General features: G+C 42.1%; 1 pseudogene; it reads left to right on the top strand.

Moving 5' to 3' along the window:
• The first annotated feature begins 32,102 nt into the window (after positions 1–32,102).
• On the top strand, positions 32,103–56,199 carry LOC138807162 (PPP2R1A-PPP2R2A-interacting phosphatase regulator 1-like; annotated as a pseudogene).
• Positions 56,200–72,089: the final 15,890 nt, after the last annotated feature.

The following is a 72,089-nucleotide window of genomic DNA, read 5'->3' as shown; positions in this document are numbered from 1 at the left end:
TTATAATGTGAAGGTGGGATGTCCTATTCTGGTCTGCTCTATTTGGGGTTCTAAAAGCTTCTTGTATCTGAATAGGCCTATCTTTTTGTATGTTTGGGAAGTTCTCTGCTAGGATCCTGTTAAACAAATTTCCTAGACCATTAACTTCTGTTTCTAGGTGCTCCTCTACACCCATTATCCTTAGATTGGGCCTTCTGATGGTGTCTTCCAGGTGTTGGATAGACCTATCATATTTCTTGGACTTGTCTTGGATGGTTGTACGTTCTTTCTCTATAATATCTAGGCTGTCTTCAATCCCTGAGATTTGATCTTCTGCATGGTTTAACCTGCTGTCAAGACTCTCTACTTTGTTTTTTATCTCTTTTCCTTCTAATTGATCAACTTTGATGGCTTCAAGTTCTTTGTTGAAGCTCTGTTTTAGGTCTTGTATGAATTTCTTTACTTCCTTAATTTGGTGTTCAGTGTTTGTTCTCAAATCACCTAGTTGATTGGTTATGGTTTCTTTGGACTCCCATTCCTTCTGTTGGGTTCCATTCAGCATTCCCTTTGTGGTCTCCCTGACTTCCTTCAGCTCTTTGTTAATGGATTCCATGAATGTCTTTAGTGATCTTTGTGTATTCTCTACCTGGTCTCTCAATTCCTGAATTACTCTTTGATTAGTTTCCTCCCGTCTGTGGGATTCCTGCAGTTCTCTTTTTCCCGTTCGTGGGATTCCTGCAGTTCTCTTTGAGTGTTCTCTGCCTGCTCACGCCATTCCTCCGTTTCTCTTTGAGTATTCTCAAGTTGTTCACGCAAATCCTGTATCAGTTTTTGAGTAGCTTCCTCAAGCTTATGATATTCCTGTATAAACTTCTGGGATGCCTCCTCTCTCTCCCTATCACGCTCATACAGAGTCCTTTGTACATTGTCAAACTTCTCTTTTATCATGTTTGCTAGTAGTGTTTGTAGAGCTATTTGGGAACTCTCCTCTGGATTATTCTTTATCTGTTCTAATCCCTGATTATCAAAATTGGGATTTGAGATACCCTAATTTGCCATTTTTCTTGTGTTTTTCCGGCTTACTCTGCCCATTTGAGATGAAGATTGCACCAGTTTTGTGCTAGAACACTATCTTAAGGCAACCATCAACCAACGTTTGCGTTTGTACAGTCAATAGTCTACAGATACAATCTAGTTCAACAGATACATCTATTCAACATCAAACAACTATATGTTAAAGGACTTCGAACCACAGAAAAGAATTTGGAAAACCAGAAATTATTAGGATTAGGGAGAGATGTGGGTAAAAAATAGGAATAGATTGGTGTGGGGAGGCACAGGGAGAGTTAACTATGTCCTAATCCCAATGCAGGAAATGGGTTGGGTAGGATGCAAGTAGAGTGAGAGAGAAAAAGAAGAGACGGAAAGGGGAATGAAAAGAGACCAGAAAAAAAAATAGAAACGTAAAAATTAATGTTATTATAGAGATTAAAAGACTGTCTATTTAGAGAGGAATGTGAATATGTTGAGAGAAGGGGAGGGACATAGAGGAGATGTGAAAAACTTTAAGGATGGGAAAGGGAGAAGAAAAGATCAGAAGTTCAGTAGAGCTAGACAAAAAACAAAAAGATAATTAAGAAAGGAAGAAAAAGAGAAAGAAGACAAGAAAAGAAAGGAAAACTCTTATTCACGTATTCCTAAAATAAAAATTATAAGATGAGAAAAAAAAAAGTTACTGGAAAACAATTATTTTTTCAGAAGAGGCAAAAATTAAAGATTAATAAAAGTTTTAGAAGGGAAATATATATATATATATGGTAACAAAATACAAAAAACAAACAAAAAAAAGAAAAGAAGAAAAAGAAAAAAAAGTATTTTGATTTTTTTTTGGGGGGGGTAAGGGTGGGAAGAATCCTGTATCTCCCTTTTGTCTGTAACCAGTCTCTTGTTGGAGTCTCTGGTCAGCTTGAGGTCCTGTGGCTTGATTGGTTTCTTAAGTCGGTTGGTTGGAAGAGGTAGAAAAATGCTCTGCTTTACCCAAGATTTTGAGATCCCCCTCCCAGGTTAGTTTTCTGGGAGGGTGGTCTGCTTTGAGAATCACAAAAGAGGGGGATGTGGTGATGAGGCTAGGTTCTGGGTAGAGTTGGGGCCTGTCAACAAACAGTAGCTTTTCCCTGGGGCTATTTTGTGATAAAGCTCACAGCGCCCAGCCTGGAGCCATTCTCAGGGTTTCTGTTTTTCAATTGATTGTGGTGGCTGCTAGAGGGAGGGGCTGCCTCTGGCTCTGTTTAGCCAGTGAGGCAAGCCACTCCAATGGCTGGCGCCTGAGCTGGGTGACTTTTCCCTGGATGGAGCTGAGTCTGGCAGGTCACTTCGCCGTTAAGTTCTTGTGACCTGCTAAGTGACTCGTTTTATTCTAAGGCCTGAGCTGGAGCTAGCAGCTCCTCCGAGCTTTGTCGGTATCCAAGATGGAGATCACCGGTGCTGGGGGGGGAGGCGTGGCCTTCCCTCCTCTGCTCCCTGAGAAGGAGTGAGGATGTCGGGCTTGTACTCACGCCGAGTCTTGGATCCTGGGTCGTCTCTGGTCTACAAACAGCAGGATGAAGTTGTCCGCTCCTTGTCGGTTCTTGTTGGTGTTGAGTAGAATCCGCTCATCCGCTGTGTCTGGCTCCTTCGTCCCGGACTCTCTGTGTCTCAGGTATGACCCCGCGGTGGTGGTTGCCGCCGCGACCCTGCCGCCACAGCGGCAGCTGATGTGTTTCCTTGGCTTCCCCTCTCTTGACTAACTCTCTCTCCTGTGATGGCACACTTGGTGTGATTCTCTGGCTTAGGACTGTTCACTGGAACTCTAAAACTGCTTTCTATGCGAGAGCTTGTTCAGATTCCAGCTTCTCCTCCGCCATCTTCCCGGAACATTCCCACAGTCTGCTTCTTACTCCAAGATTAAAATTTTGGCTGGGATCTGAACTCAGGGCCTAACAGGCCCAATTCATGAATGGATGATTGTGAGCATTGGAGACTTAGCCAATGAAGCTGTCAGTTGGCTCCCAAATGCTGATATCCAGCCCCAGGTTTGGCCAAAACAGTGATACATGGATAGGCAGACGGTGCTATACAAATAAATATGTATTGGTAAAGAGTGCAAGAGCCGTCCAGCTATGATTAAATGATATCTACTATGTTCCTACCAATTCTTAGTCATTTATTAAACTGCCATTAAAGGAATATTATTCTTTTCATGCTTAATAAACTATTAATTAGGATCAATCAGGTTCCTAGGATTATTGTATCTAATTTTAGACTAGACTGAAGCATGAACTACTCTTTCAATTGGTATTCCTATGCGCAGGAACCAGTCTCTTCTCATCTGCCATTGGTAGGTGTCAGGACTGGGATTTGAACCCAGGACCTATATTGACAAGTTGGCTTATGGCTTCACTTATTCCCTGCCAGGTTTCAGTAATGGCAGCTCAGGTCCAGTTTGCAACCGTGTCATTCAGACCCAGGATGGTCACCGTGCAAAGAGAAAAATGTAAAACCCCCAGCACTCTGCAGCTCACCACTTTTTGTTCTATCCTACTTTTTTTTTCTTCCTGCAAGCCCTGTGTGCCGAGGATCACAGGATCAGCTATGGGTCCAGAGGTACACCCCAGCCTAGGGCTATTGAAGCTGAAGCAGAGTTGCAAATACCTGTGTTCAAGTCCCGTGTTGTCAAAATAAAGAATAAATAAAAATTTAATTAATTATTTAACTAAATTAAAAAAGGAATAAAGCTCTCTGGTTTGGAATTTCTGCCAGTTTTCTTTCCTAGCCTGGGATTTTAACTTAAGGTCTTGGTAAATATTTATCAATATGCCGGAAAGTGAAGAGTTGCCACTTCTTGAGATCAAACCTCATGCAAAGCCAAAAATAAAAAAATTAAGTGAATGAGCTTGAAAGGGGGAGTAGTTGTGGAGATGGGAAGGAAGGCATGGTAGGGGGAAATCAAAGAAGGAGGCAACAATGTTGAATAGGAAATGTACTCATTACATTGATCATTTAACTGTAACTTCTCTGTACAACGTTTTTACAATACAAATTGAAAAAATAGTACTCAGAGAAGTATTTGGGAGGTAAAGGAAAGATGTCGGAATAGATGTACAAAATTATACACTGCTTTTATTAATGTTCAGTATGGAACTGAATAAACATAACTGCTTCCATTAAAAAAAATTAAGTCACTGTCTTGGACCTGGGGACAAGTTTTTCCATCATTGCTGGGATTTGATCTCACCATCCAGGTAAATCTTTTGCACCATGGGTGAAGGCAAAGCTCACAGTCCTTGAGGAAAAGAAATTTAGGCTAGAGACAACAGGGTCTCAATGAAGGCCCTGCAATGGAAAAATATTTCTATCTAGGTAGAATATATGATATATATTTACATATGTAAGTTTACATATTGTGATTTTTATTATTGATTTTGCATTTATTTTATTTTTTACTTGATTCATTTATTGCTTATTGTATTTAGTATTATTTTACACATAATATTTAGTACAGGTTGTATATCTATTATAAAATTATACACAATAATTTAGGACATTGACTCGTTTTTCATTAATACTTTTTAAGTGTTGAACATGATACATAATTAAATGGAAGCATTTGTCATAGTCTTCACATGTTTTGATCTCTCCCAAGTATGAGCTTTGTCTTATTTATCTTTGGAAACCTTCCTATAGAGATTTCTGTAGATGATTTATACTTAGAAGCCTTTTCTTGAGGATAGGCAAGTTGAGCGATAAAATTTTAAGGGTGGGGCTAGAAATTTGGCTTACTGGTAGAGAGCTTGCTCAGGATTCATGGATGCCAGGGTTAGAATCCTCAGTGCCACAACTCAGAAAAAGCCAAAAGCTGTAGAGTGGATAAAGTGGTAGAGTGCTAACCTTGAGAAAAAGAAGCTCAGAGACAGTACCCAGGCCCTAAGATCAAGCCCCAGGACTGTCAGAAAAAATACGTCATGTGCCGTTGCCTCAAACTGGAACATTAGCTTCTCAGGAGGCTGAAAACTGAAGACCACAGTTCAAAGACAGCTTAGGCAAGGAAAGCCTGTTAGACTCTTCTCTCCAATGAACCACAAAGAGACCCCATGTGATGCTATGCCTCAAGTGATAGAGTGTTTGCCTTAAGCTGAAGGGCTCAGGTATAGTGCCTAGGCTTGAGTTTAAGACACACATCAGGGGGAAAAGTGAGGGTTGACCAAAGTATTTTTCCTATTTGCTAATTAGGAGAACATTCTCTGGAAAATGAATGCTGATATACACCAGAATTGGAGTCAGAGCTCCAGGTTGAAGTGTAGAACACCCATATGCCCAGCCTTTCAGGCTCTAGCATTATAACCGTGTGTCCTACAGAGTTCTGAAAAGTCCAACGTTGAAAAGCTTAATACGTTCCCCAAGCCCTTTGTGATAAGCAGTTGACATATATTGTTAATGTCATTATATTTCTGAACCTAGCAGAGCACCAGTAGCTCATGCCTGTCACCCTAGCTCAGGAGACTGAGGTCTGAGGATCACAGGGTGAAGCCAACCAGGGCCGGAAAATCTATGACACTCTGACTTCCAGTTGTGAAAGGTCATATTTTCAAGAGCTTCCTGGGTTTCCCTTGGTGATGAGAAATCACTTGCACTCTAAATGTTCTTAGAATTCTTGAGCTATAGAAGCATGAAAGAAACATTATTGACCCATCCTGGGTTCAAATGAAGTTCTCAGAATCCAAGCCCTAGCCATGTTAGCAGGATGAACTCCAGTGTAACTCTATTTGAAGGCAGAAAACGGTTGCAAAAGCCAAGCTAGGTGAAGAGACCTAGGCCTGCAGGATTAGGAGGCAGAATGTACACACTCAACAGGAAGTGAGCTGCAAAACCACTTCATTCATTCCAGGCACGGCCAGAAATGAGGGGAAACTGGAAACATTTGTTACAGTTACAACAATGTCAGGCTTTTCTCAGCCTCTTCAAACACTGACTAATTATCCTTCCTTCCTCAAGTGAAGGAACCTCAGGCTATCTTTAGGATACCAATAGAGAGGCATTTAGTGGGGGAGAGGGGAGGAACAGAGTAGAAAAACCCTGTTCTTTGGTCTTAGGGAGTGGGTTCTTGACTCTCCATCTGTCAGATTTGAAAGCCGTTCTTCTACCTCTACCAGACCATTCTCCTTCCTTTATTCTCCACATCATTAATGTAAATCCCCAGTCCAAGGAGAGGCAGGACCTTTGCTCTTCTGTCTCCAAGCACCGAAGTTAGAACCTGGCTCTGCCCTCTTGACTCTGGGGCCCTGCCTGAGAACTGGGAAAGAGACAACCTTCCTGCTCTGTAGTTGTTTGAAGGAGATGCTGGTGGACTAGCACACTGCAGAAGGCCTTATGACCGGGACTTGGTCTCTTCTTCCCTCCTGACAACCAAGACCAGATTAATCTATCTATCTATCTATCTATCTATCTATCTATCTATCTATCTATCTATCTATCTATCTATCTATCTATCTATCTATCTATCTATCTATCTATCTATCTATCTATCTATCATCTATCTACCTACCTACTTACCTACCTACCTACTTACCTGGCTATCTCTTTGCCGGTTGTTGGGTTGAAATCAAGGCTTGGGTACTGGCTCTAGAACTCTACTACTTGAGCCACAGCACCAATTCTGGCTTTTTCTGTGTATGTGCTACTAAGCAATCAAACCCAGGGCTCTTTGAATGCTAGGCAAGACTCTCTCACTAATCCACATTCCCAGCCCACTCATCTTTTTCTTTTCTTTTCTTTTTTTTGGTCCGGTAATGGGGCCTGAACTCTGGACCTGGGAACTGTCCTTCAGCTCTTCAGCTCAAGCTAGCACTCTACCACTTGAGCCACAGTGCCACTTCCGGGTTTTGTTCTTTTTTGCTTATGTGGTGCTGAGAAATCGAACCCAGGGCTCTACCACTGAGCCACCTTCCCAGCCCCCTCATCTTTTTCTTAATGGTATTTTTTACATAAGTATGCTGCCATCTTACGCCCCCAATTTTAAATTTCTGAATACAGGTTACTTCTAAGAAACCTGATGTTCTCTTCGCCTGCCTGTTTTGTGACTGTTCCTGCATTGGCCTCATAATAAATTGAAACAAAGGCTGTTGAAGGTGACCTGTTTTAGTCCGATGACTGCACAGATTGTTCTGTATGCCTTTTTGTTTCCAGTCCAGGACCTTGAACTCAGGTTCTGGGCACAGTCCTTGAACTGCTTTTGTTTAAGGCTAGCCCTCTACCACAGGAGCCATATGGCTCTACTTCTGGCTTTGTTGGCACTAAAGTTGGACAGTGGTCTCAAGGACTTTCCTGCCTAGGGTGACTTTGAACATGATCCTCCTATCATAGCTTTGTAAGTACCAAGGAGGACTGCTAAGAGCCACTGGTGCCTGACTAATCACTGGTCTTGCTGATGTTCTTAGACAGACTGTTGAATTCCCTATCCTCAGGTTTAAGTGGGGGGGCTGGAGCCCACTGTTCCAATCTTGGTCCTGCCACCTCCATAGGGCAGGAGATCCTAAGAAATTCATTCATATCCATATGAATACTAATGGAAAGTGATATATGTCATGATTGAGTGGGCAGTTCCTGGATTATTCTAGGATAAAATTATACACAATTGTATTATAGTACACTGATCGATTTTTATTAATACTTCATGAAGCATTTAAACAATCACTTTCATTAAATGAAGACATAATGAAATACCTAAGAATTGGGTGTCACATAGTTTAGAGATGCCATTTTTTTCTGCCAGGACATTCTTTAGTTAATTGGTATACCATTTTCTGAATGTAGTTTGGTATATGAAACAAGGATAAATTATACCTGAAGAGTTTTTATCAGAAATGCTTATAGCAAAATGTAGAGGTAAAGCCAAATTATGTATATTTGAAGAAAATGCTTGGTGAGTCCTCTTCCCACATTCCCCATTCCCTTCATGAGAATAACACACATTGTAAGGAAATGCTTAGAGTGTTTTGGAGATATATGTTGACTTTAAACCAGTGAGTGACTCTATGCTGCATTGTGTTTATATACAAAAAAGCTAAATTCTTACTTTATCATTTTTCTTAGGCTTTATACTCAGATTTAATCTCTGATGGGTGACAAATAAAGATATAAACATTTTTAACTGTGATTGGGAGGTGGGTCGGGGGGAGGCTGGGAAGGGATGGGAAGAGTAAACAAAGGAGGAGGCTACAATGATTGATAAGAAATGTTCTCACTATCTTGCCCATGTAATTGTAACCCCTCTGTACAATATTTTCACAATAAAAAATTAAAAAAAAAACATTTTTTAACAGTGGCTAAATTTAGGCTGAGAAATCTAGGTACAATGATACTCATGCATATAGGCCTCATCAGTCATGAGACAATGATATCAAAATGTTACCAATGCTTATTGTCATGCTTATGAGATTTTGTGTATTATAAACAGTGGTTATTAGAATTTTTTGTAATCAACATTGTTTCATGGGTTAGGAACAGAAGTGAGACATTGTACTCAGAACAAAATTTAAGGAGGCATCTAATTAGTTACCAAGATATAAATCATGTAACACAATGTTATAAAAATTCCAGCTGAAAAAAATGAACATTTACTATAAATACAGAATCAGTATGACTGATTTTTCATTTACCCAAGTTGTAATATGGCTTGCATGATGACTTTTCTGGTTATATGTTTAGTTAGGTCTTGATATTTAGTTGAAGTAATGTTCTTTCATATATTCATTTGTCAGATCAAAGAGGAAATGAATTTCATGCCAGAGTAAACATCCATAATAATGTTACAGATGTATCCTACTACTTTGCCAAAGTTTCAAATCAGCTCAAGTAACTTGGGTCTTTTTTTTGGATCTAACTAAATAGTTATGCAATTTTGTCAGTACTAAACAGATTTTGACCACTATTTATTGAACTATTACATTCCAAAAACTGCTTTTTTTTTCATGAGATTTTTAATTTCATTTATATCATGTGTTGATGTTTTCCTTTAGAGAAGCCACATTCAGTCTTCTACAAAGTGTAATTTGGAGTAGTTTAAAATTATGTGCACTCAGCTACACTGCTCAGATTCTATTATTTGCATATTTTTTCTTGTTAAATCAACAAGAATTAGTTCTCAATATGGATACTATTGTACTTATTCATTGCCTTTCTGAATTGTTTAAATATGTCATGATTTTGTTATTTTATTCTTTTAAATATGTGCAGATCTCTCTCCGCATACAGTCACATTTGTTTTAAACAATTTGATCCATTCAAGGGATTTGCTATATTAGGATCATCTAGATGAATTTAATTACAAATTAACACAACCGGATTTCTGAGACACAATTATCTTTATGGTTCTACTCCAAGTTAACATGTATTTGAGGTTTTTGTGCTTAAAACAAACTGTGCACAACATGTTTTTGTTCATGGGGGAGTTCTAGTTTGTTGGTTGTTTTTCCAGTTGTGGTGACTTCAACATATGTGTGCATTTTATTACAATTGTTTTGTGTCTATATTTTGTTTCATATAACAGAAATTACACAAAGAATCAGTGATTTAGAATGTTTCAGAATACAATTCTAAGAGAGACATTTGACATTTTTTGACAGCTGGGAATGGACAGGTCTTCATAGTGGAGGGGGTAGCAGAATAACAGAGACATTGCTTGACATGATTTGAATTTTTCCTCCTCTTGCCTCACTATTTCCAATAATATTACTTCAAAGTCTTTGGTGAAAAGAAAATAATTTTGTCTGTATGAACTCAGAATTTTTGGCTCAATTGAGACACAGTGCACATTCATATTCATTTTAACTCGAAAATCATCTTTCCTTCATTTAAAATCACAGATGTGAATAAAATGCTAAAATAGCATCTACTAATTTATGTGAAATGGTCCAAATTATTTTCACTTCACACCATATGTAATATAGAGTGTGATAATAAAAATGAATAATATAGTATGTAATAATTAACTTTGGGAAAGTCAATTACACTGGATTTTTGTGAGATATTGAGTAATAGTAAAACTTTGATTCTGTTAAAAAATTCAATTACATCTAAAAATAACTCATAGTTATAAACTAATGCTGAAAAAAATATTCTTTACTGGAAAAAGCCAGAAGTTTCTATAAGTTTGCTTTTCGAAAATTCTCTTGGATCTGGGCTGTGGTGGCTCATGCCTGTAATCCTAGCTACCCAAAAGTCTGGGATCTGAGGATAGTGGTTCAAAGCCAACTTGGGAAGAAAAGTCTGTGAGACTCTTATCTCCAATGTATCTCTTGAAAACTAGAAATAGCACTGTGGCTCAAATGGTACAGTGGTATCCTTGAGCTTAAGAACTGAGGGACAGGGGCTGGGAAGGTGGCTCAGTGGTAGAGTGCTTGCCTTGCATGCCTGAGGACCTGGGTTCGATTCCTCAGCACCACATTAAGCAAAAAGAAAAAAGCTGGAAGTGGCGCTGTGGCTCAAGTGGTAGAGCGCTAGACTTGAGCTGAAGAGCTGAGGGACAGCGCCCAGGCCCAGAGTTCAGGCCCCACGACTGGACCCCCCCCCCAAAAAAAAAAAAAAGAACTGAGGGACAGTGCCCAGGCCCAGAGTTCAAACTTCATGTTCAAACTTCATGACCGACAAAAAAATTGACATTGGGGCTGGGAAGGTGACTCAGTGGTAGAGCGCTTGCCTTACATGCATAAGGCCCTGCGTTCGATTCCTCAGCACCCCACACACAAAAAAAGAAAAAAACCCACAATTGGCGCTGTGGCTCAAGTGTTAGAGTGCTATCCTTGAGCTGAAGAGCTGAGGGACAGTGCCCATGCCCATAGTTAAGGCCCCACCACCGGATCCAAAAATAAAATATTGACATGGATTTTTACTTTATTATTTCATGATGTTTATTATGAAAATACATACAGAGGGGTTACAATTACATGAACAGGTAATTAGTACATTTCCTATCAACATTGTTGCCTCCTGCTTTGTTTCCCCTTCCTATCCCTTCCCATCTCCCCTTCTGGGCCTATCCACCCCCCCCATGCCAAAGTTGTAAACTTTGGTTTTTGACATAATGCTTTGTATATGTCATTGTTGCAATAGGTCCACCTGTATCCGAATTTGTTTTTCCCATGCCCCCCACAAATTATACCAACATCAAATACAGTGAAAATAGGGGTTATACCGTGGGGGATGGACATACAAAGCAACAAAAAATCATCTTATAAATATGCTAGAAACAATAGCAGAAAAGAAAAAAAATGAGTCTTTATCTTGGGGTTCATTTTGCCTAACATCAACTTAGGTCTAACAGTTACAGTTTGTCTCAGACATATAATGGTTATTTCAAATAATAGAAAACATAGGACCTATTTTCTTTGGGCCTGGATTACTTCACTTAATATATTTTTTTCCGAGGCTTTATATTTCCTAACAAATGGGGCAATGCCATTCTTTCCGATGTAGGCATAGAATTCCATTGTGTATATATATCACATTTTCTTGATCCATTCATCTACTGAGGGGCATCTGAGTTGGTTCCATATCTTAGCTATGGTAAATAATGCTGCAATATGGGAGGGGAAGGTGGCTCAGTGGTAGAGCACTTGCCTCGCATGCATGAAGCCCTGGGTTCGATTCCCCAGCACCACATAAGCAAAAAGAAAAAAACCGGAAGTGGTGCTGTTGCTCAAGTGGTAGAGCGCTAGCCTTGAGCTAAAGAGCTGAGGGACTGCGCCCAGGCCCAGAATTCAGGCCCTCCCACCGGACCCCCCACCAAAAATAAATAATGCTGCAATAAATATAATTGTGCTGGTAGCTTTAGTATGTTCTTCTTTGTGATCATTTGGGTAAATGCCCAACAGGGAGCTCTATGTAGAGTCTTTTGAGGAACATCCATACTACTTTACAAACTGCTTGAACAAATTTACAGTCCCATCAACATCCCCTCCAGCTTCGGTTGTTATTAGAGTTCTTGACTATAGCCATTCTAACTGGGGTGAGGAAGTATCTCAGTGTTATTTAAATTTGCATTTCTTTTATGGCTAAGGAGATGGAGCATTTCTTCATTTGTCTATTGGCTATATTTCTTTCTTCTTCAGAGAAATTTTTCTATAAATCTTTAGCCCACTTCTTTATTGGGTAGTTGTTTCTTTGAGGATTTGTTGTTGGGGGATTTAATTTTTTGAGTTCCAGGTGTATTTTAGATATGAGACCCTTGTCCATAGTATGGCTAGAGAAGACTTTTTTCCAATGTGTGGGTTCTCTATTGATCTTCTTACTTTTGCCCTTTGCCACACAGAAGCTCTGCAATTTCATGCAATCCCATTTGTCCAACCTTTCTTTTATTTGTTGTGTTTCTGAGTCTCTATTAAGAAAATTTCAGCCTGTGCCAAGGAGACCTACTGTATCTCCTATATTGTACAGTAATGTTTTCAGGGTGTCTCTTTTGACTCTGAGGCCTTTGATCAATTTGGAGTTGTTTCATGTGCAGGGTGATAGAGAAGGATCTAGCTTTAGTTTTCTGCAAGTGATTAACCAGTTTTACCAGCAACATTTACTGCAGAGGCTGGCTTTTTTCCATTCTATTTTTTAGCTCCCTTATCGAAGTTTAGGTGGCTATAGGTCCATTGGTACATTTGGGGGTTTTCAGTTCTATTCCATTGGTCCTGAGGTCTGTTCTTATACCAGGACCAAGCTGTTTTGATTACTATGGTTTTGTAGTAGAGTTTGAAATTTGGTATTGATATTTCTCGAGCACTGTTCTTTCTGTTGAGAATTGTTTTAGCTATTCGGGGTCTTTTATTGTTCCATATGAAATTTTGGATTGCCTCTTCTATTTCCTCGATGAATGAGGATGGAATATTGATAGGTATCGCATTGAATTTGTACATAGCCTTGGGAAGTATTGCCATTTTCACAATGTTGATCCTTCAAATCCAGGGTCATGGGAGGTTTTTGCACTTTCTAAGGTCTGTTTTGAATTCCTTTTTCAGGTTTTTAATGTTTTCATTATAAAGATCATTTACTTCTTTGATTAAGTTAATTCCTAGGTATTTTATTTTTGGGGGGTCTATTACGAATGGAGTTGCTTTCCTGATTTTACCCACACTTTTCTCATGTTGACATACGGAAAAGCTATTGATTTTAAGATTTAATTTTATACCCTGCTACTCTGTCAAAGTTTTGAATCAGCATGAGTAATTTGGGAGTGGAGTGCGAGGGATTCTTTAAATACAAGATCATGTCATCTGCAATGAGGGAGAGTTTTACTTCTTCTTTCCTTATTTGGATCCTATTTATGTTTGCATCTTGTCTTATTGCTGTAGCTAGGCATTCTAATACTAGGTTGAGGAGAAGTGGAGAGAGTGGGTATCCTTGTCTTGTTCCTGGGTTTAGAGGAAATGACTTTAGTTTTTCACCATTAAGTATAATGCTGGCTGTAGGTTTGTCATATTCAGCCTTTATTGTATTGAGGCATATTACCTGGATTGATAGCTTTTCCAGAGACTTCATCCATCATAAAAGGGTGTTGGATCTTGTCAAGTGCTTTTCCTACATCCATTGAGATAACCATGAGGTTCTTAATCATAACCAAAGGTCAATAAAGAAATGTATGCATTATCCTGCCCATGTAATTGTAGCCCCTCTGTACAGTATGTTCTCAAATAAAATAAAATTTAAAAAAAATGTTCTGAATCTTGGTTATTTCTGTGGTGATGTTTCCATTCTCATCTCTGGGTTTATTTATTTGTGTGTGTTCCTTCCTTTTTCTTATAAGATTTGGTAAGGGTCAATTTTCTTAATTTTTTCGAAGAAAAAACTATTTGTTTTTGATTCATTCTATGATTTTATTGGATACCAATTTGTGTGATTCTGATTTAATTTTAATTATTTCTTTCCATCTCCTGGATTGGGGTTTATCTTGCTGCTCTTTTTCAAGGAGGTTCACATGTCTTATTAAATTGTTGGTTTCAGTTCTCTATAATTTATTGATGTAGGAACTCAGGTCTATAAACTTGCCTCTGAGTACTGCTTTGCTATGTCCCAGTGAAGCTGGTAATTTGTGTGTTTATTTTTGTTGAATATCATGAATATTTGCATTTCCTTTCTAATCTCTTCCATGACCCACTGTTGATTCAACAGTGTGTTATTCAACCTGCATGTGTTACAGGACTTTCTTTTGTGGCTTTTGGTGTTGAGTTATAATTTTATTCACTTGGATGCCATTTGTTGGCCTTCACTGTAGTCTTGTTGATTTTCTATGTGTAGGACATCTTTATGTATCTTTTGTAAGGCTGGTTTGGTGGAGATATATTTTTTTTTTGCTATGTAATGTCTTTATTGACCTTTGGTTATGAAGGAGAGTATAGCTGGGTACAATTTTCTTGGTTGATAGTTGTTTGTGTTTAGGTCATGGCATACATCATTCCAGGCTATTCTTGCTTTAATTGACTCTGCTGAGGAATGTGTGGTGATTCTAATTGGTTTCCCTTTATAGGTGATTAATCTTTTCTCCTTGACAGCCTTAAGGATCTTTTCCTTGGTCTGAATTTATCCTGTGTGCATTATAATGTCGCATTTGGATGTCCTGTTCTGGTCTGGTCAAATTTGGGGTTCTAAAAGCTTCTTGTATCTGAATAGGCCTATCTTTTTGCATGTTTGGGAAGTTCTCTGCTAGGATTCTGTTAAATAAATTTCCTAAACCATTAACTTCTGTCTCTAGGTGCTCCTCTACACCCATTATCCTCAGATTAGGCCTTCTGATGGTGTCTTCCAAATATTGAATAGATCTACCATATTTCTTGGATTTGTTTTGGATAGTTGTATGTTCTATCTCTATAATATCTAGGCTTTCTTCAATCCCCGAGATTCAATCTTCTGCATTGTCTAACCTACTATCAAGACTTTCTACTTTGTTTTTTATTTCTTTTTCTTCTAATTGGTCGGCTGTGATAGCTTTAAATTCTTTGTTGGAGTTTTGTTTTAGATCTTGTGTGAACTTTACTTCCATAATTTGGTGTTCAGTGTTTATTCTCAAATCACTTAGTTGATTGGTTATGGTTTCCTTGGACTCCCATTTCTTCTGTCGTGCTTGATTCAGCTTTGCCTTTGTGGTCTCCCTGAAGTGTTTCAGCTGTCTGTTTATGGATTCCAGGAATGCCTGTGTTGATCTTTGTCTATTTTCATCCTGCACTTGCAATTCCTTTTAAACTCTTTGATTAGCTTTCTCACGTTCATGCAATTCCTTTAATTCTCTATGACTCTTCTCGGCCTGCTCACCCAATTCCTATATTTCTCTTTGACTGTTCTCAACCTGCTTACCTAATTCCGGTATTAATCTTTAATTAGTTTCCTAATGCTCGCAGATTCCTGTGTAAATCTTTGGTATTCTTCCTGTTTCTCTCTATCATGCTCACACTGAGTCCTTTGCAAGTTTTGAATCATTTAATTCACCATGTTTACCAGTAGTAATTGTAGAACTTTTGGGGACTCTCCTCTGGATTATTCATTAACTATTCTTTCACCTGATTATCATGAGTGGGAGTTCAGATACCTGGACTTGCTATTTTTCTTGTGTTTTTCTGGCTTGTTCTGCCCATTTGGTATGAAAGTAACACCAATTTTGTGTTAGAAAAATATTTTAAGGTAAGTATCAAACATAGTCCGGTAGTTGCACAATCAAAATGAATGCAGATACAATCTAGTTCAACAGATACAATCTATTCAACATCAAATAACCATGTGTTAATGTGTTAAGAACAGCAAAGATGGATATGGAAAACCAGAAATTATTGGCTTTAGGGAGAAATGTGGGGGAAAATAAGACTACAGGGATGTGGAGAGGTAAAAAGGAGAGTAAATTTAACCAAGTCTTAATCTCTGAGAGGGAAATGAATTGGACAGAATGATAGGAGAGAGATTGTTTTAAAAAAAGAACAAATGGAATACAGAAAATTTAAATTTAAGAAGAGAAACACTTAAAATATGTAAGTTTAAAGAAATGATATTGAGAGAAGAAAAGGATAGCTTGGGAGGAGGAGAGGGATAGAAAGGAAACATGAAAACTAAAAAAATAAAAAAAAATTAAAATGATTTACTTGAAAATTATTTAGGTATAAAGAGATAATAGTGCTTTTAAAAAGCTGAGCCTAAGAGGTTGTGAATTGAGTGATAAATTTCTGGATTAACTATGTACACAATGGGGGAAAAGGTCTAATAATTGACAACGGGTATATATCTGGGGATGAGCAGAACAGCATGTAAGTCATGCAAAAATAAGAAATAGAAAAAGATAAAAACAATAAAAAAGGACCAAAAGATCAAAAAAGATTAAACACACACACACACACACACACACACACACACACACACACACACACACACACATGTACCAAAAATAAAACTTATGAGAAAAAGATTTACAGAAAACACTTTAAAAATTAAAATTATTAAAAAGTTTCAAAAAAGAGTTCTTTTTTTGTCTTTTTTTGGGGGGGGGCAAAATGGAAGACCCTGTATCCCCTGTGTCCATAGCCAGTCTCTTGGTGGAATCTCTGGTCTGCTTGTGGTTGGTTTTCCTATGGCTTGATTGGTTTCTTAAGTCAGTTTGTTTGGGCTGGCAGAAAATGCTATGTGTTACCCAGGATTTTGTGATCCTCCTCTAAGACTAGTTCAGTGAGAGGGAGAACTGCTTGGAGTATCACAAAAGAGGGAGATGGCTGTTTCCTCTAGTTTGGAGATGCTGTGATGAGGCTAGGTTCTGGGTAGTGTTGAGGCCTTTCAGCAAACAGTAGCTTTTCCCTGAGACACTCACAGAGCCCTGCTTAGAGCCAATCTCAGGGTTTATGTTTACTGAATTTCAATTAATTGTCTAGACTTCTGTAGGGAGGGGCAGACTCTAGCTCTGTTTACAGAGTGAAGAAAGTCACTCTTCTGGGGGCAGATTTTCTCTGCCTGTGCGTGGTGACGTTCCCCTGGGTGGAACTGAGCCTGGAGGGTCAAAATAACTGCAAAATAACTCTTTTGTTTTCTTCCAAGGCATGAGTTGGAGCTAGCTGCTCAGTTGGGCCTTTGTCAGTATCAAAGATGGCAATCTCTGGTGGTTGTGGCAGGGAGGGGCGGCCTTCCCTCCTCTGCTCCCTGAGAAGGAGTGTGGATGTCAGGGTTCTACTCAAGCCAGAGTTTGGTTCCTGCATCATCTTTGGTTTGCAATCTGCAGGATGAAGATATCTGCTCCTTGTCAGTTCTTGCTGGTGTTGAGTAGAATCCATTTGTCCGCTGTGTCTGTCACCTTTGTCCTGTACTCTCTCCATTGTAGGTATGGTGGCTACAGCTACCGCTGCTGCCACCACATCTGCTGTAGCCGCAGCAACTGCAAGTGCTCAGATCTGTCTCCATGCCTGGCTTTTCCCTCTCTGGCCAAAAGCTCTGTACTGTGATGGCACACTTCATGTGATTCTCTAGCCTATGACCGTTCAGTGGAACACTAAAACTGCTTTCTATGCAAGAGCTTGTTTAGCTTCCAGCTTCTCCTCCGCCATCTTCCTCCGAACTCACTTACACATTATTTTGACATAATATTGTGACATCACATTGACATTGTGATATAACTGTGCCATTCTGTTTTCAAAAACCTATTATCATATGTTAGAAAATTCATGGGCTTTAGGTCTTCTAGCTCCTTCCTTGAAGTCTTATCCTCATTGTAAACTAGTAGCAATTGAAATCTAACATGTGATTGTAATATTACAAACTCGTAGTGACATCACTATTCCATGGGTGACCTCATTACCACCATAACAAAAACCTATTGCATCATCACATGCCATTGTGACATCACATTCACATTTGACATTTCAATCGGTTATGACTTCTTAGCACCTTTGAAAAAGCATATGGCCTTTGTGATATCAAAGTTCAGTTGTTTACCCATATAATCATTGTGGTCTAAAAATTGAGATCAGTTATACCATTATAATATTACAAAACCTTGGAGGAAGGATCACGTCTGACATCATTGACTGGTCCTCTCCTCATAACTTTGACATGATGCCCTTGTGATATACATAGGCCTTTTGTGATCTCATAATGTTTTTGACTTCATATTTCAGGTGTGACATGTGATATAAGAAATGATTATTGTGTCACATTTTGACATCACATATCTGGTAGGAGTTCACCACGTTTGGGCCAATGCATGACTTTGTATATCTCACAATCCCATTCTGAATTCATATTCTAAATGGGAGTTAATGAAAATTGAAGTCCAGCATGCCATTGTGACATCATATACCTATTGTGACCTCATAACTTTTATGGCATCACCAACTAATTATGACATCAAAATATTATTATGACTTGATATTGTGACCTCATATTGCCCTTGTAATATCACTGTTCCTTGGGTTATGTAAACCTATTATGACATAACATTTTACAAAATTTGTGGCCTTTGAGATTATTAACTTTTGAACTCGTATACTTATGATGCATAAAGCACAAGAAAATCCAGTGAGACACATTGCAGATAACTTTATTTACACTAGAAATGAGCATGCGTTTACCTTGTTCTGGGCTGTGCACTCAGTGGCAAGCCAGCTCCAACCACCAAATCTCAGACCTCCAATGGGCAGCCCCGCACATAGTTAATTGGTCTGCAAACCACCAACCCCCAAATCTCCAAAGCCCCAAACTTCAATAGGTAATGCTTTTCCCTTACTCCCTCCTTCTTTATAGATCTTTACTTCATTTCCCTTTTTCCATTTCATCACTTCTTTCTTCTCATTAAGACTATCCACAGGCTTACAATTCTCTGGCCTGGTGGCCAATTGATATCCTTCCCCTCCTGCTCTCCCACAAATTCCTCCAAGGTCTTTCCCTTCCTACTGTCACACCACTTCCTTCCTTCCAGGTCTTGCCTTGATTTTCTCCAATTCCATTGCTCTGACCATTCAGCCTATATATAAGTTGAACCCCTCCATCACTCCAGTGCGTCTCCTGCCTAACAGTTTTCAACCATCACTTCACAAACTGCCCATTACCCAATCAATTCTTCACAGCTCGTCATGTGAGGACAACACACTACCCCCCTTCAGCAGCATGCCCTGTCCCCTTTGATGGCATGCCCCATGCACTCCAGTGGGCCATGTCATGTGACCACATTGATTAGTGGGCCCTGCTGATTATTTGGGCCTCACTGCTTTACACATCCCCCACTGGTTTTCATGTCCATTCAAATCCTGATTCCTTCTTACCAAATCCTAAAAATTCCCTTCTCTCCTCCCAACGAACAGGCTTAAAATGTAAACAATAGAAAGCAAGTAAATTATAGAAACACACTAGTTAGCACTAATTAACACTTAGTAAGCCTTATCCTTAAGGAATCCTCTGAGTGTCTCTGAAGAGTCAATCTTGCAGCCTTCTCTGTATATTGGTTCACTGCCATTTTCACTTGAGACTGATGATCTAATATTGTTTTCCTACTAATTTAATAGCCAACAGTGAAATTAGCACCACCAAGTAAGGTCCTTGCTACTTCGGTTCCAGTTTAGGAGGATGATACATTTTTACCCACACCAGCTGTCCAGGCAAGAAAGAATGGGTAGAGTTTCTTTTTTAAACTCTACTTCTTAGTTTATTTCACTTACTTGAGGCCTAGCTTTTGAATTTATTTCTGAAGTGAGACTTGCTATAGAATAAACTACATTACTCCCCCCAAAGAAATTTTCCTTCCAACTGGATTTAACTTCTTATTTTATATTTGAACATTTTTATTGTCATCCTATTGGTTATTTATTTTTAAACAATTTTTATTATTATTATCTTTAAGTAGTTGTACAGAGAAGTTCCCATTCTACAAAACTGTACATGAATGCAAGGTGTCTGACAACATTGTCACCCATCCCTCGTAACCTTTCCCTTCTCACACTTTTTTGTAAAATTTGAGATAGGTGATTACATATATTTCACATATTTCACAGTACTGTGGAATTGTGATGCGTAAAGTCACAAACACATTTTAACCTTGACAAGGCAAGTTATTGTTATTATGGTCTAAAGTTTGTTAATTCTATGAGCTTTGACAATCCAAGTTATTTTCCCCCCTCAGGTGATGTTTACATTTTTTCCTCTTGCTTAGTGTGGGCTATTCCCTCTTTCCCTCTTATTCCTCCCTTCCTTTAACTGTGTTTGGGTTGCTTAGATATTTTTCTATGTCCAGTGCAACTGCTGGGCCCCTTTGTTGTATGTTGTTCCATTTCCCACTTATTCTGTTCCTCCTCCTGGCTCCTTCCATTGTGTGCATATTTCTATCATCTACATGGTCAATAACATGGAGTCATTAATGGTGATACAACAAAATGAGTGGCTGTCCTTTGTTTCTCGAGTCCTGTTTACTCTGTCATACCTTCTTGCATTTTGGCCTTAGCATCCATGTAATAGGTAGACCATGTGCCGTTTGTCTCTTTGTTCTTTGCTTACCTCACTCAAATAATTTGGTCTAGTTCTATCCATTTCCCTGCAAATGCCATCATTTTGTCCTTTCTAATGGCTGCATATTATTCCATTGTATATAGGTCCCACATTTTTGGGATCCACTTTTCAGTAGTGTTTCATCTGGGTTGTTTCCAAATCTTGGCTATTGTGAACAGTGCTGCAATAATCATAGAGGTGTGTGTGTCTTTGTAAAGTAGTTCTCTTGTTCAGAGTAGATGTCTAGGAGTGGTATGGCCAGTTCATAGGAGAGGTCGATATTTAGCTTTCTGAGGTACCTCCAGAGTGCTTTCCAAAGTGGTTATATTAGTATACATTTCCACCAGTACTGCAGTATTGTTTCTCTTTCTTTACATCCCTTCCAGCATTTGTCATTGCCTGAATTTAGAATGTGGGCTCTTCTGACTGGGGTAAGGTGGTAACTCAGAGTTGTTTTTATTTGCATTTGCTTTACAGTCAGGGATGAAGAACATTTCTTCATGTGTTACTTTGCCGCTTTTATCTCTTCTTCTGAGAAGTCTCTCTTTAGCTCCCATGACAATTTCAAGATTGGTTTATTAGGTTTGTGAAAGGTTAGTTTCTTGAGTTCACCATATATAATAGATATTAGACCCTTGTCTGATATATTGCTGGTAAACATTTTCCCCAATTATTTGGCTTTCTTTCTAGTTAGTTGCTACTTTTTATCTGTGTAGAAACTTTTTATTTTAAGGTAGTTCCATTTATCGAGTCATTCTCCAATTTGTTGTGACCCTGGGCATCTGTTCTGGAAGTTCCTGCCTGTGCCTATAAGGTCATGTGTCTCTCACACTTGGTCTTGCAGTAGTTTCAGAGTTTCAAGCTTGATGTTAAGGTCTTTAATCCATTTTGAGTTGGTGTTAGTACATGGTGAAAGACTAGGGTCCATTTTTAGTTTTCTGCATGTGGCCAGTTTTCCCAACACCGGTAGTTGAAGAGGTTATGCTTCTTCCACCGTATGTCTTTGGTTCCTTTGTCAAATATCAACTGGCTGTACATATGCAGCTATATTTCTGGGTCCTCTAACCTGTCTCATTGATTTTCAGGTCTCCTTTTGTGCCAGTACCAAGGTGTCTTTGTTATTATGGCTCTATAGTAGAGCTTGAAGTCCTCTATCATAATCCACCCTGTATTCTTTCTTTTGCCTAAAATTGTTTTGGTTATGCTATGTCCTTTGTTGTTCCATATGAACTTTTGGACTATTTTCTCTATTTCAGTAAAGTAGGTCATTGGAATTTTAATGGGAATTGCATTGAATGTGTTTATTAATTTTGGCAGATTAGCTATTTTCACCATATTAATTCTGCCTATCCAGGACCATGGGAAGTCTTTCCATTTCCTGGTATCCTGTAAGATTCCTTTCTTTAGGCTTTTATAGTTTTCATGAAATAGACCCTTTGAATCTTTGGTTAGGTTAATTCCTAGGTACTTTTTTTTGAAGTTATTGTGAATGGGGTTATTTCTTTGATTTCCGTTTCTGCTTGGACATTGTTGCTGTGTAGAAAGGTGACTGATTTTTGTGGGTTAATTTTGTATCCTGCTACTTTGCCAAAATTGGTTTATAAGCTGTATGAGTTTGGGGATGGAGCTTTAGGGATCGTGAATTTATAAAATAATGCCACCTGCAAAAAGAGGTAGTTGAACTTCTTCCTCTCCTATGTGGCTCGATCTTTTCCCTCTCACATGTGGATTTTTTAATGTATTTTTCTTGCCTTATTGCTCTGGCTGAGAATTCCAGAACTATATTGAAGAGGAGTGGAGAGAGTGGGCATCCTTGCTTTGCTCCTGTTTTTAAGGGAATTGCTTATAGTTTTTCCCCATTAAGTATAATATTGGCCTTTGATCTGCCATGTAAGGCCTTTATTGTCTTATGAAATATTCCTTCTATTCCTATTTTTTTCCAGAGCTTTTAACATGAATGAATGTTAAAAACCCTTTCTGCATCAATGGGGATAATCATCTGGTTCTTGACCTTGGATCCGTTGGTGTGATGGATTACATTTATTGACTTACATGTTAAACCATATCTGCATCTCTGCAATGAAGCCTACTTAGTCATAATGCATGATTTTTTCATATGTTTCTTTATTCTGTTGGCTACAATTTTATCGAGGAGCTTTGCATCTGTCTTAATCAAAGAGGATGGTGTGTAGTTCTTTTTTTGGGTGTCTTTGCCTTGCTTTGGGATGAATATGATATTGGCTTCACAGAATGAGTCTAAGATTACTCCCTCTGTTTCTATTTCTCTGATGATCTTGAGGAGTTTGGGTATTAGTTCCTCGTTAAAGGTCTTATAGAATTGTGTAGTGAATCCATTAGGTCCTGGGATTTTCCTGTTGGAAGATTTCTGATTACTTCTACTATCTCATTGTAGGTTATTGACATTTTATTGATTTATTTCTTATTGGTTCTGTTTGGGCAATTTGTATTTCTTTATTTTTTCAGGCAGGAAAAGAAGTTTCTTTACTGAATTGCCGCCCCCACCATGCATGGTGCAGAAGCATGGCTGAAAAGGAAGGGGGGCGACCCACCTCTGGGCCAAGACTTATCCAGGCCAGGGACAGGAAGAGGTGTGGCTAGGTGGGGGAAAGGTGCGGCCACACTGGATGTGACCTCAGGGTCTTGGACCCTCCTAAGGTCAGATGGGAGGCATGTGACCAGTGGTGGCCCAGGATGTGACGTCCAGGTCTGCCAGTTACCTATGTAACAGATGCTGGGCAGAAATTTAGCCAAGAGGGAAGAAGGTGTCCCTGTTCAGACCTGATATTCCAGCCTTTTGATAATTATGAAAAAGGACGAACATTCTCTCTGGCTACTTCTTGTTTGCAAAGGCTGTCAACAGTAGGGGTAAAAGGCTGAGATGTGCTCCCCTCTGGGCAAAGGAAGCAGGCAACAGATGTCACTTGGTCATTGAGTCCTTAGATGAAATCTGGACTCTTGGATGAAGTGTGGAGAAGTCTCATTAGGCATTGAGTGACTGAAAAAAGTACTAGAGAGCAAATAAATGACAAGAGGAAGGACTTGGGGCTGAAAATGTTGGTAGAAATGCCCCTAGCTACTTCTGACATCTGGCGACTAGGTAGAGAAGACAAGTGACAAAGACAAGAATATAAATTCCTGTCCAATTGAAAGTTAGACAGCAATGAACATTAGATGGGCAGCCTTGTTACTTCTATTGATCTCCTGGCTCTGGTTTATTTTGAAAGGGCAGGCACAAAGTGGCTGATGTGCTATCATCTCCTCTTACTCCTCTCTATGTTCCCTTGTTCCCAGACCAGCCGAGTCTAGGTTCTCATTGCTGGAATAGTTCGTCCCAGTTGGTACTCAAGGAGGTTTGTACTTAAGGCCTGGACACTGTCCCGGAGCACTTCTGCTCAAGGCTAGAACACTACCACTTTGAGTTATAGTACCTCTTCCAGTGTTTGCAGGTTAGAGATAAGAGGCTCGAGCCATGCTTCCAGCCTGTCTTTGCAAGTTAGCTGGGTGATGGAGTCTGAGGGATTTTTTGCCCTTGGCTGGCTTTGAACTGCAATCTTTGCCACAAAAGCCCTTTGTTATTTCCAATTAAAGCAACACGGAGATCAAATAGAATATGTGGCGCTTACCTGGTCCTTATCAAAAATTGACCAAATAATCTGCAATGACAAAACTCGTTAGACGTGAGAATCTTAGCACAGATATACCCAATATTTTAGAATCAGTAGTCAGTACCAAACTACACAACACAAAACAAAAAAGGCAAAAGTCAAATCTTAAAATTTTTGACAAAAATATTTAGATATCTCTGCTAACAAATCACATCAGATGGTTGGGCATCAGTTACCAGGGTCTGTGAAAAGAGCAACTTGTTAGCAAGGCACATTACAAATAGATGAATGGAGAAGTAAGCTTGGTGGAAGGATACAGGTTGGATGGGGCCAAAACCTTAACCCACCATGTGGCCAAGATGGCAAACTCAAGATGGCGAATTTCTGAAAAAATGCAAAGAAAATCGTAACAAAACATCAAGCCTAGTTTGGCTAGCCTTTGAGAGGGAATTAGAGGGGCTCCCCAGGACCCAGCCTGTGTAGCATTCTTCAGGGCACAATCCAAAAAGTTGTAGAAAAGAAAGGGAGAGATATGGAAAGTTGGACATGAATGGCAGAGAGAAAAGTGAGTCTGAAAGTAAACAGACTTCAACCATGTACCATTGCAGAGGCAAAAATTGTCTAAATCTGACAGCAGCATAAAAATATTAGGTGTCCCGTCTATCCAGGGAGTGCAGGAAGCATTTCAGAGGGGTTTCACTGCTCAGGCATGGCTCGCAGCACCCTAATATATGTGTAGGACAATCAGTCTGGTGAATGAAGGAAAGCTGACCAGGAAGAAGTGGCGTCCCGACTTCCCCCAGAACCCTCTAGAGAGAAATGTCCAAGCCCCCAAACCAAGCATCCTCGGATCCAGAGTGACAAGCCTTTCGGCTAAAGGCCAAAGGAGCTCTTTAACATGGCACCACATCTGAACAGAGATTGAGAAACAGAGAACCATAGAGACTAGTTTCACTCACCAGAGTAGAGAAGTGGTGAGGTCGTGGATGTCAAAGCCAGCAATGGTATTGGTGAAAAGTCTCATATGGTGTCTCAAGGCAGTTTGGTTTGCAGAAAAAAGGGTGGTTAGGAAATTCTAACATTTCCAACTCAAAAACCCCATCCTAGACAGAGCACCATATGTAAGGTATGTTAAATAGGTAGGTTTCATTAGATAGCTTATGAAGAGAACACCACATGCTATTCAGGCAGGAAAAGAAGTTTATGTACTGAACTTCTGCCCCCACCATACATGGTGGAGAAGCATGGCTGAAAAGGAAAGGGGGAAATAAAAATTTGTATTTTTGTAAAAATTCATCTGTCTCTGCTAGGTTTTCCTTCCTTTGTGAGTAGAGTCTGGAATTATTTCTTTATGATTGTTTGGATGTCATGTATGTTTGTTGTAATTTTCCCTGTGGCATCTCTGATATTATTGATTTGGGGCTCCTCTCCTATTTTGTTGCTTTTGCCAGTGGTCCATCAGTTTTATTGATTTTTTTTAAAAAACAGCTTTTTGTTTTATTAATTTTACTTATAATTTTCTTAGTCTCTCATTGATTTCAGCTCTTATTTCGGTTATCTCTTTCTGTCTAGCAACTTTAGGTTCAATTTTTTCTTGTTTCTCTAGCAGTTTTATTTGCATCATAAGATTGGTTAATTGGTCTATGTTTTCTTGATGTGCACACGGAGAACAATAAATTTGCCCCTCAGGACTGTTTTTGCTGTGTCCCATAGGTTTCTTTCTGATGTATCTTCATTGTCATTGAATTGTAGGAACTTTTAAATTTCTTCTTTATTTTCTTCTGTGACCCATGTATTGTTCAATAGAGTGCTGTTTAATGTCCAAGTGTTTAAGATTTTTCTACTTTATGCCTTGTTATTGAGAACTACTTTGATTCCACTATGGTCAGATAGAATACAGGATATTATGTCAATCCTCTTGTATTTTCCTAAATTCCTTGTATGAACTAAGAAATTATCTATTTTAGAAAGAGTTAGGGGGTTGGAAAGAAAAAGACCCTGCTTGTGTGAATGCCTGTAATCCTAGCTACTCAGGAGGCTCAGATCTGTGTATTCAGGTTCAAAGCCAGCCCAGGCAGGAAAGTTTATGAGGCTTTTCTGGGGTTGTTCAGCACCACACCCTGACTCAAGTCGGGATGTTCACTACCTTTGCCATCATGGGCTGGACTGGACTTCTTATACAAGCCAGTTTGGAGAGGTGCTGAACCCCACTAAGGGTCCAGAGTCATTCGCTGCTCCTGTCGATGCCGCTGCTGCTGCCGCCAAAGCTGCTGCCGCAGCTGTTGCCACTGCCCCAGCTGCTGCCACTGCAGGATCAGCTGGGCCACTTATGCAAGGAAGGCACCACAGCATGAGTCAGGTGTTAACCACTGCTGCTGCCTCGGGCTAGGCTGGGCTGCTGATGCGGGCCAGTATGGAGAGGCACAAACTGCCACGGGTCTGGAGTTGTTCAATGCAATTGTCCCCGCCCCAGCCACCACTGCCTCCCTGGGCTGGTCTGGGATGTTCCTGTGGCTAGTGCCAAGAGGCATTGTGCCCAGAGTCTGGGTGGTTTGCTGCCACTGCCAGCTGCCACTGCTGCTCCAGATTAGGCTAGGATGTTTACACCAGCAGGACAGAGGTGCCATGCTGTGAGTCTAGGGTCGTTCGCCACTGCTGACAGCTACTGCTGCTCCTGACTGGGTTGGACTGATTGCACCAGCCAGGCAGAGGCGCTGTGCCAGGGAGGGTGAGGGGATTATTTGTGCTGTCTCTGCCTTCTGAGATTTCTATTTGTATTCTCTTGGTTGGCACTGGCTCTTGGGAGTCTTCTGGGAGCCTTTGGATGCTTGCAAGTGTGTGGTCCTCTGAAGATCCAGAGCCGGGCCACTTAAGCAGCCTGGTAAGAAGCCCTGCAATTTAAGCTGCTCAATGTGGAGCCCCTTCAACAATAAGGGGTTTGGGAAGAGAGAGCTGTGGTGTTTCCCTGCTTTTCTATCACCATCTTGACCCCTGCCACGCCTACTCCGGTGGAGTCTGCTTAGCATGGGAAACCTGCTTTCAGATCTGAGAATGGGGCTTCAAAGAGTCCTACCTCATGGAAAAGGCTGGCAAGCCCCTGGGAAAGATGTGTTGCTGTTTTTTTTTCTTTGCTGTATAGGAGTGCCCATTAATCTTTTACTGTTCCTGCTTCTTGTTGTACTTACTCATGCTCAACCTTCCCTTATTCAAGGCTCTTTCTTAAAAGTGTTGACGACTCCAACATCTGATGAGTGTCCTGAGAATATGACTAACTCACCAGAGTTAAGTGCTACCCTGAAAGCCCCTCTTATGGAGACTAGTAGACAAGTCGTAAGTAAATATTAAAATATTGGGGGTTTCATGACGTCACTTCAGCAGAAGGAATAGTTTATAAGAGATTTACAAGAAGCTGTAGGCACGGCTAGAGCAGAAAGAGTGTATGGCTACTGGAGAATTTCCTTTAATCTTAAAGCATATACAATAAACTCATATAGATATCCTGTAGATATGAAAGATGTAGAGGGATATTTAGACCAAAAGCTAAATAAGATTCCTAAAAGGTTGGTAGATGAAAGGTGGCAATGGCTTATCAGAGGAAAATGGTGGGATCCTCCATTATCTAGAGGACCCCAAAGACTTCTCCCAGATCCATAACCTTTTACAGGTGTGTATGATAAGGATGGCAATTGTTGGGAAAACTACTTAGGAGAAAGAACTTCCTATTACTTTCTTTCATTCACTGAGAGACTTGCTAGATCTAGGCCTCTTTGGTGCTTACTATTAAAGAAGGAACAAGAAAGATCTTAGTAGACAGTTAAGGCCTCTATAGAAAAGAGTAACGATTATGTGAAAGGGTTACAGAAAAATCACTATTAGCGTAAATTTGATATATGGCCAGATTTAACTAAGTATACTGAATATCATGATTTTTGGCCACAAATTGTGGACCCTCTAAAGAATGGCAAAGAAGCACAATTGCTTAGAAAAGATTTAAAACGCAAAAAGTACAAAACTAAACAAAAGTAATAATAAAGTACTAGAGTTCATGGCTTTCTCTTCAGCATCTTGCCCATATGCTCTGGTTAATGGTTAATAGGTGATAAACATCAAAACCAATTGTATTTCTTAAAAATAGAGGTAAAGCTGAAAACAAGTGCCTATCGTCATAACTCGTCATCCAAAAAACAAGATCAGGGGAACAGCTGGTGACCACCCAAGAACGAAGCCTTGCAGCAAGATTGTGTAACCTTTTGCCCTTTCTCATGGAGACTTTTGGTATAAAAGCTTGTTATCCTCTGCATTAAATCGCACTCACCATTCACTCCTCTTGTGTGTGAGTGGTCTGTTTGCCATCTCCCCACCTATTCCAGTTCCTCCACTAGGTGTCCTCTGTCATCCCAACAGAGCCCTCCCCTTCAGGTGGAGTTTTTCTTAGGCAACCTCTGGACGTTGGTTACCAAAGAATAGATACATAAAAGAATATGTTGTAAAGCCTGCAGATTGTAGTTAGACATTTCTGTTAATATAGCCTTTCCAAGTTTAGCAACCAAAGGGGGTGATCTACCCTAAAGTATTTCAAAGGGATTAAATCCTTTAACATAAGGGCTACATATAGCTTGAAGGAGAACAAAGTTCAGGAGGCTTACCTAGACATGGCCAATCTCTGTATTTAATTTAGTTAATGTTTCCTTTAAGTTCATATACATTCTTTCTAGTCCCCTGAACTCTCAGATCTATAAATGTATTATAACTTCCAATTTATTCCTAGGGTGTTAGTTAATAATTGAGAACTTGGGCCCTGAATGAAGGGGCATCTTTGGACCCCATAGGTGAAGGTAAGCCAAATCAAGAAATTATCACATGCCTCAGCTCAGCCTGAAAAAGTGTCCACAATTAGTAACAGATACCAATAACCATACTTTCTAGGCTTTACCTCGGTGAAGCCCACTTTCCCAAAATCATCATCTGAGGTTCCTCACATATGAATTGTTTCCCTAAATTCCAGCTTTTCAGCATTTACCCGTTGGAAATTACCTAAACACATTACAAAGAATTGTCAAGCTGAGGCCCCACTAGTTTTCGAACAGTTATAGGCAGTGGCCTAGGGCAATTTACCAGGATGCAAATATCTACATGTAAACTGACAGAAAGCTTGAGCCTGTATGCATTTTTCACAAGTTCAGTGTCCACATTTGCACACTTATTACTTATTACTGTTTTTGCTTCTTCCTTTAATCTTAACGACGAGTAGCTCTAGAGAAAACACTGGTTTTAGAGTGGTCTCCCAAGCTACCTGATCAGCTCAGATGTTTCACTGTATCTTAGGGTCTCTAGTTTAACTCCTGTATAGTACTCTGAATGTTGGAGACTTCTTCTATGTTATTCTGCTCCTTTTCTCTCAAACTTGCTTTCATGATCTTACTCTCCTTCTCAATGTGCTCCTTAACCTGCAAGTAATTTGACAGGGTCACAAGAGAGTTCCTTTGACTGGCCAACTTCTGCTCCTTCTCACAGACCTTTTCTTGCTCTTCAACTCCTCCCTTAAGTTCACAAAGGTGCTATTGAGAGGTATTTTTTCCCACCTCCATCTGTTCCATTGGGACTCGATGCTTCTGCATTATATTTAAGGTGAAGGTCTCAGCAGTCTTTTTGGCCTTTTACTCTAGTGTTTTCTCTTTCTGGTTTTCCACTTCAGTGTAATTTTGTGACAGATCTTTCAACTGTTTGTTTAGCTTTTCTGTTTTTCTTCCCAATGCTCTTTCCCTTTCCCGGCATTCTCTATCAGAGCATGTGGACTTTAACTCTTTTTGAAGAGTAACAATCTCTTTCTTCAGCCTGATATTTTCCTGTTCATTTTTCTTGGCCTGATCTTCTATGACACAGCACTTCCCCGTCTTCTCTGCTAACTACTCTTTCCTTCTTTCTCTGTTGCCTTGAATTTCTGGTGACACTCTTCAAAGCTTATAATCAACATGTACTTCACCCTAATACATTCTTGTATCATGTCCAGCTCCTTTTTCATGGCTATGATTTCTTAATGCAGCATCAAGATCTTTCCTTGGCCTCACTTGTGGTTAGCAAGGATGGCAACATTGCTGTCCTGTGCTTCTGTTGGCCTCTGACCTGTAGTCCCCTAATTTGCCTCATGCTCACCCAGGCTAATGTATTTGAATTTCATTTGATTCTGAGTGTTTTCTAGGTTCCTTTTGAGGATTTTCTTCTCATTTTTGACTCGAACAAGTTCCTAATTTATATTTTCAAATCTTTTCTTCATGTAAAATAATTCTGTTTTCTCCTGTGTGCTCTATGTTTTTTTTTAACCTCTTGGTGGGTTTTGACTGGCACCTATAGGAGATTCAGTCTTTTATAAGCCTGTGTTTTGAGTTAGAAGTGGGTGATTTTTTTCCTTACCACATTTATTCTTAAGTTCAGAGGGCTGCTTTTTAAATTGAACACAGTTGGAATTTGGGGCCCCAAGCTCCTTTGCATGTTTCTCCAGAGATATGAACACATTTTCCAGGTGGTTAATGTGATTATTTACTTGTCATTTTCTGTCTTTCTCCTCCTTGGACATATCTTTTCCCAATGTCCATTTTACTTGCGATAAAAACACTGGTTTAATCCTAGAGGTTCCCTACTGCCATTTTCAAATGAAGTTTACTGTCCTTGCCAAAGGTTTCTTGATCCCTATACTGGTCATCCTACCAAAATTCAAACTCCCTTCTTAGACTCTTTTTTTCCAAGTTATCTCTGTTATCAAACACCCACTGGGCAACCATTTCCAACTTAGAATACACCTTTCCCTCAAAACCTTGTAACTTTTGAAGCTTTCTTCTAATATCTGTGCCTGACTGGATAACAAAGGCCATGTATAGGGATTTTTGATTCTCCAGGGCTTCAAGATCTATAGGCCTATAGGTCCTATAGGCTTCTGAGAGAAGTTCCAGAAAAGCATTAGAGTACTCACTGGGAAACTGTCCCATCTCACTCAATTTAGATTGATGACTCGGCTTTCTAGCCATTGTGGTATCCCTGCTAACCGAACCTGGCAATAATTGGTAAGCACCTCCATACCTTGATCGCTGTTAGACTCAGCTTGAGTAAATCTCGGGAAAGAGTTGTTCCCCATGGTCTGGTTCAATAGTGCGGCTACTGTGTGTTCCAAGGACCACCTTTAAGTCACTGAGCAAGATTCACTCTTTTCTACCAGGTGAAACACACCTGTAAAATTTGCTGACACTCATCCCAGATGTGCTTATGTGTGAAAATTACTGCCTCTAATGAGGTAATGAGCCCCTGGTTTTATTTTATCTGATAAGGATGGGTTTTGCTGTTTCCAGTTATACAGATCACTAGTTGTAAAGGGAACATATATTAGAAAGGGGGCCTGCCCACCATCTCTTCCATGTTCCTGTCTCAAGGGTAATAAGGGCAACATACCACACTGTACCACCTCAGGCTGGTAAAAGTAACCACTTTTGGTATGGGAGGACTTTAGATTAGAGGTGCTGATGGCAAAGAATAGGAGAGAGAGTTCATCAGTGCATCTTCCTCTGAAGGATTCTGTAACCATGGGGGAGAATATTTTTTGGATATGACAACTTTAGGCCTATTCTCCGATCCTGAGAAATGGAGTAAACAGAGTTGCATACAGGACACAGATAAAACTATCAGCATACACACAAAGACCAAGAGCCACAGACACTTAACCCACATGTCCCACACCACTCAATTTTGACCTCTACAGAGATCCCAGATGACAGAGAGAACATCCCAGATTGCCTCTTGAGGATGCTGCAGATGACTTCTGGAGGATGTCACATATATCCTCCCTAGGAGGCCCTAGATGACCTCTCATGGAGGTTCCAAATGGCTTCCCAAGGAAGTGTCAGATAACCTCCAAAGGAGGCCCCACTTGTCCTCTCAATGATGCTGAGGTTACCTCTTGAGTAGCTCCCAGAAGGCCACTCAAGGAGGCCATATATGAACTCCGAGAAGGTTCCAGATAACCCTCTTGAGAAAGTGACAGATGACCTCCAGAGAAGGTCCTATATACCTTCCTCCCAGATGATGTCTGAAGACAGATTTTTCATCAAGGTTACCCGAGATAACCTCCCAAAGAAGCCCCACATGACCTCAGGAGGTCATACTAAATTGCCTCTTAAGGAATCCCCAATGACTACTTTTGAATAGGCCTCAGGTGGCCGCCTGAGGAAGCCCCAGATGACCTCTGGAGAAAGTCCAAGATGGACACTGGAGAACGCCCAAGATGACCTCCAGGGTAGGTCTCAGATAGCTTCTCAAAGAAGTTGCAGATGAATTCTTGATGAAGTTCCAGATGGCTTCCCAAGGAAGCACTACATGACCTCTCAAGGAGATTCCAGATGGCTTCCAAAGGAAGCCTCACATGACCTCTTAAGGAGTTCCCAGATGGCTTCCCAAGAAAGCCACAAATGACCTCTAGAGGGGTCCCAAAAACATGCTGGGAAGCTTGCCCAGATGCAGCCCTAGAGGTACCTACATGACTTTTGTCCATGTTGGTCCTCTGGAGATAAACCCTCGAGGCCCTGAAGGCTGACGCTCTCACCTATGGGGATTTTCCCCTGGGGCCAAGGCCTGATGCCATCCAAATGGATTAATCTTTGTGGGGGTCTCCAAAACTTCGGGCCTCTATTGTTCAAGAGAATCCATCGAGACACATTTAATATGATAAATGTTCTCCAAACCACCAACCCCCAAGGTTATGATATCCAAAGCTCCAAACATCAAAGGGCAAGCCTTTTTGTCCCCTTCCCTTTGTCTTTCCTTCACTACAGACCTATACTTCCTTTGAAGTCTTTCCCTTTTTCCCTTCTAACAGTTCCTTCTTCTCTTCAGGCCTCTCTACTCTCCACAGGCCTGAACTGTTTTGCCTTTGTAGTCAGTTGCCATCTTTCACCTCCTGCTCTCCCTCAACTTCCTCTCCTTTCAGGCCTTTACCCTTTTGCTCTCACACCACTTCCTTCCTTCCATGACTTTTCAATTTTTATCTCTCCTTCCATTGCTCTGAACAAGCAGCACATATAAAGTCTGTACCCCTTCTCCACTCCAACTGCTAACAGTTATCAACTGTCACATCCGAAACTCCCCACAGCCCAATCACTTCTTAACAGCTCAACACTTGGTAATTAATGTACCAGCCCCTCCCACAGAATGCCCTGTCTTCTCCAGCTGGCCAGGAGAGAGGGCCAGGCTGATTATTGGACCCTATAGACTATCGGGGCCCTGCTGATTATTACAGTATCCTCCTTGTGAATTAGGAACAATTGAAATTGGAAATTTGATTGTAATATTGCCAACTCGTTGTGACATCACAAACCCATTTTGACATCATCATTAGCACGACATCACAAACCCATTGTGACAATATTGTCATTGTGATATCATGATTCCATTGTGACTTCTCAAATCTATTATGACCTCTTAGCTCCTTTGAAAAATCACATGCCCTTTTCAACATTACAGTCCCTTTGTGTACCCAAATCCTTGTTGTTAACTAATGACAATTGAGACCAGACATGCCATTATAACATCAAAAAGTGTTTCTGGTATCCTCAACAGTGTGACATCACATTTTCATTATGAGAGCATCAGCTCATTTTGACATCACCAAACTCAATGACATAATCACATTATGACAATTGTCATTGTGATATCATAGACACCTTGTGAATGCCTATTAGGTGATTTCATTGTATTTCAAATGTGGCATGAGAGTTGATATCAGAAACACATTTTTGTGCCTACATAACCATTTTGACATCATAATCACGTTGTGACATCACAGTGCCATTGTGATATAGCTAATACCATGTGACATCACAAACCTCTCCTATTTTCATAACCTCTGTGACATGCTGACATTGTGATATCTAAGAGCTTTTTGCCCTCATAATTTGTTTCCAACCTCATATTTCATGTATGACATGAGATACCAGAAATCCACTGTGACATCGTGACCTTTGTGACATCACACTGATAGATGTCATGAACATCGTGTCACATTGTGACATCACAAAAAGTTTTGATGTCACATTTAGTTGGTGATGCCATACAGGTAAGGGGTCACAGTAGGTCTATGATGTCACAATTGGTTGGTGATATCCAAATGGCATAAAGTTTCTGTTGTCATGAAATCACAAAGAATAAGAGTTCACAAATGGACTGTGGTATCTCCAAAGGCATGTGTTGTCACAAATGTGATGAAGTCCAAGGAGGATTGTGATGTAATAGTGTGACACAATGGACATGATGTCTGTCAGTATGATGTCACAATGGTCATGATGTCACAGTGCATTTCTGATATCACATATCATAACTGAAATATTATGTTTGAAAAAAGATTACGAGCTCTTAAAGGGCGTAAGACATCACAATTACAGCAAGTTACAAGACTTAAGAGGACAGGGCATGTTTGTGATGTCACAGTGTGTTAGTGATATCACCATGGCACTGTGATGTCACAGTGATTGTGATGTCATATACTTATGAGATCACAATGATTTTCTGATATCAACCCACATGCCACATTTAAAATAGAATGAAATGAGAGAATAGGCATTTGCAATGCGTCTATTACCTCACAATTACAATATAATATCATAATGCTATGAGGTCATTTTAAATTGGTGATGTTGCAAGGAGGTGAAGGTGTCATAATGAATATGTGCTGTCACACTGGTGATGGATTCACAAAGGGTTTGTGATGTTACAATGGCATATATGAATTCAATTTCATGTGTTCAAATTGAGGGTAAGGGTACACGAAGGGACTGTGATGTCACAAATGACTTATGTGTTTTCAAAGGTACTTAGGGTTCATGAAAGCTTTATGATTCACAGTTGTGATGAGTTCACAGTGGGTTTTTGATGCTATAATGATTTTGTAATATCTCAAACACATGTCCAATTTGAATTGCTACTATTTCACAATGTGCATACAAGTTCACAGATGGAGCTTGAAGTCCTAAGGAACATGAATTTTTTAAAAATGTTAGGAGGTCATATTAGGTTTCTGAAAACACATTGGGACAGTGATATCACCATGGCAATGTCAACTCACTACTTCATGTCAGAATATTGTTTTGGTGTCACAAATAGATGATGATGCCACATTGCTGATGAAGTCACAAGAGATTGGTGATGTCACAATGTGCTGGCAATGTCACAATGATATGATCGTTCTCAATTGTCTCTAACTGACAATGAGTACATGAGTTCAGAAAGCTACAGTGGTTTCTACAAAAGTATGTGTTGTCACATATTGAAATCCTAAAAGGTTTGTGATGTCAGAATTTGACACAATGGCTACGACATCTGGCAGTGTGATGTCACCATGGTCATGATGTCACTGGGAATTTGTGATATCAAAGGTCATATGTGAAACCTAATGATGTCGCCAACAGATTGTGAGGAAAAAAAGGAATGTCACAAAAGTTATGATGACAGGATAGGTTTGTGATGTCACGGTGTGTTAGTGATATCATAATGGCAATGTGATGTGCAAAGGGATTGTGATATCACAATGGTTATGAGTTCATGATTTGTTTATGATATACACCTATATGCCACATTTGTAGTAGAATGAAATCACAGAAAAGGCATTCATAATGTGTCGATGATATCACAATGACAAAGTGAAATTATAATTTTATCATATTTTAGTTTTGTGACTTCACAATGAGCAGATGGAATCATCACGTCAATGTGATGTTACAATTGTGATGACCTCACAAATTTTTGATGTTAAAATATCATGTCTGATTCTCAATTGTCAATATTTCACAGTGGGGTTTGGATACACAAAGGCACTGAGATGTCACAAAGCTATGTATTTTTCAAAGATTATAAGAGGTCATAATAGATTTGGGATGTCACAATGTGATCCTGGTGTCTAAACAGCAACGTGATGTCACAATCGGTTTATGATGTCACAGTGGTTTTTGAGGTGACAATGGGTTAGTTAGGTCATGAGTTTGTAATATCACAATTATTTGTACAATTTCAAGCGCTACTAGTTCACCATCAGTACACTGTAATAACCAGTAGTACCCCTATAATACACGGGAACAGATAGTCATCATGACCTGCTGGTCTGGACCAACAGAGGGGGGGGGTGCATGCCGCTGGAGTGGGCAGGACATGCTGCTGAAGAGATAGGGTGTTAAGCTCCACATGGTGAGCTGCCAAGAAGTTATTGGGCTTGGACATTTGGGAAGTGAAGATTGAAAACTGTTATGCAGGAAACATATTTTAGTGGGGGCAGGGAACAGCCTATATATAGGTTGCATGTTCAGAGCAACAGAAGGGGGAAGCAAAAGGGGGAAGACCTGGAAGGAAAGAAGTGGTGAGAGTACTGGAGGGTAAAGACCTGGGAGGAGAGGAAATTGAGGGAGAACAGGAGGAAAAGGACAGCAACTGGCCACCTGGACAGGGCAGTGAAGGCCTGACAAGAGTACAGCAACCTGAAGAGAAGAAGGGAATGGTGGAAGGAAAAAATGAAAAGACCTGAACGGTAGGACCGGTCTGTAGAGAAGGAGGATGAAGAAAAGGAAAAAGCCTTGTCCTTTGAAGTGTGGAGTTTGGAGATGATTATTTTGGAGTTTGGTTGTTTGAAGACCAGTTAGCAAATGGCTGGGCTGCTCTTTGGAGGTCTGAGGGTTCATGGTTGAAGCTGCAATTAGCTCTGGGCATCCAGCCCAGGTCAATGTAGACATTTGTTACAAAATTTATGAAGACAAGACAGGTTTGTGATGTTACATTGCATTAATGATATCACAATATCAATATGAGGTCACAAAGGGATTGCAATGGTGCAATCGTGATGTGGTCACTATGGGTTACTGAAATCAACCTATATGCCATATTTGAGATAGAATGAAATCACAGAATAGGCAATCACATTGTCTCTATGACCTCACAATGAAAATGTGATGTCATAATGCTATGATGTAATTGTCATTTTGGGATGTCACAGTGGGCTGATGGTATCCTAACAACAATGTGATTTCACTCTGTAGATGATGTCACAAAGAGTTTGTAATGGTAAAATGGCATGTCTGATGTCAGTTGTCCTTTGTTCACAATGAGGGTATGGTTACCAAAGGAACTGTGGTGTTACAAATACCATGTGCTTTTTCAAAGTGCTAAGAGATCACAACAGGTTTGGGATATCAGAAGGTGATCCTGGCAATGTGATGTCACAATAGGTTTGTGATGTCACAGTGGTCATAAGGTCACACTTGGATAGTGATGTCACAATGAAATTGTAATATCACCACTACATGTCCAATTTCATTCTACTAGATCACAATGAAGATACAAGTTCACATAAGGAGCTAGAAGTCAGAAAGGCCATAAATTTTGTAAAATATTATGAGGATATAATAGGTTGGTGAAAATGCAATGGGACAGAGATATCCCATTGGCAATGTGATGTTACAATTACATGAGATAGTATTGTTTTGAAGTCACAAATGGTGATCCATACAGGTGATGCGGTCACATAGGTTTGTGATTTTACCATGGGATGGTGATGTTATAATCTCATACCAGATCTCTAATTGACAATGGTTATATAAATTCATAAGGGATAATGATGTATCCAAAGGCATATGTTGGCACAAGTGTAATGAGTCTTAACAGGTTTGTGAATCACAGTGTGATTAAGTGGTAATGACATCTGGCAGTGTGATGTCACAGTGGATTTATTATATCACATGTCATACCTGAAGTATGAGTTAAACAATTTATGAACTCAGTGATGCTGAAGAGATCACACTATCAGCATGTCAAAAAATTTAGGAGAATAGGACAGGTTTGTGATGTCACAGTGGGTTAGTGATATCATAATGGCACTGTGTTGTCATCAAGGTATTGTGATGTCATAATGATTATGTGGTCACAATATTTTTCTGATATCAACACACATGCCACTTTTGAAATAGAATGGAATCACAGAATAGGCATTCCAATATATCTGTGACATCACAATGACCATGGATGTCATAATGCTATGATGTCATTGTTTTATGGTGTCACAATTGGCTGATGTTGTCATAATGACAATGTGATGCTACATTGGTAATGATGTCACAAAGTTTTTGCGATGTTAAAATGGCATGTATGATCTCAATTTTCATTAGCTCAAAATGAGGCTATGGGTACACAAATGGCCTGTGACTTCACAAAGGCTATGCTTTCTTTCAAAGCTTCTGAGCTCATAATAGGTTTGGGATGTCACAATGTGATCATGGTGGCACAATGGCAATGTGCTATCACAATGAGTTTATGATGTCACCGCAGTGATGAGGTCACAATTGGTTAGTGATGTCTCATCAAATTTGTAATATAACAACGACATATACAATTTCAATTTCTTCTAATTCAATATGAGGATACTGTAATAACCAGTGGAGCCAGAATTATCTGTGGGAGCCATTAATCATTGTAAATTCTTGGCCTGGCCCACCAGAGAGTGTGGGGAATGCCACCAAAGGTGGAGGTGTCAAGCCTCACATGGTGAGCTGTCAAGAAGTGATTGAACATTGGGCAGTTCGGGAAGTGACAGTTGAAAACTGTTAGGCAGAAGACCGATTGGAGTGAGGAGGGGTACAACCTATATATAAGTTGCATTTTCAGAGCATTGGAAGGGGAGATAAAAATGAGAGCTACCCGGATGGAAGAAAGTGGTAAGACAGCAGGAAGGGAAAAACCTGAGAAGAGAGGAAGCAGAAAAGTGGTCATTAGGGCAGAGTAGTGTAGGCCTGTGGAGCCTGGAGAGGCCTGAAGAGAAGAAGGAAATGGTGGAAGGGAAAAAGAGTAAGACCAGAAAGGAATGACAGGTCTGTAGTGAAGGAGGGAGTAATGGAAAAGTTAAATGCCTTGCCCATTGAGGTTTGGAGCTTTGGAGCTCATAATTTTTTGGCTGGTGGTTTGCAGACCAAGGAAGAGAGGGCGGGGCTGCCCATTGGAGGTCTGAGGTTTGGTGGTCAAGGCTGCTCTTGGACCTGGTTATCCAGTCCAGGATAAAGTAATCACAGTCTCCTTTCTAGTGTAAATTGATTTATTGTATTAAATGTGACTCAATGGTTTGTCTCCTTGCCTTAGAGGTAAGTACTCGAGTTCACAGAAAGACCTTGAAGTCTCAAAGGCCGTGAATTTTTTAAGATGTGATGTGACCTTAATAGGTTTGTAAAAACACAATGGGACAGTGAAATAACAATGCCAATACCACAATATAATGTCAAAATAATGCTTTGATACCACAATTAGTTGTTGATACCATTCTCGTGATGAGGTCACAATAAGTTTGTGATGTTACAATAGATTCATGATGTCAGAGTGGCATGGGATATCTCAAATGTCATTAATTGATAATGAATATATGAGTTCAAAAAGGAACTGTGATGTCTCCAAAGGCATTTGTTGTCGCAAATGTGATGGCTTTTTAACAGCTTTGTGATGTCAAAATGTGACACAATGGTCATTACATCTGGCAGTATGATGTCATAAGGGATTTCTGATATCACATGTCATACCAGAAATATGAGATTGAAAACAGATTATGAGCTCATAAAGGCCCTACTATATGAGGATGGCAGCATGTCACAAAACTTACAAGTTCAGGACTGGTTGTGACGGCACAGCAGGTGAATGATATCACAATGGCAATGTGAAGTCACAAAGGATTGTGACATCACAATGGTTATATGGTCAAAATGGGTTTCTGAAACAGTGAATTCACAGAATAGGCCTTCACACTGTTAAGTCATAACAATGTCACTGTGATTTATAATGCTATGAAGCGATTGTTGTTTGGTGATGTCTCAATTATCTGATGGTGTCATAATGACAATTTGATGTCACTGATGATTTATGATGTTACAATGGTTATGAGGTCACATTATGTTTCTGATATCAACATACATGTCAAATTTAAAATAGAATGATAAAGCCGGGTGCCAGTGGCTTATGAATGTAAACCTAGCTACTCAGGAGGCTGAGATCTGAGGATCGCAGTTCAAAGCCAGCTCAGACAGGAAAGACTATGAGACTCTTATCTCCAATGAAAACCAGTAGAAAACCAGATGTGGCTCTGTGGCTCAAGCATAGAGTGCTCACCATGAGCTGAAGAACAGGGACAGCACCAAAGCCCAGAGTTCAAGCCCCACGATCGAAAAAAAAAGATTAAAAACATGCATTCATAATGTTTTATAACATCACAATGGCAGTGTAATCTCATAATGCTATCTTGTCATTGTAGATTTGTGATGTCAAAAGTAGTTGATGCTGCCATAATGACAATACATAATGTCACACTGGTGATGTCACAAAGTGTTCGTGATGTTACAATGGCATGTTTGTATCAATTGTCAGTTCATAATGAAGGTATAGTTACACAAAGGGACTGTGGTGTCACAAAGGCCATGTGCTATTTCAAAGGTGCTAAGAGGTCCTAATAGGTTTGGGATGTCACAACGTGATAGTGATGTCAAATGGCAATGAAAGCTCACAAGGGGTTTGTGATGTCACAGTGGTGATGAAATCAAATAATTTTGTGAAGTCACATCTCATAATCACATGTCCAATTTCAGATGATACTATTTCACAATGAGGATATGAGTTCTCAGAAGAAGACTGAAGTATAAAAGGCTATGAATTTTCTAAAATGCTGTCAAGACACAGTGGGTTTTTGAAAACACAGTGGAACAGTGACATCACAATGGCAATTTGATGTTGCAATATGATGACTTTATGATGTTTTGATATCACAATTGGTAATGCCACACTGGTGATGAGTTTACAAGAGGTGTGTGATGTCACAATGTGTTGGTGATATCAAAATGACACATGTGATCTCAATTGTCATTAACCCACTATGAGTATATGAGCTCACAAACGGACTGTGATGTCTCCAAAGGCATGCGTTGTCACAAAAGTGATGAAGTCCTAACAGGTGTGTGTTGTCAGAATGTGACAAAATGCTCATAATATCTATCAGTGTGAAGTCACCATGATCAAGATGTCACACTGGATTCGGTATCACATTTCATATGCGGATTGGGTATGAGAGGATTGGAATTTCACATTGGCTTAGCGATATCACTATGGAAATGTGGGGTCATGAAGGGATTGTGCTACCACAATGGCTATTAGATCACAATGTGTTTCTACTATAATAGGTTTGTGCTGTCACAATTGGTTGGAAATGTCACAATGGCATGCCGGATCTCTGTGTTGTCTCCAAAGTCATGTGTTGGCACAAATGTGATGAAGCCCTAACAAATTTGTGAGTTCACAATGTGACACCATGTTCTTGATGTCTATCAATGTGATGTCACATTGATAGTCACATTATGAGTTTGAAAACAGATTATATGCTTACTGAACTCCTAAAGTATCCTAATGGCAGCATATCGCAAAAGTTATGACAAAAACTCATGGTCATTGGAGCTTTTCTTTCTTTGAAATTGTTTCCTCATTGTGAACTAGTAGAAATTGAAATTGGATATGTCATTGTGATATTACAAACTCATAATGATATCACAAACTCATTGTGACATTATCACCACTGTGACATCACAAAACCATTGTGACATCACATTGCTGTTGTGCCTTCACAATCACATTGTGACATCACAAAGCTATTGTGAATTCTTGAGATGTATAAGTCGTTATGTCGAAAACGAATTTTACAGCCTTCATTGGGGGAGGGGGAGTGGGGAGGATTGGGGGGGCAGGGGGAGGATGGAAAGGGATGGGAAGGGGAAACAAAGGAGGAGGCTACAATGCTTGATAAGAAATGTACTCATTATCTTGCCCATGTAATTGTAACCCCTCTGTACAGTATTTTCACAGTAAAAAAAAAACATGAAAAAATGAAAAAAAGTCACATGACCTCTGTGTCATCACAGACCCTTTGTGTACTCATATCTTCATAGTGAAGTAATGAAAATTGTTATCACACATAGCATTGTATCATCACAAATATTTTGTGCAATAATTATGACTGTGAAATCACATTATCATCATGACACCACCATTCATTGTGACTTCACCAAACCCCAGTGACACCATACCATATTTTTCTTTTTTTTTCTTCTGAGTTTTTTTAATTGTAAATACAGTGTACAGAGGATTACAGTTACATGACCAAGGTAATGTGTACATATACTATCATCATTGCTGCCTTGACATCACATTGTCATTTTCATGTCATAGACCCATTTTGAATGCCTATTCTTTGATTTCATTCTATCTGAAATGTGCCAACTGCGTTATCAGTAAACCATTGTGAACTCATAACCTTTGTGACATCTAAATCTCTGTCACTGCACATTCCCTTTGTTATATCACTAACCTACTGTTACATCAACTACGTCTCCTGTTCTCATAATTTTGTGACATGCCATTGTGATATATTAGGACCTTTGTGAGTTGAAAATCTGTGTTCAACCTTGTATTTCAGATATGACATGACATATCTAAAATCCAGTGTAACATCATGATATCACACCACTGGATATCATAACCATTATGTCACTTTGTGACATCTCAGATCTCTTAGTTCTTAACCTTTTTGAATACATATGATTTGCTGACATCAGAATCCCTTCCCAAACTCATATACTCAGTGTGTGTTAATGAAATTTGAGGTCCCACATGCCATTGTGCCATCACCAACCCCTTGGGACATCTCAAATCTATTGCGACTTCCTCATCAGTATTGCATCTCCAATTGTGACATCAAAACATTTTTTTAATTGTATTTTATTTTATTTGAGAACATACTGTACAGGGGGGCTACAATTACATGGGCAGGATAATGCATACATTTCTTACCAAGCATTGCAGCCTCCTCCTTAGTTTACCCTTCACTTCCCTTCCCCGCCTCCCCCCTCCCCCCACCCAATTTTACCCCCCTTCCCCACCCAATTATACCCCCCTTACCCCCCCACACCGACATTGTAAAGCTGGTTTTGACATGACATTTTGTACTTCTCATTGTTGCAACAGGTCCACCTGAATCCTTAAACGACTTGTTTGTACCCATCTCCTCCACATGTTATACTGACATCAAATATAGTGAAAGCGGGGGTTACACTGTGGGGGAGGGACATACAAAGCAACAAAGAAATAATCTTATAAATGCGTTAGAAACACATGCATGAAAGAAACGAAAACATTAAAATACATATTTAAGGGTTCATTTTCCTAACATCACATTATCTGACCTTTTCCGCTTGACTCATACCTATACTAGATATTGCAAATAAGGGAAACCATGGGACCTATGCTTCTTTGGGTCTGGCTTACTTCACTTAATATAATTTTTTCCAAACCTTTCCATTTCCTAACAAATGGGGAAATGTCATTCTTTCTGATGGAGGCATAGAATTCCATTGTGTATATATACCACATTTTCTTGATCCATTCATCTACTGAGAGGCATCTGGATTGGTTCCATATCTTAGCTATGATAAATAATGCTGCAATAAACATAGTTGTGCTGGTAGCTTTAGTGTGGTCTTGTTTGAAAACATTTGGGTAAATGCCCAAAAGTGGGATTGGTGGATCATAGGGGAGATCTATGTGAAGTCTTCTGAGGAACCTCCATACTGCTTTCCAAAGTGGTTGAACAAGTTTACATTCCCACCAACAATGAAGTAAGGTTCCTTTCTGTCCACATCCCCTCCAGCATCTCTTGTTGTTGGAGTTCTTGATTTTTGCTGTTCTAACTGGAGTGAGGTGATATCTCAATGTTGTTTTGATTTGCATTTCTTTTATGGCTAGGGATGTTGAACATTTCTTCATGTGTCTATTGGCCATCCTTGTTTCTTCTTCAGAGAAGCTTCTCTTTAAGTCTTTCACCCACTTATTTATTGGGCAGTTGATTCTTTGAGGATTTGTTGTTGGATGGTTTAATTTTTTGAGTTCCAAGTATATTTTAGATATGAGACCCTTGTCTGTTGTATGGCTAGTAAAGATCTTCTCCCAATCGGTGGGCTTTCTATTGATCTTGCCAGCTATGTCATTTGCCCTGCAGAAGCTCTGCAATCTTATGCAATCCCATTTGTCCAACCTTTCTTTGATTTGTTGTGCTTCCGCGTCTCTATTCAGAAAATTTCGACCTGAGCCAAGGAGACCTAGGGTTTCTCCTATTCCATCCTGTAATGTTTTCAGAGTGTCTGCTTTGAGTTCAAGTTCTTTGATCCATTTGGAGTTGATTCTGGTACAGGGTGATATATAAGGATCTAGCTTTAGTTTTCTACATGTAGTGAACCAATTTTGCCAGCACCATTTACTGAAGAGGCTGTCTTTCTTCCATTCTATTGTTTTAGCTTCCTTATCTAAGATTAGATGGCTATAGGTCTGTAGGTTCATTTCTGGGTTTTCAATTCTATTCCATTGGTCCTGAGGTGTGTTCTTATGCCAATACCAAGCTGTTTTGATTACTATGGCTTTATAGTAGAGTTTGAAATTTGGTATTGATATTCCTCCAGCAGTGTTCTTTCCGTTGAGTAGCGTTTTTGCTATTCGGGGTCTTTTATTGTTCCATATGAATTTTTGGATTGCCTCCTCTATTTCCTTGAAGAATGAGGGTGGAATTTTGATAGGTATCGCGTTGAATTTGTAGATAGCCTTGGGAAGTATTGCCATTTTCACGATGTTAATCTTGCCAATCCAGGAGCATGGGAGGTTTTGCCATTTTTTAAGTTCTGTGTTGATTTCCTTTTTCAAGATTTTAAAGTTTTCATCATAGAGGTCCTTCACTTCTTTGGTTAAGTTAATTCCTAGGTATTTTATTTTTTGTGGGACTATTACAAATGGAGTTGCTTTCCTAATTTCAGCCACACTTTTCTCATTGTTGGCATATAGAAAAGCCATTGATTTTGGGGGGTTAATTTTATAACCTGCTACTTTGCCAAAGTTTTGAATCAGCTTGAGTAATTTGAGAGTGGAGTCTATGGGATTCTTTAAATACAAGATAATGTCATCTGCAAAGAGGGAGAGTTTTATTTCTTCTTTCCCTATTTGGATCCCCTTTATGTCTGCATCTTGTCTTATTGCTGTAGCTAGGCATTCTAATACTAGATTGAAGAGAAGTGGAGAGAGTGGGCATCCTTGTCTTGTTCCTGAGCTAAGAGGAAATGGCTTTAGTTTTTCACCATTGAGTATAATGCTGGCTGTAGGTTTGTCATATACAGCCTTTATTGTATTGAAGAATGTTCCATGGATTCCTAATTTTTCCAGAACCTTCATCATAAAGGGGTGTTGGATCTTGTCAAATGCTTTTTCTGCATCTATTGTGATAACCATGTGGTTCTTATTCTTGCTCCTGTTGATGTGATGAATAATATTAATTGATTTGCGTATATTGAACCAGCTTTGCATCCCTGAAATGAATCCTGTTTGATCATGGTGTATGATTTTTTGGATGAATTGTTGAAGTCGATTGGCCAAAATTTTGTTGAGAAGTTTTGCATCAATGTTCATCAAAGAAATGGGTCTATAGTTCTCTTTCTTTGATGAGACCCTGCCTGGTTTTGGGATGAGGGTTATGATGGCTTCATAGAATGTGTTCGGTAGTGAGCTTTCTCTTTCAATTTCATTGAAGAGTTGGAGGAGTATTGGTGTGAGCTCTGCTTTGAAGGCCTTGTAAAATTCCGCTGTAAAACCATCTGGTCCTGGACTTTTCTTAGCTGGGAGGTCTCTTATTGCTGTTTCTATTTCAATGCTTGATATGGGCCTGTTAAGCTGGTTTAACTCATCTTGGTTTAGTTTTGGCATGTCAATATTTGTTAGGAAAAGGTCCATTTCTGTCAAGTTCTCAAACTTATTAGAATAAAGTTTTGAGAAGTATCCCCTAATAATGTTCTGAATCTTGGTTGTTTTCGTGGTGATGTTTCCATTCTCATCTCTGAGTTTATTAATTTGGGTGTGTTCTCTCCTTTTTCTGATAAGGTTTGCTAAGGGTCTGTCAATTTTGTTAAGTTTTTCGAAGAACCAACTCTTTGTTTTTTTGATTCTTTCTATAGTTTTTTTGGATTCTAATTCATTTAATTCTGATTTAATTTTGATTATTTCTTTCCGTCTACTGGATTGGGGTTTATCTTGCTGCTCTTTTTCAAGGAGGTTTAGATGTGTCATTAAATTGTTAGTTTCCGATCTCTCCAATTTGTTGATGTAGGAGCTCAGAGCTATAAACTTGCCTCTGAGTACTGCCTTTGCTGTGTCCCAGAGGAGCTGGTAATTTGTGTGTTCATTTTTGTTGAATAGCATGAACATTTGAATTTCCTTTCTAATCTCTTCCATGAGCCACTCATGATTCAGCAGTGTGTTGTTCAGCCTCCATGTGATACCGGACTTTCTTTGGTGGCTTTTGGTGTTGAGATCTAATTTTATTCCCTTGTGGTCAGAGAGAATGCAAGGTATAACTTCAATGTTTCTGAATTTAGACAAGTTTGCTTTGTGGCCTAAAATGTGGTCTATTTTAGAAAACGTTCCATGTGCTGCTGAGAAGAACGTGTATTCTGTTGCTGCTGGGTGAAATGTTCGGTAAATGTCTGTTAAGTCTAGTTGATCTATGCAGCTGTTTAGATCTGCGGTTTCTCTGTTGAGTTTTTGCCGAGTTGATCTATCTAGTGGGGAGCGTGGTGTGTTAAAATCCCCAACAATTAATGTCTTTGGATCTATATGGGATTTGAGGGAAAGTAGTGTTTCTTTGATAAATTTGGGTGCTCCATTGTTTGGCGAATAGATATTTAGAATTGCAATATCCTCCTGAAGGAGAGATCCTTTAATTAGTATGTAGCGACCTTCTTTATCTATTCTCATGAATTTTAGCTTGAAGTCTATTTTATCTGATATTAGGATTGCAACTCCCGCCTGTTTATGAGGGCCGTTTGCTTGGTAGATTTTGTTCCAGCCTTTAACTTTGAAAATATGTTTGTTTTTACGGGCAAGATGTGCCTCCTGCAGGCAGCAGATGGAGGGGTCTTGTTTTTTAATCCAACTAGACAGTCTATGTCGCTTAATTGGAGAGTTCAGTCCGTTAACGTTAAGAGATAGGACTGAGAGGTATTTGGGGGTTCCTGCCATGTTATCCACCTTCTTGGGGGCTGTGAAAACTGGGTTCTTCCTAAGGTTCTTGGATTCTCAGTTTGGGTGCAGTTTCTTGGCCTTTGTTGCGTTCTTGTTGGTTTTCTATGTGTAGGACATCTTTAAGAATCTTTTGCAGGGCTGGTTTGGTGGAGATGTATTGTTTCAATTTTTCTTTGCTATGGAAGGTTTTTATTTGGCCTTTAGTTATGAAGGAGAGTTTAGCTGGGTACAGTATTCTTGGTTGATAGTTGTTTGTTTTTAGGGCATGGCATACGTCATTCCAGGCTCTTCTTGCTTTGATTGTCTCTGCTGAGAAATCTGAGGTAATTCTAATTGGTTTCCCTTTATAGGTGATTAACCTTTTCTCCTTGACAGCTTTAAGGATCTTTTCCTTGGTCTGGGTTGATCCTGTGTGGATTATAATGTGACAGTGGGATGTCCTATTCTGGTCTGGTCTATTTGGGGTTCTAAAAGCTTCTTGTATCTGAATAGGCCTATCTTTTTGTATGTTTGGGAAGTTCTCTGCTAGGATCCTGTTAAACAAATTTCCTAGACCATTAACTTCTGTTTCTAGGTGCTCCTCTACACCCATTATCCTTAGATTGGGCCTTCTGATGGTGTCTTCCAGGTGTTGGATAGACCTATCATATTTCTTGGACTTGTCTTGGATGGTTGTATGTTCTTTCTCTATAATATCTAGGCTGTCTTCAATCCCTGAGATTCGATCTTCTGCATGGTCTAACCTGCTGTCAAGCCTCTCTACTTTGTTTTTTATCTTTTTTCCTTCTAATTGGTCAGCTTTGATGGCTTGAAGTTTTTTGTTGAAGCTCTGTTTTAGGTCTTGTATGATTTTCTTTACTTCCTTAATTTGGTGTTCAGTGTTTGTTCTCAAATCACTTAGTTGATTGGTTATGGTTTCTTTGGACTCCCATTCCTTCTGTTGGGTTCCATTCAGCATTCCCTTTGTGGTCTCCCTGACTTCCTTCAGCTCTTTGTTAATGGATTCCATGAATGTCTTTAGTGATCTTTGTGTATTCTCTACCTGGTCTCTTAATTCGTGAATTACTCTTTGATTAGTTTCCTCCCTTCTGTGGGATTCCTGCAGTTCTCTTTGAGTGTTCTCTGCCTGCTCACGCCATTCCTCCCTTTCTCTTTGAGTATTCTCAAGTTGTTCACGCAAATTCTGTATCAGTTTTTGAGAAGCTTCCTCACACTTATGATATTCCTGTATAAACTTCTGGGATGCCTCCTCTCTCTCCCTATCACGCTCATACAGAGTCCTTTGTACATTGTCAAACTTCTCTTTTATCATGTTTGCTAGTAGTGTTTGTAGAGCTATTTGGGAAGTTTCCTCTGGATTATTCTTTATCTGTTCTAATCCCTGATTATCAAGGTTGGGAATTGAGATACCCGAATTTGCCATTTTTCTTGTGTTTTTCCGGCTTACTCTGCCCATTTGAGATGAAGATTGCACCAGTTTTGTGCTAGAACACTATCTTAAGGCAACCATCAACCAAAGTTTGCATTTGTACAGTCAGTAGTCTACAGATACAATCTAGTTCAACAGATACATCTATTCAACATCAAACGACTATATGTTAAAGGACTTCGAACCGCAGAAAAGAATTTGGAAAACCAGAAATTATTAGGATTAGGGAGAGATGTGGGTAAAAAATAGGAATAGATTGGTGTGGGGAGGCACAGGGAGAGTTAACTATGTCCTAATCACAGTGCAGGAAATGAGTTGGGTAGGATGCAAGTAGAGAGAGAGAGAAAAAGAAGAGACGGAAAGGGGAATAAAGAGAGACCAGAAAAAGAATAGAAACGTAAAAATTAATGTTATTATAGAGGTTAAAAGACCGTCTATTTAGAGAGGAATGTGAATATGTTCAGAGAAGGGGAGGGACATAGAGGAGATGTGAAAAGCTTTAAGGATGGGAACGGGAGAAGAAAAGATCAGAAGTTCAGTAGAGCTAGATAAAAAACAAAAAGATAATTAAGAAAGAAAGAAAAAGAGAAAGAAGACAAGAAAAAAAAAGGAAAACTCTTATTCACGTATTCCTAAAATAAAAATTATAAGATGAGAAAAAAAAAAAGGTTACTGGAAAACAATTATTTTTTCAGAAGAGGCAAAAATTAAAGATTAATAAAAGTTTTAGAAGGGAAAAAAATTTATATATATATATATATATATATATATATATATTTATATATATATATATATATATATATATATATATAAGGTAACAAAAAACAAAAAACAAGCAAAAAAAAGAAAAAAGAAGAAGAAAAAAGAAAAAAAAAGAAAAAGAAAAAAAAAAGAAAAAAAAGTCTTTTGATTTTTTTTTTGGGGGGGGGGAGGAGTGGGAAGAATCCTGTATCTCCCTTTTGTCTGCAACCAGTCTCTTGTTGGAGTCTCTGGTCAGCTTGAGGTCCTGTGGCTTGATTGGTTTCTTAAGTCGGTTGGTTGGAAGAGGCAGAAAAATGCTCTGCTTTACCCAAGATTTTGAGATCCCCCTCCCAGGTTAGTTTTCTGGGAGGGTGGTCTGCTTTGAGAGTCACAAAAGAGGGGGATGTGGTGATGAGGCTAGGTTCTGGGTAGAGTTGAGGCCTTTCAATAAACAGTAGCTTTTCCCTGGGGCTATTTTGTGATAAAGCTCACAGCGCCCAGCCTGGAGCCATTCTCAGGGTTTCTGTTTTTCAATTGATTGTCGAGGCTGCTAGAGGGAGGGGCAGCCTCTGGCTCTGGTTACCCAGTGAAGCAAGGCACTCCGATGGCTGGCGCCTGAGCTGGGTGACTTTTCCCTGGATGGAGCTGAGTCTGGCAGGTCACTTCGCCGTTAAGTTCTTGTGACCTGCTAAATGACTCGTTTTATTCCAAGGCCTGAGCTGGAGCTAGCAGCTCCTCCGAACTTTGTCGGTATCCAAGATGGAGATCACCGGTGCTGGGGGGGGAGGGGTGGCCTTCCCTCCTCTGCTCCTTGAGGAGTGAGGATGTCGGGCTTGTACTCATGCCGAGTCTTGGATCCTGGGTCGTCTCTGGTCTGCAAACAGCAGGATGAAGATGTTCGCTCCTTGTCGGTTCTTGTTGGTGTTGAGTAGAATCCGCTCATCCGCTGCGTCTGTCTCCTTCGTCCCCGACTCTCTGTGTCTCAGGTATGTCTCCGCGGAGGTGGTCGCCTCCGCTGCGGCCCCGCCGCCGGAGCGGCAGCTGCTGCGTTTCCTTGGCTTCCCCTCTCTTGTCTAACTCTCTGTCCTGTGATGACACACTTGGTGTGATTCTCTGGCTTAGGACTGTTCACTGGAACTCTAAAACTGCTTTCTATGCGAGAGCTTGTTCAGATTCCAGCTTCTCCTCCGCCATCTTCCCGGAACTCTCCCAAAACATTCTTATAACATGATGATGAGATATCACATTGTCATTGGGAAATCACTGTCCCATCGGGTTTTCATATAGTATGACCTCATACTATGGAGCTTTTTCCATCACCTGTATCCTCATATTGAATTATGAGTCATTGAAATTTGATATATCATTCTGATATTACAAACTGTGACATCACAAAATTGGTTTGACCTCATCACCACTGTGACATCAAAAACCCACTCGGATATCTCATTTTCATTGTGACATTATGGATCACATTGGGCCATCCCAAACTTATAATGACCTCTTTCCACCTTTGAAAACACACATGGCCTCTGTGACATCACAGAACCTTTTTGTATCCATATCCTCATGGGGAACTAATGAAAACTGACATCAGATATACCATTGAAACATAATAAATCCTTTCTGACATAATCATAATTGTGACCTCAGGTTGCCATTATGACACAATTTGCTCATTTTGACAGGTAAAACTACAATGACATCATAGCATTGCAGCATCACATTGTCATTCTGATGTCATAGACACATTGTGTTTGCCTATTATGTTATTTGATTCTATTTCTAATGTGGCATGTTGGTTGATACCAGAAATCCATTGTGAGTTCATGACCCTTGTGATATCACGATGCCTTACTAGCATCACATTGCCAGTGTGATGTCACATTGCCAAATTGATGTAAAAAGGGACTTTTATGAGACAATGGTTATGACATCACCATGAGTTTCTGATATCAACCCACATGTCACATTTCAAATACAATGAAATTACAGATTTGGCATTCGTAATGTGACAATGATGTCACAATGACAATGGCAAATGCTATACTGTCATTAACATTTTGTGATGTCACCATAAGCTAAAGATGTCATAACAACAATATAATGTCACACTGGTTATGATGTCACACAGGGTTTATTATCTTACAATGGTTATGAGGTCACAATTTGTTTCTGATATCAACTGATATGCCACATTTGAAATAGAATGAAATCACAAGATATACATTCACAATGGGTCTATGACAGCAAAATGGCAATGTGATTTCATAATCCTATGTGTCACTGTAGCTTGGTGTTGTCACAATGAGCTGATGGTGTCATAATGACAGTCTTATGTCACACTGGTGATGATGTCACAAAGTGTTTATGATGTCACAATCGCATGTCAGATCTTAATTGCCATTAGTTTATAGTGAGGATATGAGGATGAAGTCACAATGACATATACAAATGAACTGTGATGAAACAAAGGCCATGTTTTTTGTCAAAAGTAGTAGGGTACCTAACAGGTTCTGGTTGTCAAAGTGTTAAAAAAAATGGGTTAGTGATGTCAAAACTAGTTTAAAATATCACATCTTATTTCAATTTTCAATTGCTACAAGTTCACAATGATACAAGTTCACGGAAAGTGCTCGATGTCTCAAAGGCCATAATTTTCTAAGATGTGATGAGATCATAATAGCATGAGAGCATGAGGGTTCAGTAATATGACAATTGCAATATGAGGTCAAATTATAATGTCATTAGAGTGTTGTTATATCACAATTAGTTAGTGATGCCATAATAGTGATGAGTTCAAAATAGTTTTGTGATGTCGCAGTAGTTTGGTGATGTAACAATGGCATTCCAGACCTCAATTGTCATTAACTCATAATGAGTATATGAGTTTAGAATGGGATTGTGAGGATTCCAAAGTCATTTGTTGGCCCAAATGTGATGAAGTCAGAACAGATTTGTGATGTAACAATATGACACAATGGTCATTACATCTAGCAGTGTGATGTCACAATATTCATAATATCACAGTATATTTCTAATATTTAATGTCATACCTGAAATAATATGAGATCGAAAATAGATTGAGCTCTCAATGAGCCTAACACAGTGGCAACATGTCACAAAACTTATGAGGACAGGACATGTTTGAGTTGTCACAGTTGTTTAGATGTCACAATGGCAATCTTATATCACAAAGGGATTGTCATGTCACAATGGTTATGAAGTTCAAATGTGTTTGATATGAACCCACATTTGAAATACAATGAAATCACATAATAGGCCTTCATAATGTATATATGTTGTCACAATGACAATGTAGAGTCATTACAGATTTGTGATGTCACAATGACCTGATATTGTCAAAATGACAATGTGATGTCACACCAATGATTATATTGTTAATGCTTTATGATATTACAATGGCGTATTTGATCTCAGTTGATATTTCACAATGAGGATATGGATACACAAAGGGACTGTGATGTCACAAAGGCCATGTGTTTATTCAAAGGTGCTAAACATGTCATAATGGGTTTTGGAGGTATCAAGGTGATTGTAATGTCACAATAACAATGTGATATCACATTGGCTTTGTGATGTCACATTGGTGATGAGGTCACAATGGACAGGACAGGTTTGTGATGTCAGAACAGGTTAATGGTATCACAATGGCACTGTGATGTCAAGAAGGAATTTTCATGTCACAATGGCTTTGAGATCACAATAGATTTCTGATATCCACCAATATTCCAATATTGCTAGCTTGTAATAGAATGAAATCACAGAATAGGAATTCACAATATGTCTCTAATGTCACTATGATATATAATGCCATAATATGATATTTAAGTTTAGTGATGTCAAAATGGCATGTCTAATCTTATTGGTAATTAAATTACCATGAGGATCCGAAAAGTTGCTATGTGCTGAGTCCTTCAAAAGGCACATTGTGCTGAATCCATTACACAGGGTTCTTAGTGCTTTTTTTATTTTAATTTTTATTTTTTGTGAACATACTGTACAGAGGGGTTACAATTACATTGGCAAGATAATGAATACATTTCTTATCAAGCATTGCAGCCTCCTCCTTTGTTTACCCTTCACATCCCTTCCTAGCCCCCCCGCTCCACCATGCAATCCCCCCCATCCCCCACCCCGGCACCAAAGTTGTAAAGTTCTTATTGGACATGACAACTTGTACTTCTCATAGTTGCAATGGGTCCACCTGTATCATTAAACGACTTGTTTTTCCCCATCTCCTCCACAAATTATATCGACATGAAATATAGTGAAAACAGGGTTTATACTTTGGGGGAGGGAGATATAAAGCAACAAAGAAATAATCTTATAAATGAGTTAGAAACAAATGCATGAAAGAAAAAAAACATTTAAATACATATCTAAGGGTTCATTTTCCTAATATCACATTATCTGACCTTTTCTGCTTGACTCATACATATACTAGATATTGCAAATAAGAGAAACCATGTTTCTTTGGGCTTGGATTACTTCACTTAATATAATTTTTTCCAAGCCTTTCCATTTTTATAAGTGTGCTGTGTGCTGTCATCCCAAAAGATTCAATGTTCTGAGTCCTTGAGAGGACAATCACACACACACACACACACTCACACACAAACACACACACACACACACACACACACACACAAACTCGGAGCGTTACCTTGCACCTGCTTGGTTTGTGGGGTGGATGGAGAAGAGTCTCCCCCAGTGGTTGGGCTGAGGGGATCTTCAATTCCCCCAGACAGCTGCCTGGGTTGGGGGAAAGCCCTGAGCTGAGGTGAGGATGCTTCTGCCATGGCCTGGTAGCCTTAAGGCAGAGTCAGAGCAGTACCAAGCCAGGGGAAGGGGCATGGCCGAGGTGGGGAAGTAGTGTGACTGAGGGGAGGACAGGGCATGTTTGAAGGGGCACATAGTTGCTGCAGACAGGTGCACACGGGAGCTGGCATACTTGTGCAGCAGGGGCTGGGCAGCCTGGGTGAGAATTGGGGGCAGAGAGAAGGAGCAGAGAAGAGCAGGCACATGCACCAGGGATGGCAGCATCCATGACTGGCCTCCGCTGATGTAGGAGCACAGGTCTGGGCCAGGAGCACAGAGGACACAAAGCCCGCACAGCAGGCACATCCCTCTCACAGTCTCAGGGAGGCTCAGAGGCCAGGTAGGCCCTGAGTCCAAGGCCCCTGCACCAGGGGGCAAGCTCAGCCCTGCCACCTGCCAGGTCCTGCCCCAGCCCCTTCTCCTGCCCTCCCCGTGGCACCTCATTTGAAACAGGTTGCAGCCACCTTGGACTCGTGGTGCCCCTTGGAGTCATCCAGCGATGGTGCACCCCTGGCCTCCTTGCAGCCGGACCTGTTCCCCAGTGGAAACCACGCGGGTTTGCACCTCACGACCTCCCCCTACCCCACACCCCCCACGGACCCAGACCCGTGACACCTGCCTCGCCTCTTGGGTCCCAAACTCGCCTCCCCAGCACCAGGCAGGCTAGCCCTGACTCTGCCACAAATGCCCCCCAGGAGTGGGGGGTGGGAGAGTGGATGTTGATCCTGGAATCCCACCCCCATCCCTAGTGGCCAGTGTCCCAGGAAAAAGGCAGATGCAGGGATGGGTGAAGAGGGTGTGCCACAGGGAACCTGGTGGCTTTAGTCAGAGGGAGCAGCACCTCCACACCTGCCTTTTTGGGATGTTTCCTTTTTTCTGGGGGTGGGGATGTGTTGGATGCAGAAGATAGCCCCCCAGAAGGCTGTGGTGGCTGTGGCTTCCCTGTACTGCGGGATATGGGAGTCCCCGAGGCCTGACCGAGGACCGCCCCCGCTTCCCTGCCCCCCTACCTGATTCAGGTGAAGATGGAGTTGGACCCAGAGCTGCCTCCGGGTCCCGGCAGTAGTCCAGCGGAGGATGGCTGTGGCAGTGGCCAAGGCAGAGGGGGCCTCTGGAGGTCTAACAGCGCCCCCCTCATCCACGGCCTCAGTGACACCTCGCCGGTGTTCCAGGCCAAGGCTCCTAGCCCCAGGCAGAACAGCACCACATATCCAGGCCGCCATGGCCTGCTGCTCCTGGCCTCCTCCGTCTGCATGCACAGCAGCGGCTTGCACCAGATCAATCAAACAGGCGGAGGGCGTGGACCTGATCAACCAAGAGATGGTCCATGATCGCGTGGTCCAGACCGCAATGCAGATAAGCCACTCCTGGGAGGAAAGTTTCAGACTTAGTGACAACGACGTGGAGAAATCCGCTTTCGCCCAAGCGCATGGGTTTTATTCCTGTGTCAACAGCACCGTCACCCACCCGGGGTACTGGGAAGCAGTGCTTTTCACCATCCTTGCAAAGTTTTGTGAGTAGCAATGGATTGCCTCCACGCCCCATCCCAAGCCCGACGACCCAATTTACCACCCGGAGAAACCAGAGTCCCATCAATTGTATCCAACCAAGTGTTCTTGGACCATTGAAAAGAAAATGTGAAATGGAAACTGAGTATCAGCCAAAGAGATTTTTCCAGGGCATCACCAACATGCTTTCTTCTGACGTAGCACAGCTGTCAGATCCTGGTGTGTGTGTGTCTTCGGATACCCTGGATGGAAACAGCAGCAGTGCGGGATCTTCTTGTAACTCACCAGCTAAAGTCAGCACTACCACCGACTCTCCTGTGTCACCTGCCCAAGTGGTATCTCCCTTTATTCCAGTAGATGAACTTTCGTCTAAGTGATGTACTCATCTGGAAACTTTTTGGGGACGGGGCAGGGGAGAGACAGAAATTAAGTCGGAGCAAGCATTGCACTTTGTCAATTAAACTGAGGATATTTCCCTTTTGACCCTTTCCCTTCCCCTCCCCTCCCTTTTTAATTTCTTGAAATGTTCTAGAGAACTTCTCTGTCAGGTCTCCTGCAAATACCCTTGAATTCAGTGTAGTAATGTTTTCAGACTTTTCCCCAATAAGTGTGTTGAAGCATACATTTTTCGCTGCTAATATGTCTAAATACATATGTTATCCCTTGATTTTAAAAAACAAGAAGATAGCCCCCCATTCTGTGTGAGCCCTTGTCTTTTGTGCTCGGTCACACTTTCCCCTGAGGAGGGTCCCAGAAGAGCCCACTAGGGAGGTGAGGGCACTAGGGTTCAGATAGAAGGTGAATGTCTGGGAAGAACACGCCCCCACAACACAGGTACACCCTGCTGGTCCTTCCCATTCCAGCTGTCAACAGCACTCACAGGGTGATCACATTTCCCAGCTCTGCCACCATCTGCTGGTGCTCCAGGACCATCTGGTTTCCTCATCCTCCCCAAGAATCCACCAAGTCACCCAGAAGCATCTAGGCTGGAGTAGGAAGTTCATCCATGTATGTAGCCTTTAGTACCTCATCCATTTCCCCAACACTGCCCACACCCCTGGTCAGACAATTCTCTGGGTACACCATGATCTCCTGCTTGTTTTCAGTCCAGGCTCTGAAGAGCCACCTGTCTCAGGACTCCTTCACCCAGAGCCCTGGCCTAGGGTTTTGGTGAATGGGGAGTCATGGCTGTTTATTCCCAAGGGAAAGCGTCTGGCCCTGGAGAAAGGGAGAGGCATGGTGGTTCAGCATTATTAGAGTGGTGCTTCCTTGGGTCGAGCCCCTGGTTCTGACAAGGGAACTCCCGTGGTCCAGCTTGTACATTGTCCTAGATGAGGAACCAACAAACTCAGGAGGGGCACTACTGTGAGTCTATTTGTGTGTGTGTGTATGTGTGTGTGTGTGTGTGCATGAAAGAGACAGAGAGAGAGAGAGAAAGAGAGATAGCCTGACTGTGCTCAAGTGAGTGATCAATTGGCAAATTGCAGGTGCTGCATGGATGAGTCTACAGTCACCGTTCTGGATTTGTGTGTGTGTGTGTGTGTGTGTGTGTGTGTGTGTGTGTGTGTGTGTGTGTGTATTTGTTGTTCTTTTTTTCAGCAATGCGAAGTATGAGACCAGTATGTTTTCACCATCACTGTTTCATGGCTGCTTTGGGGAAGATTTCAGTAGATATTCCTTTCCACCTCTCTCTTCCCCCTTTCCTGTAGCCCACAGTAGCTTCTGGGCCTGCGTGGGTCTCCCCTTGGAGGCCTGTGGGAACCACAGACCAAAGTTGATACCTTCTGTCTTAAGCCTGAAGGCTTGTGAGACTAGTGTGACCACAGCCACACTCTTCCAGCCAGACAGTCTGCTCTCGTTTGTATAGTTGGAGCTAATTAAGAGTTGGGAATGTGTTGGCCAAATGTAATTAGGGAACAAGATGGAGGGTGGTGAGTAGGGCAGGGGCTGTGAAGCTAGGAGGGTCTAGGAAGTGGTGAACGGTGTGATATTGCAGATGGTTCACCACTACCGACGATGAGAGGGCAATCTTACCCAGGGCATTGACGGTGTCCATGGGCATCTGGGCAGGGAGTTCTGGGATCCCACTGGTGGCGTGGATTACCTCCCAGGGGAGTGCACTGGTGGGAAGTCCTCCCTGGAATCCTGCAGACTCTAATCTATGTCCTGCCTGTGCCTTTTCCAGCTGGGCCGTGGTAGGCAAGTGCATTCCCCCTATTGGAGCCTGCTCGGTATCAGGCCATGGCAGTTAGCTAGGGCTTGCTGAATGCCAGTTTCTGTAACCTGATGTAGGCTGTCTGGGAAGAAATGGGGTCCACTAACTTTGGAATCCTTTAAGTTTGATTGGGACAACTAAAATACCACCTTTTCCAGGGTTTTTTTTTCTTGAAGCTGGCAATTTCCACTTCCACTAACACCTGGGATTATGGGTCAAATTAGATGAACAATTTCAGCCAACAATCAATGACATTCAAAGTATCACAAGCAGAATTCCAAAGCCAGATGGTCTCCTGCTATGAATATCATGCCTTGATTGCTTTTATGCAGCAGCTGTTGATTCTCCTCTGACTCTCTCTAGTGTGACCACCAAGTTGAGTGAAGTGTTAATGTACTTGAGGCAGTCACCATTTGTTGCTTGTTTCAGAGCAGAGCAAGACATGGTACTAAAGCACCTGGTTGTGTGTCTTCATAAGACCTGTAAATTCTTAGCTCGGGGCTCTCCTCCTGGGCTCTGCTGTGACAGAGTGTAGGACAAGGCCCAAGCTGCAGCCCATTTAAATGAAACAGCTTTAGAGTCTGATTCTTGGTGGTCTTCTAGGTAGGGGTCCTGCCACCTAGACATAAAATAGAGGATGTCATGGGGAGCAGAGATTGTGACCTCACCATCCCTAGCCAGCCAGCTGTGTGTAGAGAGGATTCTCAGCACATGCACTGGAATCTGGGAGATTCAGAAACCCAAGATGTCTTGAGGATCCTTTCTCTGCAACATGAAACTTGGGGGCCAGATGTGGTGGGCCATCCTGGCTGGCCCCAGGTGTAGGAGAGTAGACGCCTTGAGCCTGGCCTTCAGCTCATGGCAACCTCATTCACTCCTGAGTGGGAAATTGAGTGCCACCGTGTGGTCAGCTGCTGGCCAGAGATCTTTGAGAAGATAGGCATCCCAGAGGCCCCAGAATCCAGCAAGCACACCATGGATCCTGTCTTCAGAGCCAAAACAGTTAAGTTCTGTGGCACCAGGAAGGTGGGAAGGGGGAGAAGGGAGAACTGTGGGAAAGCTACATCAGGCTTTGCCCCACCCACCAGGATGCTTACCTGAATGGGATGGTACTTTTCTGTAATATTTTTTGTAGACAGGTGCTCATTTATTTATCCACAAAGAGTAACAGTGTGCACCAGGCTCTGGAGAGGTCATAGACAATGAGAGTTTCCAGTGCTGGTTCCACAGCACATGAAGAAACATTGGTTTGAGCTGGATGCCAATGCTTTATTCCTGTCATCCTGGCTACATAGGAGGCTGTGATGGGAGGATGGATGCTTGACGCCCAAGCAGGAAAGCCTGTAAAACTCTTATCTCCAACTATCTACCAAAAAGAAAACACCAGAAATGGAGCCACAGCTCAAGCCGTAGTCTGTTTTCCTTGAGTAAAAATGCTCTGGGACAGCACCTAGGATCTGAGTTCAAGGTCCAGGAGTGAGAGAAAGGAAGGAAAGAGAGAAAGAGGAGGAAAGTCTGGTTGGAGAAAAAGAGGAAAGGAAGGAAGAAGGGAGAATATATGAGACTTGTTCTGAGTCCCAGTAACAAAGGAGCCAACCATTCACAATCTATGTGGGGACAATTTCAGAGCCTAAAGCCAGTATGTAGGACCAAGCTACTGACACCTTAGCAACTTTCTGATATCCAGGAGCTGTGTGGTAGCCGACTGCAGAGGGAAGCAACCTCCGGTAGACACTAGGACTCAGGGCAGGTCACCAGGTTTCAATCATCTCTGGTGCCAATGAGTTTATTTTCTGGTCAGATAAGAACAAGCTGTCCAAGGGCTAGGGATTTATTGGTGTGAGGGAGTGTTGGGGGGGGGTCAAGGGATAAGCAGGAAGATGAAGAGGGATGGCGATCACAGGTCAGGAGTGTCAGTATACTGGAGCCATGACTTTGCCTGACAACCTAGACCAAAAGTGATAGAGCCTTTGACCCAGCCACACTGCTATTAAGAGTCCTGGCACACTGGGTTCACCATTGACCACCTGGCTATCGTCCACTGCAGGACGCCTGTGCAGTACATTCTTGGGGACTGGGACTTTCGAGGGCTCAAACTGAAGTTGACACCCCCGCCCTTTTCTTTCATCCACCAGAGACAGAAGTAAGCTGGCCACTAGCACAGGGCAGCCAAGGAATGAGAGTGGGAGTAAGGAGCCTAGTTTCCCCAGACTTCCTCTAGGAGGCACGAGGACCCCGTGATTGCCATTCTCAGAGGCAGAGATGGGTCTCTTTGCTGGCTCAGCCTTTAGTCTAGATGGCAGATCTGGGATTAAGAGAAGGCAGACTGAAGGTGGGGCCGGTTTGGATAGAGGCTGGTGGGAAAACAAGAGGTACTGGTTTCTGAGCAGGGTTGTTTCTTTGAGGATACTCACAACCAAGGAACATTCCTGAGAAAGATCAGCCCTTTTCTCCTTCCTGAGAGAGAGGGACCTGGAGACCTTGAGTCTGTGTCCCTTGGCTGAGAAATCCTTTCATTCCCACATCCTGTGGTTGGATAACTAGACCTCACCTCCCTATCCAGTTTAGAGGCAACACAGTGAGAGATCTTGAGTCTTTGATAAGGTCAGGGGATCCTGAATATGCGATTGTACTTGAACATCCTGACTTGGTGCATGGTAAGTTCCATCTAAGATTACCATGATGTAGGACATAGAATCTAGAGAATCAGAGCAGGATGGGGTCTGTTCTGGGAGTCTTGAGCACTATGTGTGAGCTTTCAGCTCGCGTATGCCCACCTGCTTCCCTTTCTTGGGTGGGTCTTTGTTAGAAAAAGCTTGAAACTAGGGACTGGGTCCTATCCTTTGTCGTTATACTCAAAGCTAGCACTCTACCATTTGAGCCACAGCTCCACTTCCAACTTGTTTAGGTGTTTATAATTGGAGATAAAGAGTTCTCATGGACTTTTTTGCCAAGGGTGGTATCCAACTGCAGTCCTCAGATCTCAGTCTCCTGAGGGGATAGGATGACAGGCATGGAAAAGTATCTTTGGCCTGGTGGCACTAGCTCATGACTGTCATCCTAGGTACCCAGGAGGTGAGATCTGAGTATCAGGGGTCAAAGCCAACCTGGGCTGGAAAAACTCTGAAGCTCTTATCTCCAACGAACTGCCAGAAAAGCAGAAGTGGTGTTGTGTTGTGGCATAGGTAGTAGAGTGCTCACCTTGAGCTGAAATGCTCAGGGATAGCACTGAGGCCTAGGGTTCAAGCCCCACAACTGAAAAAAGAAAGTAAGTAAAACATTTGCCTGCAAAGGATGGTCCATGTGTGGGATGGACGAAGAGGGGGTTGCTGTGGTTGGGAGACAAGGTGCTTGCCCCACTGTACCGACATTTCTATGAACTCCCCAAGTTTACCCTAGCTTGAAGACACAGCTTCAAGAGGACGTGGCTTGTGGCAGGCAGGCAGTGGCTAAATCGTTGCAGGGGTGGGATTGCTGTGTCTGTATTCTCTCCAATAAAGGATGTGTTAGGATGCTTGGTGACTAATTCTGAAGTGAAGGGTTGCAAGAAGTTTGTGGCCTTATGAGATGGTTTTCCTCTGGGTACGTGAAGGTAGCTAAAACGGAAGTTGCCAGTGGCTCACAGCTGTCATCCTAGCTACTCAGAAGGCTGAGATGTGAAGACCATGGTTCAGAGCCAGCTTGGTCAGAAAAGTCTGTGAGACTTGATGTCCAATGGACCACCAAAGAACAGGAAGTCGTGCTGTGGCTTAAGTGGGAGGGTGCTCACCTTTAGCTGAAAAGCTGAGGGACAGTGTGACCTGGCCCAGAGTTCAAACCCCGTGACCAACAACAACAAAAGAGGTGGCTAAATTTTCTGCATAGCCGTGTATATGGTATGAAATGCCATGCTGGTCTATGAGACATTCCAGATATGTGAGAGGCTCAATGTTTTGTCTACAGTGGGTCTGAGGTCAGTAGTGCCACCTTCTTGGAGTTGGGATGTGATCCTAATGGAATGAGTTCATGGTTCTGTTCTCAGGGACTGCTGAAGCCTTGGGCTGTCCGTGTGTGTGTGTGTGTGTGTGTGTGTGTGTGTGTGTGTGTGTGTGTGTGTGTGTGTGTGTGTGTGTGTCTGTATCTATGTCTGTGTGTGTTTGAAGGTACAAGAACTGGACCTTGAACTCAAGGCCTAGGTGGTGTTCCTGACCTTTCGTGCTCATAGCTAGTGCTCTGACACTTTAGCCACAGCTTCCCCTGTGGCTATTCTGTAGTTCACTGTATATAAGAGCCTCTCAGACTTTCCTGCAAGGGCTGGCTTTTAAAAGTGATCCTCAGACCTCAGCCTCCTGAGTAACTAGGATGACAGGAGCCACCAGTGCCGGCCTTGTGTGTGTGTTTGTGTGTGTGTGTGTGTGTGTGTGTGTGTATGTGTGTGTGTGTGTGTGTGTGTTTGTATGTTTGTGTGTGAGTGATGTGTGTAGAAGTGGGTTGTAAAAAGGAGCGCTGGGCCCTTTGGTAACTTCTAACCACTATCTTTGCGGGGAAGGTGCATGGGCTTTGTGGCTGAAGTCTGGGGGCCTGGAAGGGTGAGACACTTGAAGGGGACTCAACACCATTAAATTATAAGACCAAGGGATCTTTGTTTCCTGAAAGTGTCTACTCGCTTGGGCCTGGTGGTGGCAGAGGGAGCTTGGGAGGACCTGGGGGTGGGCCCTCAGGGGGTGGCTCCCCAGTGGGACAGAGAGTGTGACCAGCATTTAGTATGGATGTGAACCCTGTTAGTATGGAGCGTATTGGCATTGGTCAGACTCTGGTCTTCTGATCATGACGTCTGAGGGGCGAGGCCAACCTTATTTTAAATCTTGACCTGTATCTCCAGATTTTAGCCTTCTGAGTAGCTAGAATTATAGGCATGAGCCTCTGGCACCAGACGTCTGATTCTTTTTGGTATATTAGAGTTTGAACTCAAGGCCTAGGTTTTCCAGTCAGGTCTTCTACCATGGGAGCTAAATCTTTCTGTCTTTGGCATTTAGAGACTCAATATATGCTCAGACTGGGCTGGATCATGGTCCTCCTGTGACAGGCATGGGCCACCATGCGTGTTCATCTGTAGTTGGGATGGAAGACATGTTGCGCCTTGCTCACTCAATGGTTTAGATGGATTATCCCAAACTCTTAGTCCATGGCAGCCGATTCTTGACCAAAGTTGAAGCTCTGGGTTGGGCCTGGAACCATCGGACCTCAGTCTCCTCACAGGAAAGTTGTGAGGAAACAAAGGATCAATACAGGAGCATCTCTGGGCAGGGTCAGCATAGAGGGAGCGGTCGTCAGAGAAGGTTCTTGGCAATTCTGTGAGCATATGACAGGAAGATAGCTGGAAAAGGCTCAGATGGGGCCTGTTATTTATCATGTATGGATTATGAAACAAAACATGGCTCTCTTTCATCCTTACCCTATCCCCATGAGGAAAGGGATCCTTCACTGTGTTAAGTTTTGCATCTGGGGAAAACGAGGAATGGAGAAGCTGGATGGCCTACTCATGGCCCCCAGCTTACAGGAAGCTTGGCAGGACTTCTCTGCCATGCTCCCTAAGACTATGGATGCTAATCAGTCCACTCCTTGTGGTAGGAAGTCCACTTCTTGTCAGTCATGGGGCTTGAAATCTGGGCCTGGATGCTGTCCCCAAGCCCCTCAGATCAAGTCTAGCATTCTACCACTTGTACCACAGCACCATTCCCGGTTTTCTTGTAGTTATTTGGAGATAAGAATCTCCCCCTCTCTGTCTGTCTGTCTGTCTGTCTGTCTTCTTGTCTCTGTCTCTGTCTCTGTCTCTGTCTCTGTCTCTGTCTCTGTGTCTGTCTCTGTGTCTGTCTCTCACTCTCTCTCTCTCTCTCTCTCTCTCTCTCTCTCTCTCTCTCTCTCTCTCTCTCTCTCTCTCTCTCTCTCTCTCTCTCTCTCTCTCTTATAGGAACTTGTTGAATGGGTGCTGCAGGAGGTGGATTAGTGTCCCCATGTGGCTGGGACCCAAGGTGGCCCTCTCATTCTGGAGGTGAGCTGTGGGTCAGGAGCTGTCTTGCTCAGCCTGTTGAACTAGCTCCCTGAGGTAAGCCCCTCTGTGCCCGGGCTAGACCATGATGGTTATTCATTGTCAATCTGTCTGATGAGTCCTTCTCCACTACTCTCTTCTAAGGAAAGTGGATGAGGAGACATCACGTTGTCCAACCGCACAGCACTATCCTGGGCCTCTGATCCTCACCACCACATATCAGGCCAGACACTGATTATCAGAAAATGAATTCACTCTATGTCTACTTTCGCTTTGTGTCATTTTGGGGAGAGGGGGTGGTGTACAGAGGAAAGACCCCAGGCCTGACACCTCCTGGGGGACATTTGTTCTTGTGTCAGAGCCAAGTCATTGCTGTGGATAAGAAGGAAGCCACTATCAGACTGACCCAGAAAAATGTTCAAAGGTAGGTAGGCTGTTGAAGTATCAAACCCACCCATGTCTGATTCCCACAACATGGAGGGTGCAGTGTGGGTGGCCTAGGACTGGCCCTAGGGGATTATAAATGGATGGTGGTGAACAGGTGCTGGTGGCTCTTGCTCATCCTGGCTGAGGTCTAATGGTTGTGACTCAGAGCCAGCCTAGGCAGGAGAGTCTGTGATATTCTTATCTCCCATAAACCACCTCCCCCGCACCAGAAAAAAGTCAGATGTGGTGCTGTGGCTCAAGTGGTAGAGCCTCAGCCTTGAGTAAAAGAAGCTCAGGGATGACACCGAGGCCCTGAATCCCAGCCCTAGGACTCACAAAAAATAAAATAAATGAATAGTGGGCACCTGTTATGTTACTACCAAAAAGGATGGATTCAGTCTTCTCTCTGGTACTTGTAAGGGGCTTCCCTTGATGTTCCTCTAAACCTCTCCTTCTGTCTTATTTTCTCTTCCCCAGATTGAACTACAGGATAGAAATCAGATCATCCCTCTTGGTATGACCTTAAGTACCATCCCCTACCTTCCCTCCTTGGGATGGGGATCCTGGATTTACTCACCACTGGAAGGATGAGGCACTGCAGACATGGGAGTAACTATCCCTGAAACTCATACTCTCACACACACACTCACCTAGGCCAACTCAGAGTAGCCTTTTTCAAAGACACTTTATCTCCTTGGACTAACTGACCTAGGAGAGGAACTTGATCACCTGTAAAATGACTATTTTAACTAGGGCTTTCTAGTTGACATGAGATAAACAGAAGCTCAAAAGAAAGGCTCTGGTGCCTGTCACCTCTGGCTCAGGCTCATGCCTGACATCCTGGCTACTCAGGAGGCAGATATCTGAGGATCAAAGATCGAAGCCAGCCATAAGCTGGAAAGCCAGTGAGACTCTACTCTCCATGGAATCACCAAAAAGTTAGAAGTGGAGCTGTGCCTCAAGTGATAGAGCACCAGCATTGAGCACAAAAACTCAGAGAGACAGCTCCCAGATCCTCAGTTCAAGCCTACATGAAGAAATGGTCCCATGTGTTGCCCCCAGACTGCCTGAGCCTTGAGTGCTCTCTTCTGAAGTGTGATACAGTACTGGTCTCTGGGTAGTGTATCAGAGCCTTCAGAAATTGGGTGGTAAAAGCCAGACCTTCCACATTGTGCTCTCTGAACACACACCAGCTGGTAGGCCAAGCTTGACAAGGCCAGCAGCCTGCAGAGCAGAGAAGATCCCTCTCTGCCGGGGTGATTGGAGCAGGCTTCTTAGAGGCAACACTTGAAAGGGGGTCTTGCTTAACAAGGAGGATCTGACAGGAAGCACAGAGAGCAAAAATGCGGTAGATAAAGGACAACATAGCTGAGCATGTTCATTTCCAACCAGAGCTAGTGATGAAAAACTCAGTAAAGATGTGCAGGTCTTGGGCTGGGAAAGTGGCTCAGTGGTAGAGTGCTTGCCTTGCATGCATGAGGCCCTGGGTTCGATTCCTCAGCACCACATAAGCAAAAAGAAAAAAAGCCGGAAGTGGCTCCGTGGCGCATATGGTAGAGCACTAGCCTTGAGCTGAAGAGCTAAAGGGACAGCGCCCAGGCCCAGATTTCAGGCCCCACAAGCGGACCCCCCCCCAAAAAAAAAGATGTGCAGGTCTGTCCCGAGACAGGCCCAACGTGTCACAGAAGAACAGCTATCCAGGGTTGGGATTGTGTCTTAGCAGTAATGAGCTCACCTAACATGCAGGAAACCCTGAGTTTGATTCCTAGGTCCTGCATACACAGAAAAAGCCGGAAGTGGCACCATGGCTCAGGTGGAAGAGCACTTGCCTCGAGGAAAAGTAGCTCTGGGACAGTGCCTGGGCCCCAAGGTCAAGCACCAGGACTGTCAACCTATAACAGCATTCCAAGGGACCTGGATGACAGGTGGATGGCCATGCCCTGTAGCTCTTAGTAGATCCATCCATGCTTTGTGTCTCCTTTGACATATGGGATTTGGACACTCCTTCTTCCCTGGGCAACCCTGGACCTGGTTATCAGCAAACCTCTTAATGTCTTCCACATGGATATGGAGTAGCTGGCTCCAGAAATCCTCAGGTACCAGTTGGTAGGTGCGGGGGATACAGGACATCCACCAGATTTCCTAGTGGATCTGATCTGTCCCAGATGACCAGGCCATCCAGAGGAGGTGGATGGGAGCTTAGAGACGGGTAGTGATGTGAAGGAGCCCTTTAATGCCCATGGTCCTACCCAGATTCCGAGCCTCACTTTGCTGTCCCTGAGGGAGATTAAAGAGTGTCTAGGTGGTACTATCTAGAGGAGGACTAGGTGGAAATTCTAAAGAATGAGAGAACATAATCCCTGTGCTGGTGGCTCACACCTGTCATCCTGGATACTTGGGAGATTGTGATCCAGAGGATCTTATTTCCCAGCCAAGGCAGGAAAGTCCCATGAGAGTCTCATCTCCAACCTCCAACTGGAAGTGGGCCATGGCTCAAGTGGTAGAGCAAGTAGCTGAATCTGGGAGATGCCAGTGGCTCACAACTCTCATCCTATCTACTCAGGAGGCTGAGATCTGAGGATCACAGTTCAAAGTTAGCTTGGGCAAGAAAGTCTGTGAGACTATCTTCAGTGAACCACCAGAAAACCAGAAGTGGTGCTCTGGCTCCAGTGGAAGAGCGCACACCTTCAGCTGAAGAGCTGAGGGACTGTTTACAGGCCCATAGTTCAAACTGTATGACCGACAACCAAAACTAAGGTGGCTGAGTTTTCTTCACAGCGTTGTGTACAGTAGGAAATGCTATGTTGTGTTAGGAGCCATTCCAGATGTGTGAGAGGCTCTGAGTTTTGTCTACATTTGGTCTGAGGACAATAGTGCCATCTTCTCTGGGTTTGGGATATTCATGTGCTCAGGGACTGCTGAGGCCTTGGACTACCCGTTTTTGTGTGTGTGTGTGTGTGTGTGTGTATGTGTGTGTGTGTGTGTGTGTGTGTGTGTGTGTGTGTGTGCATGCGTGTGTGTGTGTATTTTTCTCTCATCTTTCTCTGTCCACTTCCTGAGTGCCTGTCTGCCTATTCCTAACTCATATAGTGCCCCTCCTCCATGGCAGCCTTGCCTTTAGCCCCCTATCAGGATCTATAATGAGTCCTAAATTGCCAGAGACCTGAATATTCCAGTTTTTCCTTGGGGCCCAAGTTCGACTGTCCATATCTTTGTCCACTTCCAGAGGATTCTGGGTCAGAAGGTCCAGCTAGCATATGTTCTCCCCTGCCTCTTGGGGGGGCAAGTTCAGTCATCATGCGATGTCCTGTCCGTTTCTTCAGCTGGGCCTCTGACTGCATATCCTACTCCCAGCAGGCTGGCAGTGGAGCAGTGGAGTGGAGGAAGGCTGGTTGCCAGTGGCTCTGGCCAACTCGAGCTTGATGGCTGACTGAAGGCTGACCCAGCAAGGATGATCAGGGGCTACATGAGACGTGAGGCCAAGGTGGCTTGGAAGTATTGGCCAATGTCTTGTCGCAGTCAAGTCTATCTTCTGGCCCTAGCAGGGCCTCTCAGGTCCTTCTAAACAATTCTGGATGTCCAGAATACAGGGACACAGATTTTGAACTGTAGGGCAAGGCAACTGGGGGATGAGAGAATGGTTTGGCCAGTACCTCAATGTTCTGGGGCATTATCCTTGACCTGGCTATGTCCTCCTTGTGTAAGTTCACTTCTTAACCCAGTACAGGCCACTTGTGCTGTGGAAGTGGCAGGAGCGGAAGTGAGATCTAGAATGACCAAAATCTGGATTTATGGTCTTATTGGGGTGCAGGGTGTCTTTAAAAAAATCTTAGAGCTGGAACTCAGACCTTGGCACTGTCCCTGAGCTTCCTTTGTTCAAGGCTAACACTCTAACACTTAAACCACAGCTCACCTTTCATCTTTTTTAGTAGCTTAGTATACAGAAGTGTCTCACATATTTTCCTGCTTGGGTTGGCTTCAAGTTTCTGCACTAAGAGCTCAGCCACTTGAGTATCTTGGATTGCTGGAATGAGCCACTGGCACCTGCTAAGGATGTGTGTGTGTGTGTGTGTGTGTGTGTGTGTGTGTGTGTGTGTGTGTGTGTGTGTGTGTGTGTACCAGGGCTTGAACTCAGAGCCTCTGTGGTATGCTTTAGCTTGTTTGCACAAGGTTGCTGCTGTACTATTTGAACTACAGTAGCTCTGCTACCCATCTTTTTGGTGATTCATTGGAGAGAAGAGTCTGCCCAGGCTTGTAGGGAGCCGAGGCGAGACTCCGCCCACTCCCTTGCAGCTTTGAGGTAACCACCCCAGACGGTGCTTGGCGGGACGCCTGGGCTGTGCGCATGCACGAGCCAGGTAGAGTCCCCAGCCAATCCCATGACACCTGGTGATGGTGAAAGGCAGGCGACCAACAATAGAAAGACCCGCGTTCCGATTCTCCTATATAAGCGGCTGTGTTTCGGGTGCACGCTCTCTCGCGCCCAAGCTCTCCTACAACTAAAAGGCTCTCCAATAAAGCGTGATCTGAGAAGACTCCTGGTGTGGTGGTCGTTTTTCCTCGCTGGTCGAGTAGACGGTCACTACAACTGGTGCTGAAACCCGGGAACGAACCTGGGACGGGACCCGCGCGAGAGGCCGAACCGGAGCCAGAACTCAACACGCGGAGAGGGGACGTCGGTAAATATCCCCTGGTATGCTGTTCACTGTAGATTTAGATATTTATTGGTTGCTTGCATTGCTTCTTCCTTTGTGGCTTGTCTTTTTGATGGTGCGCACTTGCCTCGAGGAGGGAGGGTTTGATTTAATCCAGGAAGGATGCAAAGTACTAACATGGCATCAGGATAGTCTATCAGATTCAGCATACAGTAAGGGGGAGGAAAATAGGCCTAAAAGAAAAAGGGGAAAAAGACAAAAGGATCCTAAAGAATTAAAGCAAGAGAGGCTGCAGCCCTCACAAAAGGAGAAGGGTTTCAGAGAGGAGGGGGTCTCAAGGAGACCCCCGTGCCCTTCTTTAAAAGCAAACAGGTTCTCAGCCCTACATGTGGAAGGGCGGGACCAAGAATATAGTAATCTTGTGAGTGACTCAGAGGAAGAAATGTTAGAGGAGGAGGGAGAGCAGCTCGATCCAGCTGATAGTGAAGAGTTAGAAGAGGCTGTGGCGGAGCACGAGGCAGACAGATATGGAGGGTGGCGCCCCCTAGGGGTGGGAGTACCGCAGCAGCCAAGAAGAGGAAATGGAGCTGCCCCTCACCCGTCGGCCCCCCTGCCGTGCCCGCCGGCAGGGAAGAGTCACTTTATAAAAGGCAGCACCTGGTCGCCGTTAGCGGCCGCCTTTCCAGTTTTTGAAAATCCCATTACTAATGAAAGAAATTTTGAGCGGGTTTCCTACTCCCAGTTAAAAGATTTAGCTGAGGCAGTCAGGACTTATGGGGTGACGGCCAATTATACCACTGCCTTGCTTCAAAGGCTAACTATTAATGCTATGATTCTGTGGGAGCAAAAACTGTTCAATATTTTCCTGAATTAGTGGCTAAACAGGCAATTTTGATCTGAAAATAAAAAAAATAAAAATAAAAAAAATAAAAAAAGGCAATTTTGGGTATAAAGTATTGTTTAATGCACTTTGCAAAAATTCCAGATAAATTAATTATTCCATACACCCGTGAGCAAGTTGAAATTTTAGCAGCCACAATGGATATGTGGGCAATTCTTGTTTGTTCATTTCCAAATGTAATTGATAATCATTATCCTAAGCATCCTCTGCTTGCCATAGTTAACAAAAATTTAGTGTATTTTCCTGTTGTCACTTCAAAGGAGCCCTTGGTTGATGCCCTGACCATCTTTACGGATGGATCAAAATCTGGACAAGGTGCCTTTTTTGTTCAAGGACACAAACAGCCGGTAGTCTTTAATTTTCGGCCGAATGCCCCACAGGCTGTTGAATGTTTAATTGTGCTTGAAGTTTTTAAAAGATTTGATCAACCTTTTAATTTATTTTCTGATTCATTGTATGTTGTAAATGCCGTTGCTTCTCTTGAAGTTGCTGCTTCAGTTAAGCAGGCCAGTACAGTTTCTAATGTTTTGTTACAGATTCAATCCCTTATCTTAAACAGAAAACATCCTTTTTATATTGGAGATATTCGTGCCCACTCTATGTTGCCGGGCCCGATGGCAAAGTGTAATGATTTGGTGGACCAGGCAACTCGGGCTATGGCTCTGGTCGCTGCTGATCCTGTAGAATTGGCAAAAGACTTTCATAGATTGTATCATGTACCTGCTAAAACCCTTAGGAAAAGATATAATTTGTCCAGGCATGTGGCAAGAGATATTGTTAAAGCCTGTAAATCTTGTGTTACCTTTCTTCATCCTCCCCATGTGGGGGTAAACCCCAGGGGGTTGAGACCAAACGCCCTATGGCAAATGGATGTTACTCATCTGACGGAATTTGGTAAGTTGAAATATTTACATGTGTCTGTGGACACCTTTTCTGGTGTCATTCATGCCACACCTTTGGCAGGAGAAAAGGTGTCTCACGTCAGAATACACTGCTTAGAAGCTTGGGCAGCTTGGGGAAAGCCCCTTAGACTTAAGACGGATAATGGCCCTGCTTATACTTCCCATGGTTTTCGCGCCTTTTGCGCACAAAGGCAGGTTGCCCACACCACCGGATTGCCCTACAATCCTCAAGGACAAGGTATAGTGGAAAGAGCTAATCGAAGCATAAAAGAAATGCTTCAAAAGCAAAAAGGGGGAGTTGCTGAGTCCGCGTTCCCCAGGGAAAGACTTTCTCTTGCGCTCTTTACCCTTAATTTTTTAATTCTAAATGACAATGATCAGTCTGCCGCAGATCGGCATATGACAAGAGACTCCATGGATACTAAAGACATGGTTATGTGGAAGGATGTTATTAATAATAAATGGTATGGACCGGATCCGGTAATAATGAGATCCAGGGGAGCTGTTTGTGTTTTTCCACAGAGTCAAGAAGTACCTCACTGGGTGCCAATGAGACTGACCAGGCCAGTGGAGACTGCAGAAAAACCCCCTCTTGAAGATGCAGCTGATCTCCCTGCTGTTAGCAACAGTGCTAATAGCAATCCTTGTGATAGCTAAACCAATGATGCTGTGGGCTGTTACAATTTACTGACTGGATTGCCTCTGCAGTGTCCTTTTCCAAAGAGCGGGTGGGAGTCGGAATGTTTTTAGCCTGCTGCTTGGGAGGATGCGTGGTCTGCCTATGGTTGGTCTGTCGCCTTCGAGCCCAAACCAGAAGGTACAAGGTTGTTATCTTGCAAGCATTAGCCGCTTTGGAGAGTGGATCCTCACCCCAGATCTGGCTGTCGGCCCTAAGAGGCAGTTAAGCCTTACCATTCTGCATAGCCTTAGCACCCCGAGGGATCAGGGGATCCCATTGCACCGGGACAGGTATGCAACTTGCAATTTGGGACAGGGTGCAAGGCAAGTGCACTGCACTTGAGGAGATGGTTCTCATCTCCTCAAGAAGAGCATGCTGGGTTGCAAGTGGGTTGATGCCCAAGATCCCACCTCTGCAAAAAAGGCATCGGACGGGCCTGGTCATCACTGGGGAAGGCGCGCCCCTCAGGCGAAGGCCAGTGCAAGGTCCTAATGTTTTA

This window comes from Dipodomys merriami, unplaced genomic scaffold, assembly GCF_024711535.1.
Source record: "Dipodomys merriami isolate MVZ:Mamm:240054 unplaced genomic scaffold, mDipMer1.0.p SCAF_413, whole genome shotgun sequence".
In the NCBI taxonomy this organism is placed as follows: Eukaryota; Metazoa; Chordata; class Mammalia; order Rodentia; family Heteromyidae; genus Dipodomys; species Dipodomys merriami.
Note: the sequence above shows the minus strand (reverse complement) of the source record. Positions and strands in the feature narration are given on the sequence as shown.